General features: G+C 42.1%; 1 long non-coding RNA gene across 1 annotated transcript; it reads left to right on the top strand.

Annotated features, from left to right (window-relative positions):
• Window positions 1–23164: 23164 nt before the first annotated feature.
• LOC309344076 lies at window positions 23165–66971 on the top strand. Its single transcript, XR_014157607.1, has 3 exons — window positions 23165–23260; window positions 32061–32143; window positions 66782–66971. It is a non-coding gene; the product is annotated as an uncharacterized lncRNA (long non-coding RNA).
• Window positions 66972–72089: the final 5118 nt, after the last annotated feature.

Here is a 72089-nt window from a genome sequence, read left to right as displayed (position 1 = left end):
GAGCCAGTTTACTCCTGTGAAGATTGCTCCATGGGCCAGATTGTGTCTGCGCAGATGCGATTTCCGGCGTCTGCACATGCGCAGACACATTTTCAGGTGTCTGTGTCTACACAGATGTGATTTCTAGTGCCGCGGAAGCGAGTGCCCGCTCCACCAGTTTAGCACAGTGCGCAGGGACTCGCCGAGTGGGCGGCTCGGTTCGGGGGCGGCTATTTAAATGACCCCCATGGGCTGCTTGTGGCCCATGGGTCGCAGGCTGCCAACCCCTGGTATAAGATTTCGTGTGAATGCACATGAAAGCTTATACCCAGAACAAACTTACTTGGTCTCTAAGATGCTACTGGACAAATTTTTAATTTTTTAATTTATTTCAACTGTGTCAGACCAACACAGCTACCTACCTGAATCTATGGGGGACTAACCTGTGGCCCTCCAGATGTTGTTCGACTACAACTCCCATCATGGCTGCCCATTTAGAACTACTAAATCAGACCAAAGTTCCCAAACGCAAGCACCGACAGGTAGAGACTTCCACACTTAATGCCAAGGTTCTAACACTAGCAGTGGGTACTCATATGGAGCTTCCAAAGCACAAGGAAACAACACACTATGGGCTTTTAGAACTACTGATAGTGAATATGTTTAGTGCAGGTAAAATTAGGAGACATATCAATCCATACGAGCACATTTAACCCTCTGAATGGACACTTAGCCAGACTGTCTTTTGCCTGACAGCGGCTGTATATTCATTTATGGTTCTAGGGAATCAAATGATTTAGGGCTGGGAGACAATGATAACCCAGGATTTAAAGGCTTATGCAAAACAAAACAACACAACACAACACACACGCACACACAATTTTAACGATACCAAATCCAGCTATCTGGATTTTTGAAGTGTCTTACATTTCATAACACCAGGTAATTTCCAGTTGCATACTCAAAACCTTCCCTTTAGCCCCAATGAGTAAACCTTCAGGTAGGTTTAGTGCAGAAGATTAAGACTGCATTAAGATTACGTCTGAAATGTTCTGCTACCAATTAGCCCTCTAGTATTTCTGTAAGCCTTGAATTTTTGATGCGATCAATGACACCAAGTGGAGCCATCTTCAGTGGAGAGGTTATTAAAGATATAAAAATCAATGCAAAGATGATACTTGGAAATCTATATCACGAGATAATGAATCACCATGAGAGCCGACTAAGGAGGAACGTCAGCAAAGCAAACAGAAGGTTTATGCATAAGAAAGTATTTGATGCCAGAAGAATTTGAGCTAAATTTTGCATGAGACAGAAATCTTCAGGCAACACTTATGATACATTTGCATGGCAACGTTTTAATGAGATGATGACACAAGCCCAACCAAGCACAAAGATTTTTTTGTGTGTGCATTAGAGAGAGGAGTTGGGATGTGAAGTGGGGGAAGGGAGTCAGGGCTAAGCTCAACAGAATGCTTTCACTTACTTTGCTCCATGCAAAAAAATGGAAGAAAATAAATGCCTTTCTAGCAACCAAATGTGCCAAAGGTGAATGGAACGCAACACAGCTCAAAAATTTAATGCATGTTTTTTTCTATTAAACCAGAATCACCAGTGTTTTGTCCACCAATGTCAACAATTTCTTGTTTTCACATGTTAAAAAGTGTATACTAGGCTTGGCCACTACACCACCATTGTTTTTTTTAAAAAAAAGACAAAAGAAAGAAAAGAAAAAAAATCTGGTATAAAAATATCAATCCATCAATTAAATCATCTCCAGGGCACACAGGATTAAGACAAAAGGACTGTAACTTGACTTTAATGACAAAAATATAGCGCTGTAAATGTTCTGTGGTCTGTAATCCTCATTCAATTTCTTCTAAATGAAACATTTGCCTGAGCTTTAAGTGCAGGTTGTAAATGGAGTTACATGCTGGAGCTTCACAGGATATTCCAAATTTAATTTGAACTGGGGATTGATTCAGATGCCTTCAAAGTCAGGTTTCTTCCTTTCCCAAATTGAGCTAGTGCATGACACGGCAAGTTCATTTGGGTTTTACTGCTTGACACAATTGTCTTTGACATTACCAGCATTTATGGCATGTTCTGCCTTGCATAATAATACCTGATTTTTTTAAAAAAAAAGAAAAAGAAGTGGCATGTACCAGCAAATTTACTAGGTTCTCACCTTGAAAACAATTCTACTCTCTGTCTCACTTGCATTCAAAAAATAACAGTGAGTGACTTTTGCATAAGCCTCTGGTCCTCATTTCCAGTTGCAGTGAAGTCTAAGAAAAGCACCTGTAGTTGCTAACTTTTATCCCTTGTTCACACCTGTCCTCTCCCCACCCCCACCCCGTCCTGTAAAGCTTTGGTGTGAGGACATATGTGTGAGAGGGCTTATGTTTCCCTGAAAAGTCCCATGAATACCGATGGCATAATAATGGGCTGAACCAGGATGGAGGCTGCAATACTAAACCCACTTACCCCACTGAATTCAATAGGACTTCCAAATACAGTGGTACCTCAGGTTACAGACGCTTCAGGTTACAGACTCGGCTAACCCAGAAATAGTACCTCAGGTTAAGAACTTTGCTTCCGGTTGAGAACAGAAATCGAGCGACAGTGGGAGGCCCCATTAGATAAAGTGGTACCTCAGGTTAAGAACAGTTTCAGGTTAAGAATGGACCTCCAGAACGAATTAAGTTCTTAACCCGAGGTACCACTGTAGACATTGTTAGGATCGCAGCATCAGTCATGCTCTGAGCAGTCTCACTGAAGTCAAGAGAAGCTGATATCTCATCGCTTACTTAAGTCCCATGTATTTGAGCAGTCTACTCTAAACATGACTCTGAAAACAATAATTGACACTGGGCATGATCTGGCAAAATTAAGTAATGTAAGCTTCACTGATTTCAGCAGCAGGGTTGATACAGTTATAAAATAATATGAGACAATGTAATCTTCTTCGGGCAAGTTTGTGGCATTTGTGGTTGAGGGATCCAAAAAGTGGCCCAGTTAAAATGTCATGAACTCAGGTCCATAAATGATGGGGAAATAAGTCATAAGCCTTCATACTCCCTCCTTGCTTCTCTCCTTTTTTTCCTCCCATGGGGCACATGGTTTTGTACTGTCTTCTGTAATGATTTGTTAAGTCAGTTTCTTGTAATGTCGGTATTGGAAACTCCAATATCCTTCCTGCTTATGAACCAGGATATAAAACCAAGAGGGAAAGAGGCACATGGGTTGCTGTCAGACAAACCACGGTTTATCAGTCCAAAATCATGACATCTGACACTGCGTCTTTCGTAAATGCTATACTTTTATTCAAACAAATGTGTCATTCTTTAGAACCTGCTTAGCTTTGATTCTCAGGTAATTCTTGTTGTCTAGCTATGTACAAATGCAATGTTTTTCTTTTCTTTTTAAAAAATCTTTATTGCTACTTTTCACTTTTCAGAATTATCTAATTTTACATTCATCAGCATCAGGACTCAGTTTTCACAGTTCACTGTGGTACAACAGTCCTAAACTCTGTTTCTCCTAGACATACCATGCTTTTACATTTGCAGCTGCCAAGCAACAACATTCACAGATAATCACACTCACAATCACAGCCTATTGTTCTTTTTTAACAGGACGCAAACTGCAAGGCGCGTATGCTTTGTTAATCAGGAGCTTGCTGTTGATTTTTATAGATAGGCACAAGCAGCTTTGGAGATTTCTCTTTTTAGCATTTTTTGAACTACTGGGATAAAGTAAGCCATAAAGGAACACAGTATGTGGATAAGGGGAGGGGAATCATACTTGCCTAAATCATATAGGATTTGAAAGTACATTGGGGTACCATCACAGTTTCAGTCAACATAGGTGAGTTTATTTTCTGCCTTTACACCTGCTAGCAACAGTCAGTAGGCCAAAGGATCCTGCTCTACAATCCACACTTTAGATTTGTTTGCATGAGTAGATGGCACACATGAGCAAAAGTCCAACACAATTATTTCAAACAGGATGGATTCACATACATGTGTTCATGATGCACAATTGCTGATGTCAAGAGATGTAAAAGACCCATCACAGACTACAGAACCCAGAGATAAGCAGAGCTTTCCTGCCTCTCCAAACAGAATGGTATTCAGTGGGTTACAGATTCATCTGGGAATCCCATGACTAAGGTACGATGCATGTGTGGATCCTCATTTTGAAGCCTCAGGAACTTCGAATGACCATGTTCTCTTCAGGTGCTACTAGATTGACCAGGATCGTGTGTTTAGCTCTACACCTGAGGTGGTACAAATTCTCCTGGCTACTCTAGTGATATGGAAGAGTTTTTGCACAGGAACTTTTCTAACTATGGAAGCTCCCTCCATGAGGTCAGCAACTGTCTTCACTCCCGTAATGCCTGAAGAGAGCACACATATTCACAAACTCATGCTAAAATGTCAATTTATTTTTATCTAATTTCCTTATGTGTGCATGTATGTGTGCTGCATTTAAGTCTTCATATTAGGTATTTGCTTTTTTACATGTATTTATTTTTCTGAACACCAAGGGTAGCGCACATCATTTCCCTTCCCACTTTATCTTCACGACAACCATGTAAAGCAAATAATGACTGCCTTAGGATTACCCAATGACTTTCATCAGTGAGGGGGGGGGGGGATTTGAAATGACTTCTGTTCCAGTCTTCTTCAACCACTCCTAACTACTAAACTGCACTGCTTCCTTTGTACAAGGACAGAGAACAGAATACCACCAATTTGACACAATCATTCTGCAGAAAAAGACAAATCGACTATGAAATCTTCCTGCAAGGTCTATGAGGCTATCACTCAGTTGCATTTTTAAATGGACACAGCTGGATTTTTATGGCTGATTAAGATTTCTGCTAAACAACGGGCTACTTTAAATTTCCTTGGACTCAAAATGGTAACAAAAATTTATCAATGGCTGAAACAGGTGGCTCCTAAACTACATCGTTCCTTCAGCGAGGCAAATTGAACACTATGCAGGCAGTGGAGTACAATCAGTGTATTTTTCAAGAAGTAATTCTAGACATCTCAGCAAGAAGCATTTAAGATGCTTTCCCACAAACAAGCAACAGCAGCAGCGTATGGATTCCCCATGTGCTGCATTTCCTTCCTGTCCGAGGCATAAGTTACGGTCTCCACTCAACTACTGTAGTTTTTACTTACAGGTCTCTCTTTTCCCGCAAAATGTCATTGCTAACCGATGGGCAATGGAGGATTTGCACATATTTATTGACTATGTTATTCATTAAATTTCTATACCACCCTTCATCTGAGGATCACAGGGCAGTTTGAGATCACACACACACACACACACACACACACACATACACACACACACACACACACACACACACACGATAGTAACAAACAAACAAAACCCACCCCTTCCTACACAATTTGAATGGCAATATGTTGTTTAATTGGCCTATATGACATTTCCATGGCCAATGGTGTGAAGGAAATTTAGTTTGATGTGGCCGTGTATCGATTAAAAAAAGCCACAGTTCCATAACACATCAGGTAATGTATTGTAATGGAGTTAGAACCCAGCACAGAATTGAGGAAACAAATGCAGTAATCCCTGCATCCGAAGGCACCCTAATACTAAAAGCTAAGTAGGCTGTGTTCCTACCCTATCAAAAGTTGATCCTAAAATATTGTTTCAAACAAGTCAAAATATCGAAGCCAGGCACAGCCAAAAAACCCAAAAAACCTGGGACAGGAGACTGCTTTGGAAAGGTGGGTGTGCAAAGTGAATGGAAGCCCAATGTGACTCATGGGGCCCTGTGTAAACATGTTGGAAATGCTGCTTTGCACAGCATGGTGCTCTGTCAATGTCAGCATTCATGGCTTGTTGACCCAGTCAAGATACAGAGCAGGAGTGGGAAACTATTTTTTCAGCTCAAGGGCTGCACTCGCTTGTGGGCAAATTTCTGGGGATGCCATGCCAGAGGTAGGCGAAGGTTACAGCCAAAGGTGGACACAGCAACAGACTTTTGTGTAGCTGGCTACATTTCAACCATGCAGAAGTTGGAGCTTTCTACACTTCCACCACACACATCTCTTGATCCTCTTGATCTTCTGAGTAACAGAGATTATTGCACTTTAAGAGCCTATTCCAGCCAGGTGAAAGTAGAACGAAGCTCATAGCTGTCAACTTTTCCCTTTTCTTGTGAAGAATCCTATTCGGAATAAGGGAATTCCTCTTAAAAAAGGGAAACATTGACAGCTATGGCGGGGCTAGGGTCCATCACAGAGTCCTGGGGGCTGGATAGGGAGGGACACATTAAATCTGGCATCCCCCACCTGATAGAGAGGATATTAGGTTTCCAAGCTGAGATGACAATGTACAAGTGACTCCAGGATATTTACAGTATGTCACTTCCTCATTATGACTACTTTGGGTCATTTACAGTGAACTTTGGTGTGACCTGAGAACACATCCATCAAGTTTATATAACTAATCTTCAGAGCTGGCATCAAGTTCTTTGTGGGCCCTTAAGCATAGGTTGCCCATGACTTTCATCCTGGCTCCCTTATCTCCTCTGCCATCTACTTGCTCCTTTTGGGGTCTGATTAAAGGAGCAGATCCCTTGTCAACTGGCTTGTCGTACTCTTCCTGTCACAAAACGGGTGCTTCCACTAGACATCTCTGCCATGATGTATCAGTTTGGCATGCTGTTACTCTGCATTCCTCCCATTGAGAAAAGGGGGGATTGTCCCAGCATGATGGATTGGTGGTGGGCCCTCTGCCAAGTTCTTGCCAAGTGTCTGAATGTGCCAAGTGTCTGAATGTGCTGCTGCTGGTCCCATGATTCTTTTCTGGGAATACAGACACGAGTTAAGAACCCCAGATTCTGGAAAAGGCCTGCTAGCATATTCCTTTGATCCACTTCCACCTTCGATTCATTCCATCAATGTCTAAATAAATCAAACGGTAAAATGAGATCAGAGGGTGATATCACAGAACAGGTTACGGAACCAGGTCCTTTCTTGTGACTCTGCTCTACAAAGAGGCTGCTTTTGCATGTCTCGCAGCAACCCATCTTTCAGTGGAAGCAAAAGTATATGTCAAAAGAAATACAAGGCTATTGTTGTTTTAAAAAAACATGATTTCTATCGTTCTCCCAATTAGGACACTGCAATATGAAGTTACTAAATTGTAGCATGGCTTATAGTCTGTACTCATATCATTATGTCAGTTGTTTCTCTGCCTTCAGTCCATAAAGTTGGCTGGGGCGGGGATTCACACAGTGCGATGACACTGAGACGCAATGTAATTGCAGGACTCACTACAGAATGGGAGAGAGCTCAACGTGTGGCTTGCCATTTTAGATGGTGTTCATTTGCATTTTGTTCCATAACATTCCACACAGATCCTGTGCTACAACCTATACTGAACCATGAGTGGGTTTACTCAGCCTTAAACTGAGAAAGTACATTAGTTCATCTAGTTCAGTATTGTTTATATTGACTGGTTCTCTGGAGTTTCTGACAGAAGACTCCCCCCCAGGCCTACCTTGAGATGTTGGGGGCTGAACATGGGACCTTTTATGTAAAAACTGTGTGCTCCAAGAGGGCAGGGAAATGAGCACAATGTTGTACATTTACATGGTTGTTGTTTTTTACCAGGGCTTACATGCCTGCTTGCTCTGCTTGACAACTCCCCTACCATTCCCCCCACAGTAACCCATAAGGCATGTTGCCACCACCTATGTGCATATGTGCTTCTGTTGCCCCATGATTCACCAGTGAAAATGGTAGGAAAGAACTGCATGCTGGAATGTCTTCTCAAATTTTGTCCATGAAAATTACAGTGCGAGAACTCCTGCAATGTTCTGGGTTAACAGTTTTTTTTTCTCCTCCCCTGGAGGCAATTAGCACTGAAATGAACATTAGATTTCCTCTAGATTCCTAGAAGTGGCTTTCATGTTGTGTGGAAGATCACAAAAAGCATGGAAATTATCAGGTAAGTGAATGTGGGGAAAATGTTCTGAATGCAGTATTATGTGTAAAATGGAGAAGGGCTTGTATCATATATTCTAAGCCTCTTTTGTTCGGTATGTTACATGCTGTTACCAAGCGGAGGGGTGGGGCATTTCATTGAACTTTCTGCTGAACACTGTCAATGCCCATGTCCCATCTGAGATACACTAAGAAAGATAGAAATAGGTATGCCAATGAAAGCAGTAGTAGCATAAGGTATCATAATGTCTCTCTTTGCTACTCTCTACTTAGTTACTAGTTGAAAAGATATTATACTAGTTTTCCCCCCATAAGACATCCTCACCCCAAAAGCAGCCAGGCTAGTGTCTCTGGAACATCACAAGTAGGATGCCAGTTAGGTCAAGCACTTGTTATTCTGCTTCTAAACATGGATGTTCCATTTAGCTATATTGCCTCATATGTCTAGTCTATGCTATAACTAACACCTTTGTACCAAATTGCATTTTAAGAAGACTCTTTCCTAGCCATTGAGGCATGTGCAACTACTGCACCTGAAGCCTGCACAAGGTCTACTGGTGTCTCGAGGTTTCAACAAATGAACATTTTCCCAGATAAGAATGTTTAGAAGCCTTAAGAGTCTCTGAATTCAATGGCAATTCATTTATGTAGTGATGGTTCCAAAACATTTTCACTTAAAAAGACACAATAAAGAGGTGTCAGAACAAGCAGGAGGCTGCAATTTTATTTCTCTGCAGCAAAGATAGTTGTTGTTGTTTGCCATGCAAGACAAGTTGCTAGCAAGAGGTCTGTGTTTTATCGCAGCCAAGGCTAATTCTCATTGCTTTATACTGATTGTCCATTTGCCTCAAAAGCCTTTGGGGGCAGGAATGGAGGAGGGGGGAATCACAGAATCTTAGAATTGGAAGGGACCCCAAGGGTCATCTAGTCCAATCCCCTGCAATGCAGGAATCTCAGTTGAAGCATCCACGACAGATGGCCATCTAACCTCTGCTTAAAAATCTCCAAGGAAGGAGAGTCCACCACCTTGCTAGGGAGCCTGTTCCACTGCTGAACAGCTCTTACAGTCAGAAAGTTTTTACAAATGTTTAGCCGAAATCAAAACTGTGGCGACCAGTTAAAACCCTGCAGGTATGTCAAAGCTGCTCTTGTGCTTTGAACAAACAAATGTTTTTATCAAGGAATGAAAGGAATTCATGTTGCAAATGGAAGCGTTGATTTCCGACTTCCCGAGCAGAGAAATGGCCCACAAACATAACTATTACCCTTGTGCAACAATGGCTTGTCATCTTTCCTAACTAGCTTAAGAGAAAAGGACTCCAGCTCATTGCCATAGCAAGCAAGTGTAGGTGCAATGTAGTGAGTGCTCAATCATCACATGTAAGTAATCACACGCCTCCTTTTAAGATACAGCAGCTTTCTGCAGGCTCAGAGGTGGAAAGCTGCCCACTTTCTTCAATATTTTACAAATGATACACAGGGGACAGCAAACTGGCCCCACACACGAGACCAGCTTTGCTCAGCTGCTGTAATCAACATGAGAGGAGAGGGAGCGGCAAACTTGAAAGCTCCTTCCCAACACTGTCAGCCCCCTCTGCAGTGACCAAAAGTTGAGCACGACCATCCAGAGAGATGAAACCTGTGCCTGTCAGCTGTCATGCAATCCAGAACCCAGTCACACAGGTTTCCAGGTCATGTGAGCCTTGCCTTTGTATGGCTCTGCTTCCACAAACCTAGCTTCCTTTTATCGTTCACAATCTTGCCATGGAAATCAATAAAGCTTTGCGTAACGCGCCAAACCAAAAGAAAAACCTGAAGCACACAAGCTAAGCAGTGTAGGATCAGTGCTCAGATTAGGACAGCTAAGCGATGCTGAAAAGGGAAGCTCGCTGTTTCTACGAAAGTCAAAGAACCATCCTTTCATGTCCCCAATTAATAATTTAATACCGGTAAGCATCCCTAGAGCAATCTGCAAGTTGTTTTTTTACGAAGCGAAATCTCTACGTGGGACAAAGAGCTTGATCTGGAATCCAGGTAAGTCCCTGCCATGCTCGGTGCTTTAATAACTCACTCCAGTTACATGAGAAGCAGCAGCCTTAGCATCTAAGGGCTTGTTGTTTTCTTCTCCTTTTGTTGTGTCTCTCAACATCCAGAAGATGAACAGAATCAAAGCTGTGGGAGAAGAGCTCATTGCGATGGGCCACCCTGCTGATCTACTAAAATAATAAGTTATCAAGTGTTTTATCTCTGTGGCAGCACCATCGGGTTTTATTATTGTATCTTGTTTTACCAGCAAGCATAATTGCATATGACAGTGGCTCTCCACAGACCACAATAACAGACTTTTTTTTCTTTTTTCTTTTGGGTGTTATTCTTCTTCTGAACATCTGGGAAGGTGGTGAAGCTGATCACTGGAGGAGCATTTCCTCCCAAACTAGTTTGCAGCATTTATAAGTCTAGGGACATCTCTGGTTGATGGTGTTGTGTATAAATTTTAATAATATGTTTCATTCCCTTCCCAAGAAGGCAAATATAATTGCATCTTTCCCTCAGATCTAGAATTGCAAGTTTTTTTCAGGGAAGGATCCATAGCCTTTGAATTTGGTTGAGAGGAAATTGGAACATTTGAGGATGTCGCTATTAAAAAATATAACAAAACACATTATGTGTGAATGTGGTATATTGGTTAAGAGCATGAGTTTTGAGTTGGTAGTCTCAGTAAAGGCCTGATTACCCTGTAGGCATCAGACAAGCCATAATATATCCCAGACACGCACATGTTATGTGTGTTTAGAGCACCACACATGGAAAAAGAATTGACAATCAAACCTTATTTTCCACTGTAAGATTTTTAGTCTAAATCACAGGCACTGAGCAACGTCTGAATAGGATACTGCCTCTTGAAACCCAAAAGACCCAATAGAGGCTGGACCATCAGCTATGCTGAGGTATGGGACATTATTCTATAAGAACCAATTATTTGAAATGAAAACTCTGCCACAGTGGGAAGTTATGCTAGTGTTCAGAAATTACTAAACACTTGACCTTTCCCATTTGCTCATTCTACTTTATATCACATATCTTAAAGCTTTATTATAGTCATCCGACACTGCTGAAATGTGAAAAAACTTCATAGTAAACAGAGAAAATGATATTTGCACAGTGCAGATGCTTATGGGATTCAACCACAAGAATTCCATGAAATATAGACACATGTACAATTGGATTGAAGGATCGAGAGCCTCAGCTGCTTTTCCCACATCATTTATACACAAACACATAAAGGTATAGAAAAAAGATACAAAGACCAAAAGAATGCAGACTGCCCTTTGCCTGGAATGATTCTATTCAGGAGGCAGACACTTTGCTTTTTCATTTATTTAAACTCTGTTTACATTCTTTTAATTCACAAATCCAATTGAGCATTTTCATGATAGGGTGACGTGAGCTTCACCGAGACCTCTGAGCTATAGTGCATAGCATGGATTAATGTACTTCCTTTGCATATTTTGGCTATAAGGGCAAGAAAAATATAAATCTGAGTTTCCATGTCCGAAAAGGTCATAGGTGGTCACCCTTTATTTATTTCAAACATGTAGATTTTGTCTTCCCACATTTGCTCAAGGTGGTTCAATCACGGCCTTGTAAGAGTAAAAGTAAGAAGCCCTCCCTCCTACTACCCAAAACCCTTTGTAGAGGGATATACCATATAGCAGGGAAGAGGAAGTTGTTGCTGGACTACAATCCCCATCATCCTTGACCCATGAGTCCAGCAACAGCTGGAGGGCCACCGGTGCCCCACTCTTGGTTAACCTTGCTTCCTTCCCCACAACTGAGTCTGTTTCAGACACAGGGAGAACCTTGGCCCAAGCAGGGTCAACACACTCCTCTTGAGCAGAGAAGCCATCCTTTTATATGTTAGTGTCTATTCCCTTCAAACAGACACCAAATGCACAACCATCAGGAGGCATGGGTGGGGACAGCTGTTAGCAATGACAGGACCAGCCAGCACAACCCCATTTCATGTGTTTTCAAGTAGGGATAGATGACCCTGTTAATTTCACTTTACCCCAGCTCTTCATTTTTCTGATCTTAAGTTGAATTCACCTAGTTTCTGCAGCACTCACTCTTTAATACGTACTTCACTGGTTGTTTGATGCACTCAGTACTAAGGAAGAAGATTGGGCTGTGGCCCAATTATAGCAGCATGATATTTGAAGCAGGCAGGCTTGGGGATAATGCCCAACTTGCATTACGAAACTCAGACATCCCCACACCCCAACTGAGGAATTCCCTCTCTTCTAAATTATGATTGGCTCCAAGCCGTTTGAGTTTCCAGCCATAGCTATTCATCTAGGCTTTCAGGTAAATCTGCTGGCCTGTTGAGTTCTAATGCTTATGAGGATTTTATAAGATTTTTTTAGTACTCTGTTATTTTAGTGTGTGCTATGTTTTAATTACACAGAATTACAACAAAGAAACAACCAGTAATTGAAGTGTCACACACAGAACAAGAAGCACCCCAATATGCATACAGTATCAAATAAAGTCCAGTGCTGCCCTACAGAGCAGCTCAGATTGCATACTCTAGCTAGTGAGAGCTGGCTAAGGTTGTCCCAGTTTTTGAAGTCTTTTCAAGACTAGATGGATAGCATTTTAAGTGGGTAATGCAAAATGGAAGCATTCAATCTCTCCCTCAAAGCCACTACAAATATTTTTGCTTTAGTGTTTTATTGTAAGGTGCATTTTGAAGTCGAAACCTGGGCCAACTCATTAATTAAGCTAACTTCAAACCATGTTTTATGAAGCTGCCTTCTTTCAACCATCCATAGTTAAGATTAACCACAGTTTAGCATCATGCCAGAACCCCAAACTATCATTGATCTTCACTATGGATTGTTGAAACAAACCTGTCTGAAATTAGCTTCTTTCAATGGACTATAGTTGAAAGATCAACCACAGTCCGCCCGGTTTTAAATAGCACAACAAACTGCAATTAATCAAAGAAGGAAACAAAGCTTCTCAACTCTTCCTTGCGGTGGTGCTAGAGCAGGCATCCCCAACCTGTGGCCCTCCAGATGTTTTGGCCTACAACTCCCATGATCCCTAGGTAACAGGACCAGTGGTCAGGGATGATGGAAATTGTAGTCCAAAACATCGGGAGGGGGCAAAGGTTGGGGATGCCTGTGCTAGAGGAAGTGCACAAGCCAGATGCTTACTACAGCTCATTCTCAAAACAACAAACCACAGTTTATCACTTATTCTGAACAATAGCACTCTCCATCACTGAGTTAGAACCTGCCCTCTCTATTTAACAGGTACAGTGTGAATTGGCCCTAGCAAACAAGAACAACCTGATCGAGAATTCTGTGCACACTTCTTGCATATTACTTAAAAGCCAGTTACGGATCACTTACCCTAGCTTCAGTTCCATAGTTCCCCACACCAGATGATGGGATGTCCTAAAAGCTGTATACCTAGGTAGAAAAAAGGGGAGAATACATGTTTTAAAGCAGCCATTAACAACAACTGCTAAACAAACATATAATGCTCTCAAATAAACAAATCAAGATCAATTAAATCTTTTGCTAGTGTTAATCTTTAAGTCTATATTTATCTGACTGAGGAAAGGCATGGGAGAATGCTTCTTCCTTGATTAGTCAAGACTGAGAAAAGCCAGACGGATTTTGCAAATGAGAAAGGAAAGGTGGATGGCTGCCTAGCTGCCTCTATGGAATCGGATAGCCGAGAGCAGGTGGAAGGCTGCTGATACCCCTCCCAGAAGAGGGAGGAGGCTAATCAGATAATCAATTTTCAATCTTCTGCCTTTCTTTAGAGAGACCGTTGTTGGCACCTGTTTACATTGACTGGGTGGAAACAGAGAATCCCTGGGAGAAAAAAACACCACCATCTGTATGCATCTTCAAATTTATTTATGTATTTATTTTAAATGTTGAGATGATTCCTACAGTTTTCATTAGCACCTGCTGCTTCCATATGAGAAGGTCTTCTCTGATGGTGCAGTGGAGCTGAAGGGAATTTTGGTACAGGAAAGATATATTTGATGCTTTGTATCTGTTTTTGCAGTTCTTAGCTATTTGCTTAAGTACATTGTTTGGAAATATTTAGTTAATTATGTGGCCGATCTGTGATCATAATCACAATAAAGAAAAGAAAGTTAATTATGTTGCTCAAAATGTGGAACGATGGTGATTAGTAATAGTACTGTTTGGTTTAAATGTGGATATTAAAAATTGCATTTCTTACATTGCTTCCTTTTTGTTGACATATGTAAAAAGCTTAAGAGATTTCTGCTGAAATCTAAAGTGGTATAAAATAGAACCACAAAATCACAACTGTAGTGTTGGAAGGGACCCAAAGGGTCATCAACAGAGGAAGGGACCCCCACAGGCTGTGGCAGAATCTCCTTCCTTGGAAGTTTTAAAGCAGATATTGGATGGCCATCTATCATGGATACTTTAGTTGTGATTCCTACATTGCAGGGGGTTGGACTAAATGACCTTGGGTTCCCTCCCAACTCCACAATTCTATGATTCTATGAGTGTGTCTATTTTGCCACTATGATGTGTGTTTTAGTCACTTTGGGTAATAAAAGTATATGGATAGAGAAAAAGACTAAAATGAAAAAATTGGATTTTCTTTTTCTGGAGATCATTTTAATTTTTCTACTCTACGTCCTCAAAGAAGAGATGTCTAGAGAACAGGGCACAGGGCAATTCAGAATGGGCGAGCCTGTGGAAACCACTTTGTTCAATTACAAAAACAGTATGATGTCTTTAAATGAGGCCCAATTTTGAATTGGATACATGAAAGACTTAGGTCACTGTTGACCCAACAGGTAGATTAGTTTATTGTATTTTTTTAAAAAAAAATCTTTGAAAAGGGCATCAACATTCTGCATATAATTCTGCAGGGATAGACAAGAGATAACAAGAAAGAACAAAGTTACAATATGCACTTCATTTCAAAAGAGAGATGATTTAGTTTGTAGCACACATCATGCAGAAAGCTACTTCTGCCAAAAGCTTGGACATCTGCAGCTTACAAATAGCTGCTTTTCAGATATGTAAAGATTAAACTGTCATTATTCTGCTCAAGAAATCGCTGTCTGCAGCCCTTTTTGGATTATTTAGGTAAGCAGCATGATGGCCTCTATGGAAAGGGAAAGAAAATGATAGTGTCCTGTTTTATATTCTTGGAAACGGTAACAGCTCTTCTCCTACAGATAATTTAGATGCACTGTCACACAACACACACACTCAGTTGGTGCAGCTAAGAAGTAAGATGTGAAGCCCTTAGCTCAATAGGCAAGCCAAGGACAACAGCTTGCCTAGGTCTTTCTGAGGCATAGGTAAGAAACATGGGAAGGAAGGGAAGCAAAACACATTGCTCTCCATATTCTATTGGCCTACAGGTTACCATGATCTCTGAACACTGGTGATGTTGGCTAGGGTTGAAGGGAGCTGCACTTCAACAACACTGGAGGCTCACAGGCTTCCCAACCCTGCAGTAAGTGGATATTACTGGCCTGTGTGGCAAGGCTATTGTGAAGATTGTAAGAAAGCATCAACCGTAGGATGCTACTATGAGGATGTGTGCAATGTACACTTCCAGCACAGGCTATGTTCACTTGAGATGCTGCAAGGTCATTTCCCCTCTGCTGCATTTCCAAGTCTCTTTCTGTGTTCTCAACAGAGGGAGAGGTCTTTTGCCTGATTATTTCTTCCCCGGTGCCAAACTCCAAGCTGATGACACTTTCACCACCATCTGCACATGTGCAAAAGCTGCCCGAATTGTTCACATCACAATGAAATGACACTTTGCATTTTTGAATCGCATTGAATCTGATTTGAGGGAAAGTTCATGAAAGAGGAAAGGAGTACAGCATTTCTCTAAAAGAAGCAGGATACAGATGAGTTGTGCCTCATGTCATATGAACCCGGCTCAAGAAAGCACCCGTGGGAGCAGGCTGGAGCTGCAGTAAATGGTAATATGAACACGCCCGCATTAATCTGCATGGCAATGAAAAAGCTGTCTGTTCCGTTTACATAATTTGGGCCACTATCTGATAATAGAAAGCGGAAAGGCAAAATGCTGGCATTTTCATTCTAAAATGATGAAATGTAATGCAGTAATCATGAGGGGTGGGGAAAATCTCCCAGGAATGTACTGCATTTGTATAAAAGGGCAACATGCTTTTTTCCCTTCCCACAGGAACTGAATAGAAGATTCCAGTTGACTTTTTGAACAAAGAACAACCATCAAATTAAGAACAACCATCTCTATTAAACTGTAAATAGGAAGAAGTAATTGATAGGGCATTTAGTTCACTGATCCTACACACTGATATAATAGTAATTAGAAAACCCAGCAACTTCAGCAGTAGAAAAGAACAAGGAAACCCAACCAAGAAGTTCAAAGGAAGGATTTTAGAGGCTTTGAAGAAAATACATAGGTTCGATGGACTTGAGAGGATACATTCCAAAGAGCTGTGAAGTGAAACAGTGTGTGAAACCCCCTAATGTTGTAAATTGCACTTGCAGTTTGAACAGAGCTTAGTTTGATCAGAGGCTCAACTGGGCTTAGCTCTACAACCAGCTCTCGGTATCAGGATGCAAGCCTGGCACCTTGAAACTACAAGAGAGTGACTCTGACCATGTGCAAAGTGCCCTGCTCTCTCCAGCAAATAACTCCAAGCAATCTCCATTGATTTAGAATTAGGGATAAGGCTTTCCAGGAAAACCACAGGTTCTTTGGGGAAGCTTTTTCTCAACATTTATTTATTGCAACTATATCCCGCTTTAACTTTGGGAAGTGCAGTACTGAAGTTGCTAGTTTTTTCCCCACTGGTCGCTATGAGACGGTGTTTTCAGTATCAGCAGGTGATAATGTTTCCATGCTGTGAAATCTTCATCTACTGATATATGCTCACAGAGTTTCTTAACAGCACAAGGCAAAGTCACGCCATATTGCTTTCTGGTCAGTTGGCAACCTCCCACACAGGCATCAACCAGGTGGAAACCTGCTTAGCTCTTGCTGTGAAGCAGCTGCCAAATGGTTCAAACCATTTGTGTGTGCGCGCCTATACCAGGGAATTCTCAAAACTAAATGGTGCATGTTGTGATATCTAAGCAGAAATTAGCCGGAATTAAGAAACCATCTTATGTCACTCAAAGGCTTCCGGTCAGGAATCAGATAGCTCATTTAGGTAAATATGATGAATCCACGTGACAACTAATGCTGCAATCCTATACCTGCTTATCTGGAAGTAAGCCCCCATTGAACTCATTAAGAATTACTTATGAATAGAAATGTATAGGACTGTGCTGTAAGCAACCATTTATGACTTACGTGATTATCTAATTCCTTTCAGTTCGGAGCGAAGGAGTCACATGGCACATTACAGCTCCTTCCTTCACTTTCTTCATTGGGATGGAAAAGCCAGGGACAAAGAGCAAAAGTTTGTTTGGGCTATAGTGCCTCTCTGGATTTGTGCCAGATTTTGATTTGAAAAGGGAGGATTTTGGCTCGCTCTCCTACCCCCAACATTTCCAAAGGATGCCACTTTTTCTGACATCTGCACTATTTCCTGGCAGCTGTGGTGTGCCTTTAACAGCTGCAGGATAGAAATTCAGTAGGTTCATCTTCTCCTATCCTGGCATCATGATGTCGAACACAAGCTGCACCTGTAGAATTTCTGCCCATGGCCCATCTTTGTGATATTGCAAGCAGAAAGCCTCTGTCAGGGAATGGCAACAACCTAAAAACTCCCAGTCTCTTCCCTCAGTAACTGACTCTAGGTATGACAACAGGATTTTCTGTTGGCCCAGTACGCTATATGTGGATGTACATAGAATCATAGAATCATAGAATCATAGAGTTTGAAGAGACCACAAGGGCCATCGAGTCCAACCCCCTGCCAAGCAGGAAACACCATCAGAGCACTCCTGACATATGGTTGTCAAGCCTCTGCTTAAAGACCTCCAAAGAAGGAGACTCCACCACACTCCTTGGCAGCAATACATATATCAACTTAGCCTAGACTACCTCACAGGGCTGTTACAAAGATAAATAGTGGGTGATGTACACAAGCTTGAGTTCCTGGGTATAAATGCTAGATATAAATATATATCACAGATTATTCAAGGGGGAAAAACATATACCTTGCTTTAAAGGCAACATTTCATAGTCCTGCTGTTTACAGAACCCACCAATAAGTTTGCCAACACGGATAAAGAAGAATAAGCAAGTATTTCACAAATTTGGTGTTTGAACTATGAACGACTAAACTACGTAGCTTAGCCTACCAGACAGGGCTGCTGCAAAGATGAAATGGGGGACAATGTACTCAGCCTTGAACTCCTGGGAGGTAAAGCAAGATAAAAATAAACAAGAAATAATGAAATCTTTACACATGTGCAGTTTCACAGCTCTGAGCAAAACTCACTTACACACATACAAATATATATATATATATATATTGCCAAATTTGAAAACCAAAAAAGTATCCTTGTGCTAAAGTCTATATGAATTTTAATTTGCTCCACAGCTGCATGATGATGCTATGGTTGTATCTGCTAGTTAATGTTGTATTTTATATATTTGTTTTGTAGCTATTGTATATTTAAATAAATAACAGCCCAGTGAAGACAAGCATAATACTAAGTACTATTAATAAGCAATTAAAACAATAAAAGCACAAATTCAGTTCAGGAGAATGCTTGCCTAAACAGGCGTGCCTTCAGGAGCTGGTAGAATGCCAACATTGATGGCAGCTCTCATATTTCAGCAGCGAGGGCATTCCACAATACTGGTGCTACAATTGAAAAAGCCCACCTCCATGTTACCACAAGCTGATAGCCATCAGGCCTTGGTAAAACTAATTACTTTATTACAGTGCCCTTACCAGGCAGTGGAGATTAAGATATCTTTTCAGGTAACCCGGTCCAGAGTTACTCAGGGCTTTGCATGTATTTTGCAGAGGCTGAAAAGGAGTGGCTGTGTGGGAGATATGAAAAATGGTGGCAAGGGGGAGGGGTGGTGCTACATTATCACTTTTTTTTTGGCCAGTAGAAAGCAAGCCTCCTTTATTTCCAAGACTCCCTTCTGAGTAAAACAGACCAAAGTCCTGTTGTGCAAGTGGAAATCCTTGTGTTGACTGCACATGTAGTTGAATACCCCATACATTTAAAGCACGTTCACCCCACCTCCCCCAGAATCCTGAGACCTGTAGTTTGCTACGGGTGCTGGGAATCATAGCTCTGAGAGGGGTACCGTATTTTTCGCTCTATAGGACACACTTTCCCCCCTCCAAAAATGAAGGGGAAATGTGTGTGCGTCCTGTGGAGCAAATGCAGGCTTCAGGCAACTATCTGCAAGCCTTCTGAGTGTGGCAGGAGTTCCCACCGGGCTCCGAAGGCTTGCAGATAGCAGCCTGAAGCCCGGGTAGCGCAGCACCAACTCCTGCTGCACTCCCTGGGCTTTCAGGCAGCTATCCGCAAGCCTTCGGGCTCCGAAGGCTTGCGGATAGCAGCCTGTTCTGGGGGCTGGGGTCGGGAAAAGCTCGGGCTTCCCCCGCCCCAGCCCCGCAACTGGGGGGGATATTTTTTTTCTTTATTTCCCCCCCCCCCTAAAAACTAGGTGTGCCCTATGGCCCGGTGTGCCCGATGGAGTGAAAAATACGGTAAATTGTCCCCAGTATTTTTGGAGCAAAGCCATGTGCTTTATGGTTCTAAAATGTATGTTGTGTACACAGCCAACATTTCAGAGGTGCTGTTTGAGAGACTCAGCTAAATTACAGGAGAACTGGAACATGGTAACATTTGTCTATTTAATTTACCAATTTAAACTATACCTCAGAGTGGTTCCTTTTTAGTGATGCCCTTAAAAAAATGTTGCTGCTCTTTCTTGTGCATTTAATAGCAAACAGTCTGACACATAGAAATTAAGCAAATGAAGTGGAGCTTTTCTTCTCACCAATTTATCTCTGGGTCAAGAAAACTTCACTTCTTTAAATTATGGGTGCTAGCTGCTGCTTAAAGGCATAAAGAGAAGGCCAGTAAAAATAAAAAAGGGTGGGGGGAGCTTGTTAGCCTTTCCTTTACCAAAGCAGACACCTACTCATTAGACCAAGGAGTTGGTGCTCCCTGAATCCAGAGTTTGGGCAGCTACAATTATACGTCACTTTAAAGTGTGAAATGGGGAATTGGCATCAGACCAGCCTCTGCCTGACAGGGTAGATTGATTCTTTTTGTCCACCATCTTCGGTTACACCCCCAAAAGGCTAATTTGAGCATTCCTGTTGTGTGTGTGTGTGTGTGTGTGTGAGAGAGAGAGAGAGAGAGAGAGAGAGAGAATTAACTCTAAGCCCAGGGGGACAGATGTTAAAGGAATACGACCATTCAAAGGCAGGAGATTGAGAGGCATCCCTAAGATGCCACTGTGTGTTTGTATGTGCAGCGAGTGTGGTTCAATGTAGTCACATGGGTTTTGTTCAGCGCTTGTCTTTCTACCAAGCTCAATGGGAGCTAGATCAGGCCTGAAGAGAACTAAATACTTGACAGCTGTCAGGGCTGGTTATGGTCTACTGTGAAACCCCCAATGGCAGCCTTCCTTCCCAGAAACCGGTTCTCTGTATTGCAAAGAGGCAACCAACTGAACCTGTGAGATGCTGAGTCACATTGGCTTCACATCTCATTGACGTTATGGCGACCTCAACTCTTGATGGGGAATTATTACCGGTCCCCAAACTAGTATGGTGTGAGAGATGCAGCACAATCAAAGCAAACTGTCACCCTCAAATAATTCTGGGCATTATAGCTTGTTAAGGGTTGCTGGGAATCATCACTCTGCGAGGGGCAAACTACAGTGTCCCGAATTCTTTGAGAGAAGTAATAGGATTTAAAGGGACAGTGTCATTCACATCTGCACATTCCCTGGAATGAATGAGCAATGATTGGTTGAGAGTAGAACTGGGCTGTATCAGAGAGAAAAAGAACAGGAGTATTTGTAAAGTCCAGGGACTACTTTGTTCACTGATCAAAGCTTTAAGGTTGTTCTTGGCTTGTTGTGGCCCTAGGCAGCAATCGCAGCTACTAGAATCAGCCATATGTTGCCATGTTGCAGCTCTGCCGCTGCCTCTCGCTGTCTCTCTCAAGCAATATTTTGGGCATTATACAAGTTCAGAATCTCCATGTAGCCGGTTGTGTTGATTTGCACCACTGCACCCAAAATTCAGCTCAGCAGTCTATAATGCAAGATAAATTGTTTCAGTTTTGGTGTGTGGTGCAAATAAATTTCCTGTAGTTGCTGAGCCATTCTGAAGAAAAGTATTCTCTTAAATACAAAATATGCAATTCTTTCCACCTTCGAATTGATGATAATTTAGCCATTTTATCCCTCAAAACCTATTGCAGATTTATCAGGAATTCTCGTTTGCTTTTTTTTATTTGGAGAGAGAGAACAAGGCTATTATACACAGTTTAGACACTATGTCTTTATGCAATGACTGCCCCACATTTCCAGATCACAACAATAGTCCTTTACCTGTCCTAAATGCACATACAAATCCATTGTCCTTTTTAGCTGTGGCTTGGGGTGGGGGACTAAGACTCTTGTGCAATGGTGTAAATCCACATGTTGGATTCGCATAAGTTGCTGGCCAAACTCCAGCACTGAGTTAAATATGCTTGTCCATTGTAATAAATGGGATTGAGTTGCCAACTCTTTGTTGATGTGTTGCCAATATGTACTGTTTTCACATTAGTGGCACACAGATGTGGATTGGCTAAGGTCAGACCTTGACTGCTGGATCGAGCCTTTTAGGAAGGTTCAGGTAGAATCAGGTCTAGATGTATTCCATAAGATTTTTACCTTAAAATATTCATATACTGCTGTTTATCTGAGTAATACTAGAATGGTTCAGAAAACACAAATAAAATACAGTAAGACGCAACAGACATTAAAATGTTAAGCCACTGCAAAACCCCACCCACTGCAGCGAGCCTGATATCTTACTTCAAGCTGCGAAGTAGGAGACAGCTTGAGTAAACAGGTACGTCTTAAGCAGGCTTTGAAAGCCCATCGCAGTCGATGCCTGCTTTATTTCAGAGGGAAGCAGCTTTCAGAGAGCAGGTGCTACCACAGAAAAGGCACTGCCTTGGATTGCTGTATGAAGGGGCTCAGCTAACAGCAGCATGCTTATGGTCACGTTCAGGTTGTGCAATTAAAGTTGGTTTGGTGCTCTTGCACAGTGAGCTGACTGAAATTAATGGACAACAACTAATTTAGGTCTATTAATTTCAGTGGGTCTCATTTGAGTATGAACAACACTGGATACAACTCTTCAATGTCAAAACCTGTTATTGCCACCATGCTAGGATTTCCATTGTCATATAAACAACAACAAAGAACCCTAGTATGAATTCAGTTGAGACAAACTGTGAAACAGCTGTTGTATAAGACCATACGCTTTTTACCTTTAAGAGTTTGATCAATGTTTACTTCTGCAAACGAGGGCAGAAGGCCGAGTGGCATTTTTACACTCTCTTCAGCAAAAGTCTTTATTTTTTTGGGGGGGACGGGACCTGAGGTAAAAGCTTCACAGCTTGTTAGTTCTAACAAGCAAATCTTATTTATTTGTCACAGCAGACGGGGAAGCAAATTGTAACGTGTTAAGAGACGCTAAACACTGTGTCCAATCCCAACCCTCTCCCCAAACAAGTGGCAACACCTTCCTTCCACAGCTCTAAATAGCTGGCCATCTCTTAAGAATTAAGCTCCATTACACAATCAAAAGTCTCCAAGAATCCACCCACAACAGGATACGCAGCAGCAACATCGCCAGTTAATATTAAGTTACAAGCTTTGCATCATGAGACTGACTCGCTATAACTAATAACGCAGTTATTATGTGCATGCCACTGTTACCTTGATAATTACGAACACCACTGATTAACTCTGAGAATGTTTCATCTGCCTCACCTACAGGAAGGAAGCCGCCAATCTAGGGCACTATTTATGTTGCTATAACAAAAGTTGCCATTCCAGGTAGAAAGTGGCCTAATGAAAGGGAGACAGAGGGAGGTTTGGCAACCAGAGCTGACAAACAGGAACAGCCAAGGCTTACAGGGAACAGGGAGGAGTGATGTTCCGTTTTGCAAAATAGGGTTTGGAGAAACCCTACGTTTCAAATGCACCCCACTCCCAGCATTTCCCCCATATGGATTCATGTACTGCTGCAACTCAATTAGAATTAATTGACAGTGAGATAACGTGCCATTCTCCATTTCCTAGCAGATAGGGGCAATGTAGCTTGTGCCAGGTTGCTTTTGGGTTAGGGTAGCTGGCCAGAGAAAGTGCCCTTAACAAAAAAGACAAGCCTTTTTCCCAAGTACAACCACGTTGAGGAGGGCTGCATGCTACTGGAGTCACAGAGAGGGATAGTGTGTCAGGCAGCATATGCTCTGCAGAAGCAAAGAACTGTAGGGAATGCTCAGCACAGCTGGTTCATGTGCACTCTCACAACCCTTTGATTCCTATGGAGCGATGCTGACAGATGACACAACTTGGAGCAGTGTGCGCTCACACTGGTTTAGTGGGCTTTCCTTGCACATGGTTTAAAGGCTAAGGATGCAATGTTTGGTGTAGTGCTGTACTATCAGTGCTTGATAGTGAACAAGAAATGCTGCCATGTATGTATGTATGTATGTATGTATGTATGTATGTAACAGTACTTGTTGTATGTCTCAGGTTCAATCCCTCAAATCTCCAGGTAGGTCTGGGAACGTTCCCCATCTGAAATCCTCTAAGGCTGGTGCCAATTGGAATTGATAATACTGGGTTAGATAGACCAGCGACCTGACTTTATAATATAAGGCAGCTTCCTATATTTCTGTCTCCCAAGGTCATCTTTATTCTATGGCATGCCACCATCACCACCAAATCAAAACATGTAAAGACTCGTTTAGTCTGGTCGTATGTGGCCTTGAAAAATAAAATAAATAAAGTAAGGCACAGCAAACCAGAAAGTATTGAGTCCTCTGCTGAGGCTTCTACAACACAAGACTTTATCTGTGCTAGTGCAAAACTGTGCTCAGTTTTGTATTTTTTATATATTTATATACACATTTACTTATATACATACATCGCCATTTTGTATGCTCCTCAATTAACAATGCCTCCTGGGCAATTAATGCTAAAAGTTAAAAACAATACAATGCAATTTACATGAGCTCTCAAAAATAAACATAATAAAACCAACCGCAGCACACATACAAAACCAAAGCAAAACAAACATATAAAAACAGCAATAGTTAAGCATACATTAGCACGGCAAAGCTAAAAACACTGAAGATCCTAAAATAATCTTCAAACGCCTGGGAAAATATTTCTTTACAAAAGGTTCCTGGGAGAATCTTATAAAGGCCAAACCTTGGAGCCAAAAAGGCTGCAAGGGAAGCTTCAGTTTTACAACACATGCATGCTGAAGTGTAAACAAGCTGCATCTTCTACACTAGAGCATTATTGCTTGGTTTGTCATCAGATGTGTGTTAATGCATAACTGACACATGCACCATGCCTTTCAGATCCCACTCTTAAGATAAATAAGCCAAAGTGTCCACTGACTGGGAAGTCATGCCAATGGCCCACATCCTGATCCACTACAATTCTCACACACACTGCACTTGCAGAGGTGTTCCTCCAATGAGCCGAAAACACCTCTGCTGGCTTCTGCCTGCAAAGTGACAGCCTGCTACAGTCTGGCTGAGGTTAGAAACACTTTGTTAAGGCAGGGATGGGGAACCTTAGCGCATCCCCCCATGATGTTGCTGCACTACAGCTCCCATCAGCTCAGCCAGCATGACCAATGGTCAGGGATGATGGGAGTTGTAGTCCATCAACAGCCCGAGGAAGGTCAAAGGTTCTTTATACTGGGACTGGGCTGTAAACAAAGCCCAGAGTACCTGTAACTAGATCAGTCCAATTAAATCCCCCCACTCTATGCTGACCAAAGAGAAAACGCTTTGTTATAGGACACACACACACGCACGTGCGCGCAATTCTATACATATTCAGTGCGCTAACATTGGCTCATTCTGTGTGTGGCTTGGAAATGGCACTCAGCTGTGGGTAAAACTAGCTTTTGTGTCTTTTGCTGATGGGTAGCGATGAAATTAAGCAAGCTGACTTCTTTAACAACACTTCCCACACTACCAGGACACCTTGCTGTTCTTTTTAGAGACACGCTTTGCTCATGCTGGAGAACTTGGAGAAGTTCAAGTGTTGCGTAATTACCCAAAGCAGGCCTGAAAACAAGAATATCCTGTTTGGATTCCTGTACGCTCCCTAGGGTAGCTCATCTGAATCTCTGACAGCCTTCGAGCTCCATGAAGAAAACATTAAGGCTCCTTCCTGATAGCAGCTTTATACCTAGAGTTCCTCAGCAGTAGGGCTCTTTAGTCCCAAAGCGTCCTCAGACAATCGCCCCATTGTTTACTTGCTAGTCAGATGAAGCGTTATGCTTTCCCTCACTCTGTAGGGCCTCCATAATCCTAACAGTCATGTTCGCTCAGCAGTAAGCCTAAATATATGCTTCCCAGAGGACTTTCAAAGCCAGGCTATGTAGATTAACATTGCTGAGGTCTGATGCTATCTGTGACAGGTTTCTAACACCATTAACATTTTAAAAAATAAAATAAAATGTGGCCAAGGCTTTAAAATGATTTGCTCCCGATAAATACATTTTTAGTGGGTCAATTATTAGAATAGGGGGGGGGGGGAGAGTGATTGTCGATGGGACAGGATCCCAGAGAGAATTGGTCTGTCAGCCGCGCCTCATCTCTTTATGTGTCACCATGCCCCCTTTTTTTGATTAAGAAGAGAAAAGAGGAGAGAAAGAAAGAGAGAGAGAGAATAAGAAGCTCAGTTGTATATGGGTGAATCAGGAGACTTCACAAACATTCACGGAACACACATGCCACTACAAATTAACCATTAGCACTGCACGGTATTCATCTTTTCTGTCACACACTGTGGGAAGCATGCCTTATTAGCATGGAACCACGGAATAATAGTATCTCCATCGACTTAGCATGTCCTTATCCTGGAGGTAAAAAAAAGGCAGACAACTGCATATGCAAGCGCCCAGCAGACCCGGCCACTTTCCACCACCACCACCCCTCCTTTCTCCCCACCCTTCCCTGGAATTACTCCCTGCAATTTACAAAGAAGAATAAAATAATCCTCAACCTCATGGCCTTTTCGACTGTTCTTGAGTTTGCCCTGGCATTTTACTCCGCACAGTGGCGTTTGCATTTTTAATCAGCCATATGCATAAAGCAAACAATGACCCCAATTGCTGCATGGCTTCCCTCGCCCCGTCCCCACCCCCAACTGCAGTTTCTCATTGGCTTTGAGTTTGAATAGTACACGGTGCACGGGGCCCTTCCTGGAACCCAGATGTCAAATTATAGGCTCTGTCTTATTGTGTGTGATGGTGGTGGTGGGGTGTTTCTGTATGGCAGTGAAGTTCATTGTTAATTCCCCCCCTCCCCCTCGCTGTCGTGATCCAAAAAGCTGCAAAGGAATCCCCCAAGTGTCATTTGAATGTGAGTCGGTCTTGGTGCTCCCCCTCTCCAAATAAGCAATTAAACTGTTAAAAAGAGAAAGAAAAACCACGCTGCATACGTGGTCTTAAAATGAAGCACTTTCAAAATCTGTGCTCAGACTGAGGAGGCAGCTCTCATTTGATGCCTGTGCAGTCTATAAAAAGGCTTGAGAGGGGCCCGTTCCCTCTACCTGGCCCTCCTTACATGCTGTTTTATTTAAGAAATCAAGAGTCTATTTCACAACCACTTTGCCGTATAAAAACCAAACTTTTACAACATAAAAGTGACTTTCAAGGGGAGCGAAAGCTTATTGCTTGTTTCACTAGCTTCTTTTAGCATATACTTGTAAAAATAAAAAAAAATCTGAATGCCATCCAATTTGGTAAAATCTAATGTAGCAACAAACCAGAGCCTCCCACTGAGCTAAAAGCAGAGCTGGTATTTTAAATGTTATATAGGGCTGTAACCTAAGCACTAGAGGTAAGCGTGGGGCCGAGATGGGGGGAATGTATGACACAGTTGTAACCCAACACGGTGGATTCCCCAGCATAAACAAAATCAAATGGGAACGTGGGGTGGTTTGGGCTTCCAACAACTCCAGTTTCAAAATAGTTACAGATTTGTGCTCCTAACTGAGAAACAAGACTTCACATGGAACAATGGGACAACGCAGGGCTCGACTGAAGCCAAAGCTCACCAGTGCTGAATCTTGTGGATCCAGCTTAATGCTGGAATGAGCCCAAGAAATTTTGCTGCCTGAGGAGGACAAGATGGCGCAACCCCCCAGTTCCATGTCTACAAGCCAACTGGACTGGCATTTGTGTCTTACTTCAACACTGGTTGATGGGGCAGCACCCTCCATGATGCCAAACAGCAGCAAGTTTGCTTAGGGGAACAAGGCAGGCTATTTTGCACACCTAAGCACTGTCTTCCATGCCTCACCATGGCTGGCGCGCACACACCCACAGGCACCTGCTGCCTGAGGCATCTACCTCACTCTGCCTAATGATAGGCCAAACCTTGCTAGGAATTAGCAGGGCAACCAGAAGTAGGCCTCTTGTATAAATTAACTGCGGGGAAGATGTGAACCTACTGAAAGTCAGAGTGATAAGATGCCTAGCATCCCTCTAGATCATAGAAAACCGATGCTTGGGGAAAGTTCAGTCTTTGCCGCAAAATTATACACCATTAAGGATGCCTATCTTGAGAGACGAAGGAAGAATCCAACACCATTTCTCAAACTTTATCTGCCTCTGAACTAGAATTCTGACATTTCTTCCAGTGGTGCTGTATACTACTCCCATAGAAGCTTCTGGAAAACTGTGAGGCAAGGCTACAAAAAAGAAAAAGAAGAAAAAGCCATTGACCAGCCAGCACAATTGCCTTTTGAAATACGAATGGGTAAGGCACATCTCTGTTATCCGTTGCCTGAAAGATGCAGGCAGACCTTCTCCATGCTTGCTGTCATGAGCATATGTTTTACCATATGCCTAGCGTGCTGTAATTCACCAGCCACTTCCAGTTCCCTCAGCCTGTTTCAAGACAACATGGGCTACAAAACTTCAGTCCATCTCATGTAACTTCTGCCACCAAGCAGCACTTCTCGTTGAAAATTCCCTGTCAGCATGCAGCCGTGATAAAGTGCTGGTTTACTTACAAGCCTTTCTGATTTTTCACCATGTCATTTTTGCTCACACATAGGAACTCTCCACCTTTCTGCTCCACCCTTGCTAAATATGCTGGTTAAAGGCCACCCGATGTAACCTCGAGTATTAAAAAATGGACAGGTTATATTTAAACACTGGGGATTGGAAGGAGAGGGTTGGTTGTGACTTGTGAGGACGTGGGCCCCCTTTTATACCATCTCAGCCAGCTGCTTCTATAAACAGACTTCTCTACCTGCCCTTTGAGCAAGCTGTTTTATTTAGGAAATCAAGAGGCTTATTCACAACCACACTGCCACATAAAAACAGATCAGCACGCCAAAAATGGATTTGCGAAGAGGAATTAAGGAAGCAGAAGGGTAGAGTTTTACTAATTACTGGCACACTTCTTAAAGACCAAAATACACAAGATGCAGATCTGTGAAAGGAGGATAGTTAAGAGAGTTTAAATTCAGCCATGGCACATCCTGAATTGCATTGGACCCCAGAAACTGGAGCAGGGGTGATTTAGGAGCCTTTCCCAAGTGTTACATCACAATTTAAACCACCTCTCCTCTCAACAGCCTGCTATTAGTCCTACTCAACAGCCTGCTATTAGTCCTAACAACTTGAGGTGTAATCCTATGCAGACCTACTCAGACATGAGGGAGGACAGTCACAAAGAGGGCCCCATTCTGCCACCCTGATCTGCTCAGGTTGTGGGGTGCATTTGTGGCTGGCTTGGCCAAGAAGAGACAGCCTCTAATGCAATCACATAGAAATCATAGAACTGTAGAGCTGAAAGGGACAACAAGGATCATCAACTCCAACCCAATTTTAAAACACTTAATATTTTTTTTTAAAACCCTATGTGGCCTACAACTTAAAAACAGTTAACAATTAAAACAAAAACATAACATAAAACCAGAAAAGCTGTTGTGTAAAAGCATATAAAACCAAATAAAAAATGGGAATTCACATAGACAGAAACAGAGTCTGATCGTATGAGTCGGACTTTCGCTGACCCATTGGTCAGGCAAAGCCTGACTCATAAGACCAGGCCCCTTTTTGTCCGTATGAATTTCCTGAATACCTGCTTTTAATTAGTTATTATTTTATTTATATTTGAGGTGATCAAATAGCCTGCAAAACCAGATACTGTGATGGAGAGAGAGAGAGAGAGAGAGAGAGAGAGAGAGAGAGAGAGAGAGAACACACATATTATGGACATTGTGGCTTTGCTATACTTCCAAATATTTGAAGAAAAAAACCACTATTGTGAAGTGCATATCCTTACAATGCAATCGTATACATGCAGACTCAAAAGTAACTTGCATCAAGTTCAGTAGGGCTTACTCCCAGGTAAATGGTTTTACAGCTGTAGCCTTCATGTCATTGCAAAACCACTGCTTTTTAGCAGAGCTGGAGAACTCTTTATGACCTCTCTAGTCTAGCCTGTTCTTGATTTGTGATTGTTTATAGCTGGGCAGCAGCTATTACCAGATCTTTCTTACAAGCTGATTTCTGAGACAGAATGGACAAGCAAACACTGCCTGGGCATTCTGAGTGATAGCCCATATACAACCTGTATATACTAATTCATTTTTACATTTAGGGAATTTGTACCTTCCCTTTCCATTCAACAGAACACTGGAGGTCGTTCACAAAGCTCAGCAAGAAAAAAGAATATGTAAATGCAATATGCATAAATTATAGAATGTGATTGCCAGGCAAGCTTGAATTTCAGCACATCTCACTTTAGAAATGCAGCGTAATAATAATCAAGCTACTGCAGTAGAGAATCCTGGTTTTGAACAAGTTTGGTCTTACCACGAAGCAAAGTGAAGCAGCCATCACTGCCGACCGATCTAGAGCGACACCATTTTGTTTTCTCCACACCAGTGTTTCATGAATAGTAACAAGGCACCATTTTAACTTTTTCGCGTCGTGTGTGGAAATGTCTGAGAGATTTTTGTGGTGCCTGAGGTAGAAAACTTCACTGTTGTCCCATAAAAATTCAGGGAACAATTAAACCACCAATACATGTGTTGCCCCTTAATGGTACCTCATCATCTGCCTCATCTGTGGAAGGCCAAACTCTGACATAAGGCCTGCACATATATTGAATATGCTCAGTCTAGGGCTTGTTCCTGTGCGTAAACGGAAAGGAAAGTGTGAATTGGTGCCCTAGAGATTCTCTCTTCAATTTTTTCTGAGACCTTCGCATGGAGGGGGCTTTGGTACAATGGCACAACAGCATGTAGCTCTCAAGCATATGTGTGGAGAAGCAGATGAGTGATTATGGTTTAGAGGGAGAGAGAGAGGTAGCCGGGAAGCTTTCACAATGCTTCAAAGCAGATTTGACTTTGACCCCTGCATCACTCCACCACCTATGCTTCTCATTTTATGACCTTGCCATGCTGCGTCTCTTTTGGGAGGCCTCCAGCTTATGAGATGCTGCTTCACAAGCAGGAGAGACAGATGGCAGCTTTATAGATTTCGGGTAGGGGGTGGGGTAGGGTGGGGGTAGGGCACTAGAATGAACGGAGAGTGATCTGCCCCCAAAAAATAGGCTGGAAAGAAAAATATATCAAGGTACTCTTTTGTTTTTGTTTTTATGTCTGCACATTTCAAACAGAACTGGTTTGCGTACACTAAATCGTTTGTTGAGTGCAGATATCCGACATGGAAATAACCCTTGCCACTCGCAGAGATAACAATGGTCTTATTCACAGAAACCTTTTGTCAAGTCTTGTTTTCGAAGTCTTGACAGAAGGAGGGGGGGGGGTTGTTGAGAAAACACCCATGCAAGGTATTATTGGGAAATAATTTTCATTTAGGGGGAAAAAATCTCTCTCTCTGGGCAATGCATAAGCAGCCATAAGCACTCATCCAAGACTAACCATCCCTGCATTAGGAATTCCTAGCCACTGCTTTTAAACTGTGCTGTAGTTTATTGTTTGCTCTAAATCAAAGCTGAATACCACTGTGTCTGTTAGAAAATCATTACAGTGCCATTAAAGTCAGAGTCGCAGGCCTAGCAAACATGGAATCTTTTTTTTTTTTTCCCCGCCCGAGTGGGAGGTGGGTCTGCAGCACGCTGCCTCCTCTCCTGATTATGTGCAAACCAGTTCTGGTCAAGAGATACAGCTGTCACAAAGCACTCAACAGATGGCAGTTGCCGGGTGAAGGCTCATCCATATTTGGGCGCTCGGGTGACATCTGAGAGCCTGTGTGTTCCATAAATGCTCTCGTGCAGCCTTTGCAATGCAATGGAAGGCTTTGCAATGCAGAATGGCAACATTCATCTTTCCCAGGAATAGAGATAAATTGAACTGCCCTTATGAAAAAGCACTGCATAAAATGCTCAAATTTATTGTCCTTTAAAACTTTTAACTGTTATGGAGAGAGGTGGCTGGAAAAATGGAGAGGCTGACAAATTGGGAGATGGATCCCTTTTTTACAGAGATGAAAAACAGTGGTAAATTCGTATTTTAGCCTTAAAAGGTTCTTTAAAGATTGGTTTAACTCACAAAGAGCAGCAATTTCTCTCCTGATGCAGGAAACTGCGAGGAAGTAGAGAGCTTTGGAAGGCAATCGTACTGATCAATTCCTTTACAAAGAAACTTAAAGCAGCCAAAATAATACAGAGTTTCTTGGGGCTTTTCATGCACTGTAAACCTACCTAGTGGCTTTATTTTAAATTAAGTTTTAAAGTTAATTCATATTGGAGTCTGGACGCTGCTCAAACAGATGCCTCGTATCAAGCAATAGAATTGTGCTGTTTTAAAATGCCTCTCTGTTTCTTTCAGGAAAACCCTCTGCCTCTGACTAGAGCCTGGGAGAGCTGTGTTCAAATTCCCACTCAACCATGAAATTCACTTGCCAATCTCAGGTCAGTCTCTGACTCTCAACCTAACCTACCTCACAGGGGGTGTTATGAGGATAAAATGAAGAGGCGAAGAACCACATAAGGCACCTTGAACTTCTAGGAAAGGTGGGATATAAATGTAATAGGGACACAGGTGGCTCTGTGGCCTAAACCACTAAGCCTCTTGAGATTGCCAGTCAGAAGGTCAGCGGTTCAAATCCCCGTGATGGGATGAGCTCCTGTTGCTCTGTCCCAGCTCCTGCCAACCTAGCAGTTCAAAAGCATGATAGTGCAAGTAGATAAATAGGTACCGCAGCCACGTGAAGGTAAATGGCATTTTTGTGCACTCTGGCTTTTGTCAGGGTATCCTGTTGCTTCAGAAGCGGTTTAGTCATTCTGGCCCCATCACCTGGAAAGCTGTCTGTGGACAAACGCCGGCTCCATTGGCCTGAAAGCGACATAAGCTGCCACACCCCATTGTCACCTTTGCCTGGACTCAACCGTCCAGGTGTCATTTACCTTTTCTCCCCTTAAATGTCAAAATAAATGAATGTACAGAAACTTTTGAAAATGCCAGTGCAATGTTATAAATGTCTACTCAGAAGTCACCCCCTTTAAGTTCAATGGAGAAGAACTGAGTGGATGAGAACTGCATCCTATATTGGATATGACATTATTTGTGTGATTGGCAAATGCTTTCTTCCCATGCCAATTTATCTGGTTGACATAGTTACCGCACACCTGTCCTGGCATGCATAAGACACACCAATACCAAAGGCTTATGCCCTATATTATACACAAAGTGTATCCTGCACCAAGTACAATATCTTGCGGCCTCCACTGTGTAATAGATGAGACACCCATTTGAGGTCTCAAGGTATGGATGCAATCAAAGGAATATCTCCCCCCCCACACACACACCTTTCATTTCACACCTAGACAATAACTACTTCCTTTTACACATGTGTTCTTAAAATTCCTTCCTTCAGGAGGAAGGGTGGGATATAATCATCATCATCAAGTGTTCATACATGTTGTTTTGTTCAGAAACAAGGCTCTAATTTGATAGCTTTGAACTGAATGAAAAAGCCTTAAGGCATCTCCTTCCTCTTTATTCTGCCTGAATATTGCTTCTGCCCCAAAATCCTGCCCTGATGGTGCTACTGCTGCTGCTGCTAAATCTGCTCCAAAAAAAGGTAGAGCAAGTATTTGGTTTCTCTCCAGTGGGTGGTTCTGCATTTCCCTCCTGCTGTTTCCAGAAGAACCTGATCTAAAAAGAAGTGCTTTCAGAGGCTAGTTGTTCTGTGGTAATCCTCTTCCTGCCCTGTCCTGAAGAACTTGCTCCAAAAGTATCACTTTCAGAAACATGGACAAGCGGTGAGTCAAAATGACATCACTGTTTGTTTATTTGCACAACTACATTTTTTGAGTGACCACAAGCAGCAAATATAGCTAATTAAAGCCAGCTAGTTATTTAATAAATTCTTTCCCATAAGAAGTTCCCATAAGCTGCTTCGTTCATAGACATGCCCATTTCCCAACAGCCTCGTCTTAAGGTCATGGGAACCTTCAACCACAACGCCTACTTTCCACTTTGGAAAATGATTAAGTGGCTTCCAGTTGCTTCAGGGAAATGGCACCCCAAGTGTTCAAATGTAGATTAATTCCAGGTCATTTTTTGGCTGTTAGAATGTTTGTTTGGTGTAGGGGTTACGAGGTTGAGCTGTGAACCAAGATAACACTAGTTCTAATCACCCACCCACCCCGCCACAAGTTCATTAGGAATGAATAGGCAAGCCACTATTTTCATCTCAGCTCTCCTCCATTCTACAATATTGGTCCTACCTTACAAGGCAGTTGTAAAGATAATTACAGGAAACACTTGCTGAATTCCAAAATCACTAAATAAATGCTTAAAGAACCACCCAATACTGTTTGCTTGGAATAAGCTGCAGCATGTTCAATGGGATTTGCACCCTAGGAAGTGTTTTTAGATATGGAGCCAAAGTATTAATGTATTTGTACCAGGCATTTGATGCAACATAATTCACATAGATGCATATGGTTTTCTCTTTTAAACTGTATGTGGTTCTTTTGTTTTGTTGTGTTTTTGGGGGGCGGGGAAGGGGAATCATACAGTTTATCTTTTAAAATGACAAATGTTGGGCACTGCATACCCATATTTCTCACCGTCTCCCTACAAGGTCTATTGCTTTGATCACAGTCAGATTCTGATTGTTAGCACCATTTTCTAGTGTGATCTGAAAACTAGATACACTAGACAAAAGTATTACTTCATGAAGCATATACATCCCGATGTATAATGTAGGGTCAGTAACTAAGGTTAGAAACCTGCATGTTTCATGACAATACCTCATCAGCTGTAGCTCTACCAGTCTTCAGATTGGAATAAAAATGTAATGTTTACTTCTGAGAACTTTATACTTGACAGAAGACCGGCATGTTAGACAAAGGATATTCAGGCCTTGCTTGGATATCACACTAAATCACAGGGTAGTATTCAACTAATTTTTACTCTGCAGACCCTTTGAAAGTAATGACCACCCACTAATAATTATTATTATATTATTATATTTTTATTATTATTATCCAATGAACTCAAGGTGGTGTACATGGTTCTCCCTGCCTTGTGAGGTAGGTTAGGCTGAGGGACAGTGACTGACCCAAAGTCACCCAGTGAACATCATGGCTGAGTCGTGATTCAAACCCTGATCTCCCAGGTGGTTTAGTGTGACATCTGAATATAATTTGCTTTATTGTTCTGTGCAACTCTACAAAATAATTTCAGAGCTGCTGCTAGGGTGGGCAATAGCACAAAAAGCATCCAGACCCTCCAAGTGTCCCTATTTTCCAGGGACAGTCCTGGATTTATCGAAGCTGTCCCTGTTTCTGATTTGATCCTGGAATGTCCCACTTTTCCTTAGGACATTCCTGTTTTCATCGGAGAAATGTTGGAGGATATGAGCATCACATAACAAATTGCCAGTTCTTGAGCTGGGTATATGCTCATCATCACTTACTGTCTGATGAAAGCCAAGATTACATTTGTTCAAGTTGCTGCTGTGGCTTTAGCCCTAGCCCTTCTGTCAGCGTTTTGCTGTGCGATTGTAAAGAGCAACCCTGCGCATGGCAGAAGGCAGATGCTGGCGATTTAAGCAGGGCAACCCACCACAGCGCTTTTACTCAGCTGATCCTTAATGATTTAGCATTTAATGCAGTTCATCTTTCATAATGCAGAGTTCAGAGAGACACAGCTGCTACTGAGGATGCAACAATATTGACCTCTCAGCCAAGGGCAAAACATGGCTTCTTTCATTGTCTTTGCCCCTGGAACCATAGGACCCTTCAGCTGTGCTCTGAAGGTGAAGGAGACTACAGTACTAAAAAATGAAACAATTAACTTCTCGTCAATGAGTTCTTCCCAAAGAAAAACTAACTCTGATTTTGATACAATTAATTTTCATTAAAAACTCAGCCTCCTTCTCAAACTGTGGATGAAAGCAATCTATGCTATCCAATTATCCAGACCACTTTCAGAATTAGCCAGAGCATATGGCAAACCATGCTGATTGGGAATCAATTTCCTGAAGGTGTCATAGCCAGATCACCTTCTGGTGAGCTTTTGACTTAACTGTGGCCTCTGCCCACTGCAGAGGTGGGCGATCTATTAAGATGGTTCACCCCAGAGACTAATGGATCCAACTAGTTTTCAGAGAGCTCTGAGCAGTTTTCCATCTGGCTCATCAATTAAAGCACTGGTCAATCTTTGGAATGCAAAGATGAGCCAGGAAGTTGACTTGACTGAGCATCCTCTCCTGACTGGCAGAGTTCAGAAATCTTTGTGGTATACTTCAAAACTAGGAGCAAGGAGTAAGACGGCTTGAGTACAGGTGAGAAAAACTTCCTAGTGAATGTCACCAAACACTGGCATGCACTTACCGGTACATTTGAGCCTACTCAGTGGTAATGAAAGTGTTGAAGAAAGCTTGCTTCTCCACTGTGTCCTCAGCTGGCTGTCCAGCAGAGTTGTTTAAGAGTGGCTAAACGCTTATTGCATACTGGCCCTAGGGAGGTGATAGAGCCACCTAAAGCCACTTTGATATGTTTGCTAAGCATTTTGAGGAGAAAACTGTTTCCCTCTCCTGGGATTTAGATTACATCATTGGTGCTGATGAAACTGCTGAGTGCTTTCTTGTCCCATATTGCCTGGGAACATAGACATGGCCATGGACAAGAAACTTGGCCAAGTTCATACAGCCACTTGTGGCTAACCATTGCCCCTCATGGGTTCTAACATCTGGCAGGAAGGGGACAGCAGGCTAGGCCAGCAAAGTAATTAATGCTTCACTTCAACTAAGAGTGGTTCCAGGCTGCTATCCTCAGAAATGCTTCTCCCACCATTAACCTACCTGGACCCTTGGACCATCATCCAAGGCCCTACTCTGGGTCCCTCCTCTGAGAGGGTGACGATAAGGCAGAAGACCTTTTCAGCTGTGGTTCCCTACCTGTGGAACACTGTCCCCAGTGAGGTCCAACTGGCACCTTCACCAACATCATTTTGGCATCTGGTAAAGTTCTACCTTGTTTCCAGGCCTTTCGCGGACGGAGTTGATTTTGTTTTTATTTTTAGGGTGCTGTTAATGCTTCCTGTGCTGTTTTTGGTGGGTTTCCGTGTTTGTTGCATTAGAAATTGTTAATGTTCATATGACCCCCCCCCCACACACATTTGTGGTGTGAAGCAGAGATGTTTCTAAGACTCGCAAATGGAGAGCTAGGCCATGGCTGCAGTCTGAAACACACTGACTTGGGAGTAAGCTTCACTGGATGCCATGGGACATATACACTGATAGCATTGTGATATACAGAACTATTTTTCCTTATATTGAATTCACAATTTAAAGGCCTCTTATGGTCCTCCAGCTGAAGAGAGAAGGGCCACCTTAAAAATCTCCTTGACCTCCTGTAACAATGTCCAAAGTTTTTCTTCATAGTTACTTTTCATCAAGTCTGAGCACATAAACAGTAAGTTGATAGGTCGAACAGCAGAAATATTATCAAATTGGTTGCTTTTAAACTCTGCTCCCTCACCACCACCACCCCCACATCACAACCACCACCCAAAAGCCTTCCTTAATGCAATAATCTTCTGTTTTCATTTTGTGCTAGTGGAACTCAGGCAGAAAGTAGATTATATAGCAAGAGTGCATCTACCTCAGTTTCTAACAACATCTGTAAATTAGGATTTGAAAGAAAAAGCAGCAGATTATATGAACTTTCATTACAATTACAATGCCACAGAACAACTGTTGCCTAGCTATGATTATGGCTAATCCCTGGACACTCTAGCAGAGATTTTAGGTTTATAATGTCTTATTCATAAAAAAGAGCAGAAGACATGCATGTTCAGTTGAGTCTCCAGTGGAAAAAGAGACTCAACACACTATTTGATCAAATCCAATGAAGCAATGGCATGCCTTAAGATGAGAATCTAAAGATATTTCAGAAGTTCTATTTTAAAAAATGGACATATCCCATTGAAACCACCATTTCTAAGGCACCTCCAGACTGTCAGTATTTTGTGGAAAGACCTCAAGTTCATATTGGGAAATTTAGATTTGCCCAATTAAAGTGGATTAAAGCAATCTGTTGCCTTAGTGCAACAAAATGTGAAAAGTGTGGCACTTAAAAGTGTGGCATGAACAAACTATTAAGGGGAAGACATATGAACGCCCCATAAGCAAAACAAGCTGAATGCTCATTTTCATATATTCTTCCCATGAACAAGTCAGGATGAATGCTTAAGAAAGACCAGATATAATCTTGCATCCCTGTAAACTTTGTGCCAGCAAATCAGGATGGATGATCAATAAACAGGTCATTTGTAAGAGCCTCTGGATTGACCAATGCGCTAGTGGCATGCAAAGAATGACAAACTATGTAATACTTTCCCCTTAGGGTATTCTATTTCACCTGCTTTGGTTCCATGATAGATTAATTCCAGGTAGTGTGGGATTGTACTGCCTGGCCACACCTCTGCCATTCATTGCATGCCCTTGTGGCCTTGCTCCTTTTACGCCTACACATTATGCACAGTGTCTAAATAGGAACACAACATGTGTGCAAGCCCAGATGTGGTGGCTACTGCCACACAATCATTTCTCTGTTATCACCTTCCCCCAGAAACTGTTAGCCCTGTAAGTGAAATACAGGGATATAAGGACAAAACCTGAAACTCTTTGATACATGCAAAAACAATGATTCTATTCCTAGTATGAATGTTCTCCATTCGCTTTGGACTGTTTCCACTGCAGCCCTAGCCAGTGAGGTGTTTGGTTAGGTGAAAATGTGGGTAGCCATGGTATGGCAATAGAGGAGGGGAGAGGGTTCTTCACACTTACCTTTCACAATAGAAAGCTGCCTGCATCCATTCTTGGTCAGCTCTCCACTTTGCATCCATGCTGGGTTAGCTCTCTCCTCTGCAACTTGCACTCACATGGTCTTGCATGTGACAGCCCCAACCTCTATCATAATAAAAGGTCTCAGCAATGAGAAGTAAAGACAGGAGCACTATCCTCCTCTGTTGCTACCCTGCGGCTGTGGGCAATTTCACCTAAAGAACCACCTCACCACCTGCCATCCATATCCCTGCAAAGCTCTAGCCAATTGCCTACAAATCACTTGCAAATATTCACATTTTGCATTCTAGAAGTGAAAACTGATACACATGAGTAAAGATCAAGCAAAGAAGTGACCGCAGAACTGGAAGGAACACCACTGACAAGTGTGGGGTGGGGGGGAACAAGGAATTACAGGTGCTTGAAGAAAGTTTTATTTCAGGCCAGATACATTATAATCCTCCTTCAAGGGACACTTTTGGTATAGCTGTTTCCATTGAGTGTATGAGCCACTATAGTAACTCTGATTGGGCTTATAGACATCCAACAGACCAAATAAGTTACAGCTTCCTTCATGGCTTTTTCTTGTTCTAATGAAAACATAATTTTCATATTTCAAATGGACTTCGAGGAGATCTGACTGTTACATATTGGGCAGACAAAGTCTGGGGTTTAAATGGTTAACCCATGTCTGTGATGCTCACTACAGGTTTAAGGCAGAGAAATGAATCTTGTAGCCTGAAGAAAATGAGTTAGACAGTTTGGGAGGCGGTATCTTATGTAACCATATTTCACATATATTTAAAAATGTAAGAAGGCTCCATGGCTCCTACTTCATCATACTTGATTGTACGTTGAGCTACCATTTAAATTAAAATGCAGCTACCTAAGATGGCAGGTCAGAGATAGGAAACAGTTATTGCAAGGATGTTGATCAACACTGCCTTCATTTTCATCATGCAGTATTACCCTTCCTATTGTTTCTGCTGCTACCTGGTCTGGTTTCTATGTGTGGGTGGTAGAACTCACTAGAAGGATTATGAAGTTTGCATGCCAGAGGAAAGGAGCAATCAAAAGGCAGGGATTGAAACCCTACCATGAAGCTACTGGCGCTCATGTTGGTGCTCTTAGCCAACAGGGCATGCATGTCTCCACCAAAGGATGCAACCCACAGACCCCTCGAGGCTGTGTATTTGAAAATGAATTGGTTAATCCTACAGAGCACCGCAAGGAAGTGGGTTAGCTGGTTTGTTCATTAGCTAGATGGGAGACACCTGCTTGTGCAGCAGCAGAATGATGGAATTGAGACAGAACAGCTACATTCCGGAGACAAGAGGCCCCTGCGACACAGCAAAGTCCATGATTTTGAAAGCAGAATTAACTAGGGCATATTAATTTTATAGATTGCAGGGTGTAGCTTTCTATATATATATGCCCAGGGTTGTCAATATATCATAGGTGGATCAAACCCAAATGGACTGAAGGACAAAATTCCTCACTCAGCTAGCCTAGGCTGTACTTGTATTTTTGCATCCTCAGAATGCCAGTTCCAACTCAATTTCACTCATAGGGAAAATAGCAATGGCACTCTGTCTTACCAAAGCTCATGCACATTCCAGAAAGGCAGATGTCTAATGCCAGCCTGCCTCTTGAAGGAACATTTCAGAAAGTCAAGGGTTTCATATCGGTTGAATGCATCGGATTCCTAATTTTCAGGAGGATTTGGTCATTTGTGTGGAATGCACAGGTTCAGGTTGTGGAGTCTGTAAATGCCAGCTCCAGGTCTGAGGAGTCCCTCCCCCAGTGCCCTATAGCAGGCCTCTCTTATATTATTGGGTTCTAGTGAGTTCACCAGGTGGCAGCAACAGCAGCAGAGTTGTGCAACTTTGACCCAACATTATTAAATTTTCCACACGTCCCCAATGCCTCAGGGCATTGTGGGTGAGTAAAATGACGTCCTTCCCAAGAGAAGTTTCCAAACCCATGGTAAGCAACCGCAGTGGGCCTTAGGGGCCCACCCATTGCCTGAGGTTGCTGCATGTTGATACCAGGCCTCTGTACAGAGCCTGATAAGGCCCTCAGCCTTAGGTTCAACACTCCTAGCTTTATGTTTACACACCGAGTTCTGTGCCTCAGCAGTATGGCATTCATAAAATTCCTGGAAATGGAATGTGATGGGGGAGTGGAAAGAATTCAATATATCTTTTGTGTCGTTTTCCAAAAAAATTAAAAATATATTAGAGAAGAAAAGATAGGGGGAAAGTGAAGCAAGCAAAGACTCTGTTCCATTACAAAAAAAGGTCTTGAAGTTTAAAAGTGCCTGAAGCCGTTATAGAATGCCATTCCTCTGAGGTTTCCAAAGAAAGAGATTGACAGGCTCTCTTGGGGTTACTATAGGTATAAGATACTCTGCCTTAGGACTAAATGACCTATTGGCTCCCTTCTAAATCTTCCATTCAAACATGTAACAGCATTCTGAATAACAGCAGGCTTTATTCTCCTTGATTTATTTACTTCCATAGAATTTTTAAAGCAATTCCCCTTAAATTTTAACTGGTTAATATTGTTTATATTCCTATCCCTACCCCCTTGCTAATCCTTCCATGTTCGCCTTCTTTGGATATCTGACAAGTACTCTCATGTTTAGGCTTATCACCTAGACAGTCAGTCTCCAGGTCCCTAACAATTGATCTTCATCTTCTTTGAACTCCCTGCGATGTGCCAATAGATGTGTCTAGCAATAGGGTGTCTAGAACCGATAACAATATTCACAGTGTAGTTGCGTCAAGGATGCACACAGCACAATAAATCTCCTCCTGTGATGTAAACTGTGTTGGCTGTGATAATAGCATGTTGCATGCTCATCTAGATATATATTATGGATCTCAGAGTCTTTTCTCAATATATATTTGAATCATGCCATGGACACTGTGGGAGACTCATCTGTTTTCAGATTACCTCTATGAGTATGGTACTGCTCAAGGTGTAGAGAACCTTTGACCCTCCATATGTTGCTGAACTACATCTGCCATCAGCCCTGGAAACTGGCCGTGCTTTCTTGGGCTGATAGGAGTTACAGTGGTACCTCGGGTTACAGATGCTTCAGGTTACAGACTCCACTAACCCAGAAATAGTACCTCAGGTTAAGAACTTTGCTTCAGGGTGAGAACAGAAATCATGCTCCGGTAGTGCGGCAGCAGCAGGAGGCCCCATTAGCTAAAGTCGTGCTTCAGGTTAAGAACAGTTTCAGGTTAAGAACGAACCTCCAGAACGAATTAAGTTCTTAACCTGAGGTACCACTGTACAGTTTAGCAATGTCTGGAGGGCCATAGGATACCCACAGCTGGACCAGCAAGTCGCCAAGTGTACTGTATGCTAACTTTTAGCAAGCATAAGTGGCAAGTGTCATTCCATGGTGTTGGTGCTGCTGGCAACAGTCACAGGTGCTTCTATATTTTCTTCTTACTTCTGGGTTGACAACTTCAAAGGCAGGTGATACTCATCAGCAGGTTCAGTTTGACCTACAGTTGCCCCTATCACAGAGCTGATCCCTATCACAGAGAGTTGTATATAACTTCATCATATGAGGATCAAATGCAACAAAATTGGCTTCCAGGTGGAGAAATCTAAATTGGAGACAGAACTGTTAGAATCCAATACTAAGAATTTATCTAAAATGTACAACTTGCTGTTGAAATGGAATACGGAAGATGAAATTGTTAAATCAGCTATGATCAAGTGGGCGCAAGATATAGGTCACAATATTATGTTTGCTGACTGGGAAAGGTTGTGGACCACAGGCATCAAATTTACGGCATGTAATGCCTTGAGAGAAAATATTATGAAAATGATATATAGGTGGTACATGACCCCAGTCAAGCTTGCAAAAATTAACCACTTGTCAGATAACAAATGTTGGAAATGTAAAGAGAATGAAGGTACTTTTTTTCACCTTTGGTGGACATGCCCAAGGATTAAGGCTTTCTGGGAAATGATATATAATGAAATGAAAAAGATGTTTAAATACACTTTCCTGAAGAAACCAGAGGCCTTCCTCCTGGGTATGGTAAGCCATGTGGTGTTAAAAAAGGACAGAACGTTGTTTTTGTATGCTACAACAGCAGCAAGAATCCTTATCGCAAAGTATTGGAAGACGCCAGATCTACCCACTCTGGAAGAATGGCAGATGAAGATGACGGACTACATGGGACTCGCAGAGATGACGGGCAGAATCTGAGACCAGGAGAAGGAGACAGTGGAAGAAGATTGGAAGAAATTCAAGGACTATTTAAATAAATACTATAAGATTGAAGAATGTTAGTTTGACAAGGATTTTAAAAAATATATTGGTTTTCAGAGACATTAGCGTAAGAAAAGAAATGGAACTAGTAAAATTATATGGTGAAATAAGGGAAGGGACTTGCTGATGGAATAATGAAACTAGAATACAAAATGGTGAGGTATGAGGAAGTCGGGGAAATAAGGTTAAGAAATAAGGTTTTGAAATTATTCTTGTTGTTTTTTGTTGTTGTTTGTGTTTGTCTTTATTGTAGTTGTTTTGTATTTGTATGTTTTATTGGAAAATTTAATAAATATTATTATAAAAAAAAAAAAACAAATGCAACAAAATATATCCCCTTAATTACTCTTGAAGATGTAATGTAACAACAACAGTCCTCTTAATTACTATTTCTTCTAAGTATTTCTAGGAACTGCCTGTTTCTTATCGGTTTCAAAAATAAAAATAAATAAAAGTATTGTACAATTAGGTCTGTGAAACGCTTGTTTTGTAATGAGGTCTATACATTAGCCATTAATTTCTTCTGCCCAGCTAATAGGCCACACCTTCAGCTGAAAGGACGAAAACATTATAGAACAAGTTGAGTGAGCAGCTAATTGAAAAATGTGCAAATGTCGGAGTGCATAATTACAGATGCAACAGGTGGATACAGGAATTTCACTGGAAGCAATGGATAGTTAAGCAACGAGACTGAACAAATGGTGGTTAACTATTTAGGTTAACCTAAGCCTGCTGTGTGGCCTGTTAGGTTCACTAGTGTTCTATGGCAAACAGAAATACCTGGAATTATCTCTTAATGATCAATCACAAAATATTATAAATCAATGTCCCCTTGATAGTGCTGCCCTTCTTTATGTATGCAGCACTAATGATCGCAGGAGCCTGAAGTGCTATAGTCTGAGTTATATCTTCTAAAACAGAGATGATATTTGAGTAGGAGAAAGTCAGCTATATAATTTTCCATTCATAGATGGCATGGGGTTGCCTTGGAGATATTGCAATGCAGTAAATGGATCACTGGACAGTGGAATAAGAATAAAGAGGATGAGATTGCCAGCCTGATGTTCTAAAATGGCTCTCTGGGTTTGTATGTAACAGTATATCTTCTGTATGCGCATCAAGCATAAATCTAAGGCATGCATCCTTTTTATGTCAAGTGTGGGCAACAATTACAATTCTTCACTTACTAGAATGCCTTTTATCTTGCAAGATCCAAATCACTTAGCAAAATCTATCTAAAGATCTCTCCACTAGTACCAAGGAACAACATTCAGTATTTGAAATTCAGCAGCCCCATATAAGTGGTAGTTACGCTACACCCAATTTATAGAGGGGAAAGCAGCCATCCATTTGGAAGTGCTTTGGAGGACTGGGGATAGAGCGAGTTTAAGTACCTAAAGAATTTGGCTTGGACACCAAGGTGTCAAAATATTTAGCTTGGCAGAGAAGTAGGTTTGACTGCAATCCTATGTAATCAGCTGATCACTATAATGTTCTGATCCATAAGTGGACTGCAATGAAGAAGTTGTTTGTTCAGTCTCCTGAATTTTTCAATATGCAATTTCCTAGCTTTTGCAAAAAAAAAAAAAAGGGCATTTATTTATGGGCTGCGTCACCCCCTAAAGATGAAAATCCCATTTAAAGCTGAATACAATTCAATCAGATTAAAATATCATTAAAGGTCCTTGCCAGCTCAACTTTAACCCCCAAAGTCTACTTAAAGCGACCTCATAACACTTTTGAATAATGCTTAGTTTTACACTTTGGTGGGTCTCCAAGGAAATGGAATTCCATAATAGGGGGCTGGAAGTCACTGTGAAGACATTTCTGTGGACTGCTTCTTTCTGAACCTGGTACAAAGGAAGTTTTCTTTAAGAAAACACCCTTGCTTGATCTCAGAGATAATACTGGGACATAAGAGACAAATCTATCATATAGTATGTCGGACACAAGTTTTTCAGAACATTTAAGTTCTAAACCAGTTTGAATGGATAATTGATATCCAAGTCATAATACTGATTTAATTGATTCCAACTATTTCTTGGAACCGGGGAATATATTCTACAACTTCCAAGTTTCCAAATGGTCTTCACATGCTTTTGCACTGCACAAAGCCAGCCAACTGGGTGATACTTCCAGATGCCACACCACATCTGCTGACAGGACCTAACAGCTGACACCTGAATGCCCTCTGCTGGCCACACAAAGCAAACAAGAAGCTGGCTGTTCTTCCTTCCCTCCCTTGATACATAATAGCTACCCAGCCTAACCCAGTATAAGCAAGATCCACTTGCTCTGCCTGTACTGCTTATCTGTGGCCTGAAAGAAAACCAGGCAAATGCAAGAAGTAAAGAGGCACTAAGAAGTCTTCATGAGTTTGTGTGACCAGAGAACATGGAAAGCACATGGGGGGGGGTTGTGTGTGGGGATGAGGCACCTTGAGGTTATATGCAATATGAGGTGGGATGGTTTGCATGAACTGAGAACACAGGAAGACTACAGGTGAAAGAAAGAGTGCCGTCTGAGGAACCATGAGGTGAAACTACACTGACCACCTGACCTCCCTTGGGTCACTGTTGCATGGAGAGGAAGAGGGGAGTCATCTGTGAGGTCAGTGCAGTGCAAATGCACTAGCAGAGCCAATCTGGCTCTCTTGCCATCATGTCTGCATCATGTCAGCCTCACCACCACATTGTCCCTCTTCATCCCAGGACACAGCAGCAACACAATGTGAGAAAGGTGAGGTGAGTGACAGAGCCACACCATGCTGTCTACTAAAAGAAAAAAGAAAAAGAAATCACCTGTACATTTCAACAATGCTGTTTGTCTGCCAAGTGCCATTAGCTGAAGGGTGTCATGTCTCAAAGTCAGACGAGACAAATTTCCAGTCATTAACTCCCATTCAGGTTATATCAACCAATGATTAGCCAGCTTAATGGATGATGATTCAGAAGCTGTAGCAGAGTTGGCTCAATCAGAAACCAAAACTGGTTATTATATAGATGAAGGAGCAAGAATGTCCTGATACAAGTTACTTGATGAACAGTGCAGTCAGAGGACTTGGCTTTCAAACTCCAATGAAGTAGCTGAAGACATCCCTTTACTTTTCTATCCACACATTTATGGAAATTAGTAAAGTTCTGTGCATGGGGTTCCAAGCACAGTACATGATGCACTGAAGGCAGTCTTCAGCATCAACTCTGGAATTCTTTGGCTTAGACTTCTTCAACAGGAATCTTTCAAGGTCACTGCAATGCCCAGGTTTTAAGCCAGGGATGGAGAACTAGTGGCCTTACAGATGTTATTGGACTAGAACTCCCATCACCCTCAGCGATTGATCATGTGGCTGGGGCTGATGGAAATTGGAGACCAACAATATCTCAAGGACCACACATTCTTTTCTACACACGGCATTTCTAACAGTCCTAAAAACAGAAAACATCCCCCCCCATACACAAACATACAAAAAGGACTTAATTATCTTGTAATAACTGTGTTGAACCTGGTGAAGGGCCATCAAGTGACAATAATAATATCTGAATCTTCGCACCTTGGAGTGAATGCAAATTTGGGATGAGCCTCTTGTAATTATATTAAAAGAGCTTAGACCCAGAGCGCTTCCCCCTTAACTTTTGGAAACACTTGCAAAGGCATGCTTACCTCTCCTGCCCCACAGGGCATAGCTGAACGCTTCACCCTGCTGTCTCTCAAGCGGAGATTGCTTCCTTTTCACGCCCTGCCTCTTGATAAACGCTGCCGTGTCATGGCAGAAACAATCACAAGTGACAGTGACTGAACTGTACAAACATGCAGACAACTGATTAAGCAAAAATAAAACAAGAATCAAATAGCTCTTCTGCATAATTCCTAATTTGCATGCATAAATGAAAAGGTGGCAAGGCTCCAGGACTCTGTGCATTTCCTAGAGCAGCCTGAATAATTTGGTTTTCTGTGCTCTTTCCTTGACAGGAATTTCAGAGTTGCCTGCCCTGCCCATGTACAAAGAGATGGGGTAGAAAAATGTAACTATCATCCCACGAATCTCGAAATCGTCCCTTATTGCAGCAAACAGGCAGCATGCATAGCCAGCTGTTCTTTCACACGCTTGGTGCCAGAAGATGTAGCAAAAGGTGATGTGAATAGACAGCAGAAAGCCCATGTGCAGAATACAAATAAGTCAGTTACCAGGGTTTGGGTGACAAACTGAAACTGATTTCAAACTGGTTTGAGTGTCTTGGCTTCCATCACATTATGGGACTTTGAAATGTCATTTTGTGACACAGCTGGGGAATGCTCTGTTAGGATGTATATGCAAAAGGCCTTCCCATTATTCCATATTAACCAACCAACCTCTTCCTTCTCCCTCCTATTGCACAGTCTCACCCACGTGGATTAGATTAATCACTCCACACATGAAACAAGTTCACATATTACATCAAACATAGGCACAAGCTGTTTCTACACATGTGTTGTGTGAAAAAGTGAAAACTTGTGAGGACGATGGAGGAGGATGTTACGCGTGTGACATCATGAAGTTGTGTGTGTGATGTCAGGACGTCCGGAGTAGCTGGGCATGGAGTCGAATGTGGCAGCTGCTTGACTTCAATGGCTGGTGGCTCTTCCTTCACCTCCTTCTGGTATCGCCACAAGCCAGAGGCTGCTTCAACCCTTCTTCACCTCCATGGCAGGAGGAGGAGGAGGAGCCAGCCACTGGAGCTGAACCGTGCTTGACTCTGCACTTTGCCTCTGCACTTTTTAGACATTGCGGGGTGGCCCTATCTGAAAAATATTTGGGGGTCCAAAAGGCTCGGTTCCTAGGAGCTGGTGCCTGCTTGTTGATTTGCACAGCTCATCTATCGACTACACTGTTACTTTCGGTGAATGTTGCAGGCGAGGGTGCAGCTCAATTTTATTTACATAAACAGGTTATATACATTGTATGCTCATTAAATGTAGCATGTGAATATAACTCTACTGAAATAAGACGGGTGTGTGTGTGATATAATTTATGGTCTTTAATCACCTTGACTGTAACTATACAATGATGTTTATAATTAGGTAAGAGCTAAACTGTACATTCACAAATATGACATGGCATGTACAGTGGTGCCCCGCAAGACGAACGCCTCGCAAGACGGAAAACCCGCTAGACGAAAGGGTTTTCCGTTTTGGAGGCGCTTCGCTAAACGAATTTCTCTATGGGGTTGCTTCGCAAGACGAAAAAATCTTGCGAGTTCCCGCGGGTTTTTTCCGCTTTTTCCGCCCTTTTCCTAAGCGCTAAGCCGCTTAACAGCTGATCCACTGATAAGCCGCTTCTCAGCTGATCGCTAAAAGCCGCTAGACCGCTAATAGCGTTAATCCGCTAAGCTGTCAATGGGCTTGCTTCGCAAGACGAAAAAACCGCTAGACGAAGAGAATCGCGGAACGGATTTTTTTCGTCTTGCAAGGCACCACTGTAGCTCCTGAGAAAGGACTATTTTAGAAACCAGGTTGGGAAACTACATTTGAAGCCACTTAAGGTCAAAAACAAGAACATCCCCAGGTATAATAACTAGCATGGGACACTTATTGGAAATCAGTTTTGTCAACTTCCCCCCCAAACCCCGAGACAATGAGCCCAGCCACCATTTATTCACAGTCGCATTAGCACTACAGCAATGGAGATTTATGTTACTGCTTTATAAATGAACACTGTGTTTTATGAATGGACTCTGTATTTTGTGAATTACCTAAGAGCCACCAATAGGGAGCTCTAGAATCTGAGAGCTAACCAATTGGGTACTACCAAACAGTGACCCCTACTGCTGAAAGCAGGTAACCAGCAGGGAATGCTTCAGCTCAGTCTTTGCACTGTTGACTGAACACCCCCTGCTGTGCAAATAATGGAGAAAGTTCGTAAATTGTATCCCTTCTGGCATCCTAGCCAACTCTATTACGCTGGTGTAAACCCTGGTGCACCAGAAGCCCAGAATAACAGCAAATAAAATCTGCTCATACGTCAGTGACTGATAAGACTTGTCAACCAGTTCTTCCAAAGTATTCCTAAATTATAAAGCTCCAAAATACAGACCGAAAGAGAGCGGGTCTGGGAAGAGCAAGGCATACAATGGGCACCACCAGTGAAAAGGCCTTGTTCCGTGTAGCTCCTGCCCTGTCATTTGATAGGGTGCCCACTTGCCCTCCTTCTTGACATGGAATACTCTCTATTGGCATCTCCAGGTCCAGTACAAAGACCATAAGAAGGGAGAACAGGGACCTTGAAGTTCCCAGCAGCTGTTAATCAAGCAAGCAAGCACACAGGTCACCTTTGTCACAGTCAGGATGCCTATGTCGTGGCCAGTCCTGCACCCAATCTTGTTTTTGTACAATCTTGTTTGTCCTCAATAACCAAAATTATATTATCAACATATACAAGGAGAAAAGTTGTTTTCCTTCATTTGCAAAGAATTGTACAAAACAAAGTGGCACTAATAAAGACAAGTTCCATGGTGGCAACAGAAAGCAAACTAAAAATGCTTTTGCAGTTCTTCAAAACTATCCAGTAATATCAAGTTATAGGAAAACTGGTGCTATTAACAGTAATCCTTCTAGTTGGTTAATTGGTTCAGCAACTTCCATGCGCATGACGTGTGATGCTAATTATTTCTCCCAAGAGTTAAATGATAACTAATCAGAGGCAGCTACAGTTGCAAATGGCAACAAAATATCTGTGAAAGGAAGAGGAGCAGGTTTGCTCAAGTATGTTACAGGTAGAAATACTGTTTGTAATGGAGTGAGAGCAGTAGCTTACTTGCTCAAATTAACAAATAAGAAAGTTTTGAGAATTTAAATTCTGGATTAAAATTGATTACTTAATTGTGAAGGGGGTTGTAACAAAAACACCGGGGCCTAATTTGAATAGTAGAGTGCCTGGCATCTGGTGGGCAGACCAAAGCACTCGTCAGGAGAGCTATGAGATTCAGGTGAGGGTCAGATGCCTTGTCAATCCCAGCAAGTATATAAGAGGCCCCTTCGGCCTGCCCAGTTCAGTTACTGCAAAAGTCTTTCAGTGTTAATTTTATGCATTTTTTAAAGTCACCATGGTATTTAACAATAATATCTTATGTCCTCTAGAGGAGAAATTGTGAATTGCAGAATTTTAAATACCTGTCACCATCCTTGCCTTCACTCAATTTTGTTTATAACACTCTTCCATTTTCTTCTAGCTGTGAGGGTTGGGGGATGGGGTGGGACCTCACAAGTGGAGTAGCCTAGAGCCTCTCTTCATCTAAATCAAGCCCTGCCTACATGGTTTCTGAAGCGACATAGTCTAAGGATGCAGGAGTATCTCTTTGTTGTTCTGAAAGGGGTGTGATCTTTCATGAATGCTCTGCAATCTCCAACACTCCCTCTCTCTTTCCATGCTGCCCCTCGGCCATTTAACCTTACATCTGGCAGCAAAAGAGACATGGGTGCTCCATTTCCCTGGTGAAGGAGGACTACATGTTCCAGAGTCTGTGCCAGGAAAATGACCACACAGAAGCGATCCACTTAAGTATGCCACAAGCGAAATATTGGATCAAGTCTTCCTTTAGCATGTCCCAACTTTACTAGAGATTTTCACTGAAAGGCAGAATCTTGCTATTTATAAACCAGAAAGGGTTCTGGCACTCTGCATATTTTACGTTATACTTTCTGAGTGATATTACATGATATGGAAATTAATGTTCCTCTAAATTAACATACCACAGTGGAGTGATTTAGCGATTTGTCATTATAAAACCTGCCAATGCCAAGAAAGAAATTTTGGTAATGTTAACCTCATTAAGCAAGAGACTTCTTGTACAGTGGCTATCAAGCCATGCGTTCCCTTCATGATGAGAATCTAGTCTTCTTGGATTGCAGTGTACCATGTGGCGGGGAGACAGCAAGCAAAGGAAGCTGCCTAATACTGAATCAGACCACTGGTCCATTTTGCTTAACCATGTAGCTCAATATTGTTCTCAGTAGTTCTTCAGGCTTTTCAGAGAGGAGGTCTCTCCTAACCTTATGTAGAGATCCCAGGGACTGAACCCGGAGCCTTCTCCATACAAGGCAGATGTTCTGCCACTAAGCTACAGCCTTTTCCTTGGCACCTGCAAGTGCAGGCATAGCTGTCAACTTTCCCCTTTTCTTGCGAGGAATCCTATTCGGAATAAGGGAATTTCCCTTTAAAAAGGGGGAAAGTTGACAGCAATGAGTGCAGGGCAGCACATTTTTATCTGCCACACCCTTTCCTCCTACCTCATATGCCTCATTTTGCATCCTGTAATTGAGTACAAGGTCAAAAACATGTGGATGACGCAGGCCCCTTAAGGCAGGACTGCAGCCGGATTTAAATTCCACATGCATTTAAAATACAGTATAGCATTAGTCAAACTTGGGTCTCGGGGGTTCTTTTCATCTCACCAAGATTATCTAGCTATCTCCCATATCTAAAACCTGTTTACAGTAGAGAAATAACAACAGAGCTCAAAGTCAGCCTGCCATTGCGATTCCTTGGCCATCCCGGATGTGGTTGCTACTAGCGCTGCTAATTCACTCATGCTTTGCTCCCTTTCATGGGCATGGGAATGTCTTTTTCTGTCTCCCCCCCACCACCACCACCTCCCCAACCTTCTTCGCATTAACATGCTGCAGCTCTAGCAAGGGCAAGGGTCCTGGTGCAGACTGCCTGCCAACATTTTTATAGTGAACTGGGCAATGGTTAACAGAATCTAGACAAATAAAAAAGGGATTCTGAACATAAACAGTGTGCAGCAGGGCATGGTGTCTTTACCACCCAGAAAGCTGCAAGTTCCTTGCCAATTGAAACAGTTAACTTCTCTTGTGCAAGAGAGATGGATTTGCACAAACTCTGCTTGGCAGCACACAGGGGCGTGAATAGAATAAACCCAAGACAAAGGAGGGAGGCTAATCCTCCTCGCTAGGCAAGGCAGACTATGGATTAGGGATCACTCCTAAAAGAGGCTCATCTAATCTCCCTTTTTAAAAAGGTTCTCCCCCCCCCCTCTTATTCCATAGCACTTGAAGAAACGTCACTTAGGCAAGTAGTATCTTTGGTGCCATGCAGCCGGGTCCTTCATACTTTCTAGTTCTGTGGTTGCTGGTTCAATTCAAGATGGTACTTTGCCAGCAGGAGAAAGGAGGCTGTCTTGTTAGGACACATGGTAGAGTAAGTGCTTTGAACAAAAGAGCATACAAAAGAGCCCAGCTGGATCACGTCAATGGCTCATCTGGCTCAGCATCTTGTTCTCACAGTAGCCAACCAGATGCCTTTGATTCCCCTCATTTGGTACAGAGAAGCTTACTGCCTCTCACAGAGGAGGTAGAATAGCAGCCATTGTGGCTTACAGTCACATCCCCTCCAACATTTCTCCAATGAAAATAAGGGCATCGTTTCTACACCAGGAAGCTTCCACCGTGTTTCATCTCGCTGAACACACAGACATCATATACACATCTGCATCAGTAACCTGGTACCAATTGCAGCCTCACCACCGAACCTACGTCAGAAGATTGTTGCAAAGAAAAATGCACAAGGGAAGGGATCATGTACAACGCCTTCCACAAATAGAATGAAATAAAATTTTAGCTTTAAGCTGCCTTGAGTCCCTTGTCCGGGAAAAAGGTGGGATATTGTAGCAGTAGAAATAATAATGGAAACTCTGAGAATTCTCAGGAACATACCAGAGAGTAAATCCTATTGAACTCAGTGGGACTTCTAAGTAAAAATGCTTAGAACTGCAGTGTAAGGCTGCCCAGTCTTTATCCAGTTACCTGGGAGTAAGCTCCATTGAATAAAGTGGGATTTACTTCTGAGCAGCCAGTGTAAGGGTCCATTTCCAGTAATCAACACCCCCTGTATTTCCTAAGAAATGGTTGACTGCTGAAGCATTGCAATTAAAGAATTTAAAGTAGTTTGGTGACCTTTTTCTTCAAAATTATAGGAAGGGCTTCGTATGCCAGTGTCACCATTTCCTTCATTTGGTGCAGGTATTTTATTTCCAGGATAAAGGTTGCCATATGTCCTCTTTTTCTAGGACACAGCCTCTTTTTCATGGGTATGTAAAATGAGAGTCGTCACAGCGATCTGTAATTAAAAGTAGAAGTCGGCAAATGTGTCCTCTTTTTTGCTCTTCAAAATATGGCAACCCTAAGCAGGACTCTGTTTTTGCACCTACACACACACACAACTTTTAATTGTTCTCTGAGATGTGAAGGGGAGGAAAAAGGAAAAGAGGAAGATTCTGGGATCAAATCAGAAATTGAGACAGCTTCTGTAATTCTGGAACTGTCCCTGGAAAATAGGGGCACTATGCAGTCACTGATAGCCTTATCTTCCATGAATTTGTCTAATCCTCTTTTAACCCATCCAAGTTTGTAACCATCACTACATTTTGTGGGAGTGAATTCCATAGTATGCCCCGCGTGAAGAAGTGATTGCTTTTTCTTGTCTCAAATCTTCCAACATTCAGCTTCACTGAATGGCATTGAATTCTAATATTATGCAATACCAGACCTTGGGCATGCAAGGTTCAATCCTGAAGATCTCTAGGTAATAAGTGTCAGGAGCTCATCCTACACTCGAGTAGGACCCATAGCACTACATGTTTACTCAGAATATAGATTTATATCTATATATCTATAGCTGTATCTGGGAATCTGGAATCTAACCTGCTTTCCTAGTTTGTATTTGTACAACACACTAAGATGATCTATGCACTGATTACCTGCTATTTTTTCTAAAGAAGGGCAGAATGCATTCTCTGTAGGAATCTCACCTTGTGTAAAGTGATTGTGGCAGACCAGATTTTGCATCAAAAGCCACCCCACCCACCCTAGTTCAAGATTTACAATTGTCATTTTTTAAACAACATAAAAATAAATGGATTAAGCACTGCCATAAATGCTTTTATCAGCAACGTGACAATTTCTGAATGATGGCCACTTAGGAAAAAAGATAACGATGAACAGAAGGCTTGAGATAAAAGATAAGGCAGCAAATGTTTCCATTAAAATGAATACACACACCAATCTTTAAAAGAAAAGCCTGTCTGTTCAACATGCACCAATAAACACCTAATGAATCCTGATTCCTAGATTTCATGGCTACATGCACATACTCAGGTCTGATTACCTATGCTGACACTTTAGTTTATATATTTAATTAGCATAAGATCTTTCTAGCTGTGGCTCCTTCCCCCACCCCTTATCTCTATTATCCAAATGTGCAAAAGACATTTAGAGCAGATTGGTAACAATCAAAGGAGCGGTGTTGCATGAATGATTAGAGGGAAAAAAAATATTTTCCTTTTTTTTTACGAAGGGAAAAATGCTAGTTGCTAAAGGAAGGAAGCAAAAAATAATAATAAATAAATAAAAAGAGGAAAAGGTGTTTTGTCCATGTAAACAACACATTCATTAAAATGGAAAGTGACTGTCTAATTTGGATTGGAAATTTTGAACTTGCAGATCTGAGAATATGCAAGATTGAGGGGTGTGGTGGTGAGGGGAGGAGAAGACTTATTTTGCTTTGATTAGCAGGTCTAAATCCACACAATCTGTTATTGTTCCATCTTATTTGGCTGAAGGGAATGTATGATTGAGAACATACTTTGTGACTTGACATATTACATACTTAAATCCCCTGATTTGCATTAGGTAACCCTGGAACACACGACTGCAAGTTACTGCTGACTTTGATATGCTGCCTCTATATCTCCACCAAGGCCAGGAAAGGCTTTCAACTATTATCAAATGTCCTTGGCAAATGTGAAAGTACATTTTACATGTTGTTCAAGCAGGCAATTTTTTCCCTATAAAGTAATGACAGATTTTGGACTAATGATAGTCATTGTCTTTATTTTCATACAAACTTTCAACGACTTTGTTTGTCAAGCTATTTCTCTTATCTTTTTCTAAACAGAAAGGTGGGGGGGATCTTTATGGAAGCAGACAGAAATCTCTGTGCTCTGTCTAAAGAGTTGTTGTCTCTAGGAAGTAAAATACAGACTAGGAATTCAAAGCAATAAAAGGTATGTTAGAAATGTTCCATTATGTGGCATTTCACAAAAGAAGCCATTATATTTAGTCATTTGGGATCAATAGCATACCTCAGTTCTGTTCTCATTCATTAGGACAAACTGAATCACTAGTCCATAGTTAAGGTGCATCCTCATGAGTTGTCGGCTAATTAAACCAAACCAATGGTGCCCATTCTAGTCTTCTGAGGATGACCTCTATGCAAAAGCCATCAACACTTTCAACACTTGCAGGTATTTCTCACGTAGACAGAACTCGCACATGTACATCTTTTATGTGAAGAATCTCTCATGAGCATGCAGAAGTTGGAGCCAACAAATGTAATTCCAGTAGGCTCCCTCCATGCTTTTACTGCTTTTACATGCTTTTACTTTTATTCCCTATGAAAACTATTTGCATGTTCAGACCTTCAAACCTCCCCCTTGAATAAATTCAGACAAGACTCATATTTTGGTTTGGTTTTTGGCAGAATTTAGGCCACAACTTTATTGATTACAGCAAGTGATTGGTTGCATAAGCTCTGGTTCGACTAGCTCCCTGCACTGTTGCAGGTAGTGCTGACCCAGGGCATCAGCATAGGTGTGAACACCTGGATAAGCGGAAAGTCGGGAACAGGCTATCTCTGCCACCCAAATGCCCCCCTGGACTCAGGCATGGGCACAACCCTCTCTCAGGGGTTGACCAAACCATTTGAGTCCCTGGATTCCTTTAACAGAATTCCCTTCACATATTGCTGGCCAGAGCGTTCTCCCATCCCTATCACCTGAACCAGAGCCTATCCGCAACCTTACAAGTTGTGACAATTTGCTACACAGTAGGTGAAACCCAAAAGGCACCAGCCAATCAGCCAAGTGGGGAAAATTCCTGCCATGCCCCTGTCCCAACGACAGACAACACACAACGGTATACCAAGGTCAAGCGCACAGCCCTAAATATCTGGAGAGGTGGGCGGGTGTTCCAATGCATGCACCGAAAGAGGACACTCTGGGTCACAGGCGTGGGCATAAATAAGCCCCTTGATCCGTTTAGCTTGCGTCCCAATGGCCTGATTAAACCCAGCATCAAGGGACCTACCAATTGGGTGTTGTGGCTAATCAATTAACCCACCCACAACACTGGGTTTGGTTGCCAGGTCCCACCACAACACGTGCCCTCTTTAAGGGAGGACCTGATTCATTTTTATTTTATTTTTCACTTGATTCCAAATAGAACCTCTAAGCGGTTTACAAATTTTGGCAAAGGTTCAGTCTTTTAAATTCATAAATCCATGTTTATCAGATCTTACATTAAGGAACTTGAAATGTGCTTTCTTTGAGAGAACTGCAGAAATGAACAGTGCTGACTAGCAGCGTGTTTCAATCCCATAATCCGCTGTGCTAGGTGGGGTGGAGGTGCCCCCTTTGTCCAGGTTTGCCTTGTGCTGTTGGCCTCCATCAACAGCGACTTTTAATCTCATGGTCGTGGGCTCAAGCCGAAAGATTCCTTCATTGCAGAAGGTTCGACTAGATGACACTCACAATCCCTTCCAACTCTAGAATTCTATGATTCTGTGTAGAGGTTCTATTTTGTTTCCCCAATTTGTGAAGCCAAATAACCAAATACGCAACAATAATCCATGCTACGCTACACTATCAGGAAAGAGGAAGTCTGATTATGCATGCTTATGATTATGTAAGCCCCTTCAAGAATACAGTGGTACCTCGGGTTACATACGCTTCAGGTTACATACGCTTCAGGTTACAGACTCCGCTAACCCAGAAATACTACCTCGGGTTAAGAACTTTGCTTCAGGATGAGAACAGAAATCGTGTAACGGCGGCACAGCGGCAGCAAGAGGCCCCATTAGCTAAAGTGGTGCTTCATGTTAAGAACAGTTTCAGGTTAAGAACAGACCTCTAGAACGAATTAAGTTCTTAACCCAAGGTACCACTGTACACACGTCATACCCTTCCTATTCCCCTATTTATAAAATTGGCACAATAACCTTGCTTGGAATTGCTGAGATGAAACAAAGAGCATATCATGATATGTATGTATCCCTTTATTTATTAAGACAATTATACACTGGTACCTTGGTTTACGAACTTAATCCATTCTGGAAATCTGTTCTTAAACCAAAGTGTTCTTAAACCAAGGCGTTACAAATGGAACACACTCAACAGGAAGCGAAACATGTTCTGCTTCCAAGGCAAAGTTCACAAACCAAAACACCTACTTCCGGGTTGGCAGCGTTCTTAATCCAAGTGGTTCATAAACTAAGCTGTTCTGAAACCAAGGGACGACTGTTCCACTCATTATTCCAGGTTGGTTTACAACAGTTCCCATAAAAACCAATAACATGAAACCAGAAAAACTGAAAACTCACAGTAGAAAAATACAAAATGCTGAAAGCCTGGCAATAAAAAGAAGCAAGTGCTTAAGTGGGGTTAGCACACACGGGAAGCAGAGGAAGGAAGGCCCTATAGTGGGAGTCCTTGTGCTGGAACTAAGTAGCCAAATCCGGTCCAAAATGTTCAGCAAGAGTGCCAAAAACTGGGCAAGGTTGGTGCTTGCCTGACACCTAGAGGAGCTGATTCTGAAAGCTGGGTGTCACTGCAGAGAAGGCCCCCTGGTTGCAGACCAGAATGACGGACCTCACCATCTCAGTGGGTGGGCAGGCCTCTACAGGAAAAGGCATTCTCTTAGTGAACCTAGTCCCAAGTCACTCAGGGCTTCATACATTGGCTACATTACTTTGAACTTGACCCAGTAGCAAGTTGGCAGCCAGTGCAATGCTTGGTGTCACGTGTGCAGCGCAGGAATAGGAAGATCAGTGTTCTTCCAGGGGAGTGTCAATAGCAAGCACCAGGGTTTGTGAACAAGTCACGGTTTGCAGCATATCACACATTTGATACTTTATAGTTTGGCCTAAAAAGTTCAGGCACTAGCCTTTGTATGTGTGTGGTAATTCAGTCCCTTGTTACTGACAGCACTTTCTAATGTTAAGCACCTGTTGGCTGTTATATTTCCTCAGAGCGCATTCCCATATTTGTCTGCTTGCTGCTCAGATATGCTCCCCACATCTTGTAATCATTATTGTACTCTGGAGAGAAAGGAGGGGGCAAAAGGACGGGTTTCAAAGTATGTTTCTGCCCAATTCATTTTGACTCTGTTTGGAGACCAAAGCAAAGCTTTATTGAGGCACGTCCTTCCTCAGCTATTCATCACAGCTAAGCTGAGATATAAGCAGCAATAATATGGCTTTGGATAGATTAGCAGAGCCATCTCACTTGTCATGCCTTGTTTTGGCTTTGAAGCTTCCTTTGTTATTTGTCATGCATAATCCCCTTCTGCAGCTACCCCTGGGCCCATTTTCACTGTCAGGGTAAAACCAGGGGGGGAAAGTCTCACTGTTTCAGTCATATCTCCCTGGAGACCACAAGTGGGAGATAAAAGCCCTCTTCAGGAGCCTGTGTGAATACATGGGATAAATTTGGCCCCTGATGCTGCCACACACAGTAACAATGCTTCCTTGGCTGAGTCTGAAGGGGGCAATTTTCACTACATGAAGGGGTTCCTGGTTCAGACTCAGATGCTCCCCTTCAAACTCAAGTGCCCCCCTTCAGAAACAGCCAATCATGCATTGATTCAGGCGCATGACCAGCGCATGGACCATCAAAAGTGGTCAAAGCTTGTCTCACCGATTCCTGCAGGTCCCTAGAAAATGTCTGATGAGGGTTTATATTGCATGAGAACGTTATCTTACAGAACAAGTAATTGCCATTGCAGTTATATCCATAAGTCAATGTTGCATGTGTTCTTCCTGGTCATGCTAAGCCTCTGATGTGTGCACATCCTAGCATGAGCATGTTTGGAAATCCTATATCTCTCTAAGAGAGAAGCACCCTAGTGCCTCTTTCAACAAATTGTCATTATAGAGCTGCCACTGTAGTTGCTTGGCTGAAGAACTGGAGGCCGGGGTGAGGAGGAAAGTTGGAAGACAGCAATTGCCACAGCTATTCCCTGCTCCTCTATGTAGCCAAAGCCCAGTTACTGCAATGCAAAGGGAAGACGAAGGTATGCCATGCAGCTCTAGACAACACCTATCATAGACAACACCTATCATCCCAATTCATATGATCACATGCTTCATGCAGTACAGGGAACACGTTATCAAATGTTCCATACAGTAAAGACACTATGGTTAGTTAGACTCATAGCAATATGGTACATTAGTGCCACAGCTTCTGATGCCAGCTTTGGGGGCAGGGGGAAAATCTGAGCATATGAAATAACTGTACTGCAGGGTACAGCCTTGTTTGCAATCTGTTGTCCATATGCTCTTTTTATAGGCACATTCCCCCCCACCCACTCCGGTGCATTAAGTTTTCTATATGATACAAGCAGCACTCTGATACATTAATGCAATATTAAAATAAACTTTCTAAAAAGCTATTTCTCATTCTTTTGAAAACCTTCCGGGTTTCCCCATTGTCTGATATTTTTTACCCTGGAACCAAGAAATGATCAATAAACAACAGAGAAAAGAATGCTTAAAAGTTATTTGAATTAAGAGATGGGGATTTTGCTGATTGCTAGTACATGATGAATCTCATAATAGATTTCCATAATCATGATGCATTTTCATAAAAAGAAAAAGACAGATAGCTCCAAGATTTGCTCATTACAAATGTGCTCTTCATCATTTCACTCATTTTGTTTCGCTTTTTTCCCCTTTTTACTACCTGAACAGATTTCTGAGTGATTGCCAGTGGTTTATAGGTTGTATCCCAACAGGCCCTGTTGCCACCGCAGTATAGCAAGTGTGGTTTCTGCAGAATTGTTATAAGCAATGCTGAAACGAGGAAGATGTCATGCACCAGATACAAATCACAGCCAGATGCAAACATAACAGGTTTACATTTCTTTGGAGTGAGATGCGAACACATGATAACGGGGTGTGTGTGGGAAATCATTCATTGTCCTTATTGCAGTGTGTGTGTCTTGGGCCACTGCCACACTTGTCACAGAGAAACAAGATAGGCATAGAATGTGCTGACACCAGAGCATAGCAGAAAGGGAAAGGGAAATCAAAGTTGATACGGTTTTGCATTCCTACCTGTTGCAGCCCTGCCTTGTCTAAGAATGTGCTGGCAACTCTGTGATCACGTATGGCCATACTGAAAGCTGCTAGTTGGTTGCCAGGCTGCCTCTTCCCCCTTTTCCTTCCAGTGTTCATGCTACACATTTTGTCTGCATGTGGTTTAACTTTTCTGAACACACAGCAAGATTGGGCCCAGACTACATTTTGGGATGGTTTTTATGATGAGTGTGTCTCTGTCCCCTTGGACACACTCCTTCCATTAAACATGCTTTTGTTATTGACATCATAAGAATATATCCCTTGTATGCTGAAATGGGGTAGCTGGCCTTGACATGAAAGCAGTGACATCAGGTTTGGGGGGGGGGGAGTAAGGAGCAGAATAAAAACAGCTGTTATCCACTTGTACTATTCCTCTCCTCCTTCTTTTCCTCTTAAGAACTGTAAGATAATGATGTGGAACAGTGGGTTGCCTCCAGCCATAAGAGCTTTTTCCACAAAACTGAGTTGCCATGTGTTTGAATCATGACTCTTCCCCACAGTCCCTAATGTGCTCATTTTGGCTCTCCTCATGGCTGCTGGTTGTTTAGTGAGGTGATAAATGTGAAGGAGGAAAACCACCTTTGATAGATACTCAATTGGACACGCGAGTAGGCATGTCTCTGGTAAGTAACCCACTAGTATTAGGAGCGATGGCTGTAGGCTCTTGTTGTGTGATTTTCTTCACTGGGAACAAGTAATAGCTATTCCCCCATATCTAACTAGAGAGCACTAGACTGGTCAGAATTAATCAAGGCACATTTAAAACTATTACAGCTGCCTCAAAAGAACTTCGCTTGGGATAACTTCTCTTGGCTAGGGAATAAGAAATAGCCACATTCTGACAAAGGAGTCCCGTCAAAAACTTGGGGCTTTAAGGGAAGAGACTGATGTTGTTAGAGAGCCATAGAGGGGGGGCTTTATTAGTTTAATTTCCATTCAGCCTTCCCTCATCCCCAGACCGTTCCCAAAGATTTCGCTGCGTTGGCCTGGACTGACAGGCCTAAACTGTATGTAACTCCCAGAGGCCTCTGTTCATATTGCTGATGTTGCCAAGTGACTATAGCACAACTCATCCATATCCCTTCTCCCAGCCAATGATTTATGGGCTCAAGATGGATCAACCAGTGGAGGCCATAACTCCCGTCTCTTTGCAGGAGAGAATGGTCATTTCCTCCTTTTAATGAATTGCAATTGTTAGTGGATAATGCTTAAAACTCTTTCTCTCTTTCCCACTCTCTTTTTAGGAGGGGAAAAAATCTATTCTAGAAGTGTGCTGAGGGCACATGTAATGAAAAATGCTCAAAACATCAAAAGAGTCATTTTCAAGTAAACCAGCATTTAGCCCATTATCCTGGCTTTGTTTGTGTGGGGCAGGGAAGCATACCTTGGGGCTACAGCACTAGAAATCAAATGAAAACAGACTCTTCCATGGAATCCTCTCAGTTTGATTATAAGGCAGAAAGAAAAGGTAGTTCTATGGCACATTTGCACTTCTCCTTCTGGCCCTTTATGGAATGTGCAGGTGCCAAAGCTTTTTTTAAAAAAAATCAAAAACAATTCAGTGAGTAATTTCATTTGAATTCTAAGAAAGGTCATGGACTGATGCTGATTTATGGGAATTGTCTTGCTCAGCACTAATACTTGGGAGTCTCTGTTAATACTTGAATCCTGAATGCTGCCAAAGATTTTATCCAACACATCTGTTTGTTTCTATGAGGCTGTGAAACTGAAGAGCTCCGGGGCAAGGCACAATGGAAAATATTAAAGGATTGATGAGGCAGGCACTGATGAGCATTGATTTCCCTATGGATATGGATATATAGGGCCAGTCCAAGACATTTTGCTGCCTGAGATGGACCAGATAATGATGCCTGGCTGCTGCTTGCTCCATCACTGCTGTCTCCTCCCCATTGATGCAGCTGGTATCTGTATCTGCAGTGACTATGGCTTGCTCCTCCTCTTCCTCTTTCTTTTCCTTCTCCTCCATCCCCAATGGGGCAGCCATTGCATCCCACAGTGCCTCATTTTGCTGAGGGTGAAGGCCACAGAGAGCCATAGGTAGGGAATGGGTGAATCTGCCGGTTTCATTTCTCTAAGCTTCTCATCCCTCCCCCCCCCCCAGTCTTAAATTCAGTTCTTCACAGTTGCATCCCAGTTTGTATTTTTTAAAAAAACTTCTAATGAATGTCAGTAGCATTTTTGTGTGAATTTCTCCTAACGTACACATAGGTAAAGGTAAAGGGACCCCTGACCATTAGGTCCAGTCATGACCGACTCTGTGGTTGCAGCGCTCATCTCGCTTTATTGGCTGAAGGAGCCGGCGTACAGCTTCCGGGTCATGTGGCCAGCATGACTAAGCCACTTCTGGTGAACCAGAGCAGCACACAGAAACGCCCTTTACCTTCCCACCGGAGCGGTACCTATTTATCTACTTGCACTTTGCTGCGCTTTCGAACTGCTAGGTTGGCAGGAGCAGGGACTGAGCAACCAGAGCTCACCCTGTCGCGGGGATTCGAACCGCCGACCTTCTGACCGGCAAGTCCTAGGCTCTGAGGTTTAACCCACAGCGCCACCCGTGTCCCCATACATACTTACACATACTTACATGCAATTTTGTGCTTAATATAAGTGGGGTTTTTTTGTTACAGTATTCATTAATGCAAAGCACTGCCATGTTATTTCTCCTTTCTTTCTTTTTTGATGCCATGGCTGCCACTTTGTGCTGGCAGCCATGGCACTTTCATCAAGATATCAGTACCAAAAGCACTGCTGATTGGCTTCCCCAATCGCCCCCACAAGCTGGTACCTCTGTCACAAACTCTATGCAGCACTTTTAAAATGTAAGATTTTTTTTTTTTATTTTTTTTTAAATGCAGCTAGCATCTTGTCTTCACAGGGGCGGAGGAAGGGGGTGCAGTGGAGGCAGATCACCCCGGATTTCACCACAGATGGGGGTGACAAAATGGTGGGTGACACTCACTGTGGGGTCTGCAGCGCACCCGAGCCACACGTCTCTCCTGGGAGTGACACTGTGGTTTGAGTGCCCGTAGGCTCCGCGCTGTCCCAAACAGTCCACCTGCTGCCTCCCCCTCAGCTCTAGGGCAGCTGAGCGGGAGGAGGCAGGCAGACTCCTCGGAGGCCCCACAGAGCATCCTGGGTGCAGGGCACGTACGCCGTCCCAGGCACCCGATCGGCTTGCTCTGCTGCTGTGTCTTCATATTCCATCTGTCAGTTAATGCATGAAGCAAACTATTATGTGGGATGGGCCATACCTCAGTTGGTAGAGTATCTTCTTTGCATGCATTCCAGGTTCAATCCCCACTATCTCTAGGATGGGCCGGGAAGATCACTTTCTGGGGAGTCAGTGTAGGCATTACTATGCTAAATGGGCCAATGTTATGACTTGGTATATGACAACTTCCTATGTACTTATGAGGTCTATATTAAAAAAATAGCCTTCAAAATAATTTAAACCCTTCCACCATCCCCGTATAACAACCCATTTTTTGTGCCACTGGGAAGGCATTCAATGGTTGCTGCACACTGTCATCTCAGTAGAGGCCCCCTCAAGTTCCCAACGCAAGTCCATTTAAATGAATTAGATGGTGCACAAACAGCAATAAAAGTATTATTCCCTGTGCTACCCTTCTGTGCTAGACGTTATTTCATTTATTACCTACACTTTTGGAACTCCCTGCCCATTAATAGTATTCATTTGTTTTGGTACCTGTTAAAAAAAAGCATTTGTTCCAGCAAGCCTATCCATGTAATTGTGTCGCCTGATTTTACTAGGTATAAGTGTTTTAAAACGGCTTATTTTATATTATATTTTAACCTTTTAAAAAACGTAACTAGTTTTTAAAGTTTGTTTTATTAGCATTTTAAATCAATATGTTAGACTTTCAAAGTGCTTAGAGGTATTTTGTTCCAGTATACAGAATGTTAAATAAATAAATAAATAAATGAAAGAAATTATGTTTCTATCTTACTCTTAATATATAAAGCTCAGAGCATCTTAGAGTCTGTTTCCAATGGCCTCCCAGTCACTGATCAGGTCCACAACTCATTAGTTTCACCATTCCTTTAGGATTAGGAGCTGCAAGACCAATCAGAAATTGACAAAATGCTTCTTAGAAGGTATCTGAAATAATAGGTATGTTGAAGGGAAGATGGAGTAAATCTTCTACTGCAAATCTACATCTGGGATGTTTAATAGCTACTATCAAAATCAAAGATGGCATTCACTGGAAACTGGGATTTGCTCTGAAATACCAATTTAATATAGATAATTCTTTGTGATTTCTGGGGGGGGATTTAATCAAAGTATTATCAGCCAAGCTTTGTTAGCATTAATTGGGTCTTCTGGAATTTGGGAGTATATGTTGGTGCAAATAAATGAGCTTTGCCTACAGAAAATCCTTAAAGGGGTAAGGTTATTATTGAATGGCCAATGACGAACGTACGCTCAGCCCAAATAGTATTAGACTTAGTGATAAAATATTCTACAATAGTTTGATAAGGAAATATTAAAATTCTTTTAAACCTGCTGTGTTCTTTGTAAGTTGAGGCTAAGGTCCAGAAATATGGCTTTTATGATTGGCATTATGTTTTTATGCTGTCTTATTGCTTAGCTGTGCCATATTTTACATTTTATTGTCAGGTGGGGTTTGTGTTTGTTAGAGATTATAAATTTCTTTGTGAAGGAAGTTCCTTAAAAAGGAAACTGAGAATGTGTTAAATAGTTCCTTAAAAAGCAGCATATCCATTTTAAATACACTAATAATGACAATAGTAATAAACGCTTCTTGTCCTTGATTTCAGTACACTGTGACTCAATTAAGTCTATGACTATGATCCAGCTTTCTAAAGGGGGGAAACAGTGGCAGTGACGAAACAGGAAACCAAATCACAAAAATGGGAAAAGGGAAATGTCTTGACCATTGGAGAGAGAGATGCTCTTTGAGACATAGGGAGAAGTTTGAGAGAAAGCATGGAGGGAGAGTGGGGGCTGATAATATATGGGTTGTGCATAATAGAAGGAGATATAAGAGAGAAGATGTTGTAGTCTGAGCAGAGAGATTGAGATTGCAGGAGGTTGGACCAGATGACCCATGGAGTCCCTTCCAACTCTACATCTCTATGATTCTATAAGTGTGCTAGAACTCCACTTAGTAGCAACAGTAGTAGTAATACTTTATTATTTGTACCCCGCCCATCTGATTGGGTTGCCGCAGCCACTCTGGGCAGCTTCCAGCATAGTGTATTGGTAGGTAGGTAAAGGTAAAGGACCCCTGGATGGTTAAGTCCAGTCAAAAGCGACTATGGGGTTGTGGCGCTCATCTCGCTTTCAGGCTGAGGGAGCTGTTGTTTGTTCACAGACAGCTTTCTGGGTCATGTGGCCAGCATAACTAACCCGTTTCTGGCGCAACAGGACACCATGACAGAAACCAGAGAGCATGGAAACACTGTTTACCTTTCCGCCGCAGTGGTACCTATTTATCTACTTATACTGGTGTGCTTTCAAACTGCTAGGTTAGCAGGAGCTAGGACTGAGAAACGGGAGCTCACCCCGTCACGTGGATCCAAACCGCCAACCTTCTGATTGGCAAGCCCAAGAGGCTCAGTGTATTGCATAGTGTATTTGGTATGAAGATTGTGATTGTTACGTTTCATATTTGCCATGTCTGGCCCATGTACGTTTATGGAAGCACTCCAAAACAACTATCTATTTGCAGAGTGTTGTCTCCAGAGGATGGGCAAAGCACAGATTGCACAAAAGCAATTTATATGGCTTCATATTTTATTTTGTTTTAAATACAAGTAACCGAATTCAGCTTGTCTTGCATCCCACTCCTGGAATTAGCTCACCAGATAGAACACTGAGGATATTGTGACAGACATTTAGTTGTAAAGGAAAGTGATATTACTTTTTTTTTTTTTTTAAAGGACAACACAATTTAAAAGATACTGTTCAGAGAGAGGAGGGGGAAACATTCATAGTTAATAAAACAAAATAGTATTCCTAAACCTACAGAGGGTTCCATACAACGGCTGCCATCGTTGAAAATCTTCCAAAGGCTTTTGTCTGGAAGCTTTGCTGAAAAGCTCAATTTTAAATAGCTCTGGCTGTAAACAAGGCATCCACTGTTTCTTTTTCAAGCGAAAACCCTTCTGTATATTATCATTATTTCAATGCTTCAGCAAACAGGTTGCTTAAAAATATATATCCATGTTCAGTCATAAAAGGCAGGTTGCAAACGCAATAACATTTTTTATGTGAAAATGATTGCGCTAACTTCAGCTATTTCACTGCACAATATGCTTTTATGAATTATTTTACTATTAGAATCACTGTCACCAATAAAATAGACTAGTGCATTAGCTTTATAAAGAAAATTAAGGTGATTTTTCTTTTAATAGCAATCGTCAGGAAGAAGGGCACCAAAAAAGAATGCCAAAAAAGCAACCCTGCTCTGATTTAATAATATCAGTTTCCATAAATTTTTATATATATTTCCCCCCTTTCCCTCAGATTTTGGTCGTGTGCCAAAGGATAATTTCCACTACACCAGTTGTGTTCCATAAAAAAAATGGTAAAAATCAATTAGAGTCATATATTCTTGAAGAGCACCTAAATATATGGAAATGTTATTAAGTTAAAGCCTATTTTGTTGTTTCTGGCAATGCTTCTCCAAATTGTGTCCAAACCACTTTGTTTCACTGCAGAATAAAGGAAGCTATGTGTTTTCTTTTCTTGGCAGGTTAGGGTAGAACTAATACAGAGAGGAACTGCCTTGTACAGCATGGGGTGCCGCGGAAGCTGGTTAACCAATGACATCACCCCCACCACAAAGGCCAGTCTCCAGGCTTTGGAAATCAGAACAAGCTGCTGTCCAGTCACGGGTGCCATTGACTGAAAGATATATACTGTTAACAGAGCAGGGGGTGGGGGAGAAGGTATGTAATTCCATAATGAAATTTCACCTATGAGCTTATACACACTGCATGCAAGTTAATGCACTGCTGAACAATACTTTGCTATTGAGTATATCTCTGGTCCCACGGATATTAATGTGCACAGATTTTTTTTTTAAAAAAATACAACCCTGGGTATAATTTCAGATAAGGTCTCATGTAAATAACCATTTTTGCACTGTGAGAATGTGTATCCAGCAAACATAGGAGACGGTCTCCTTATGGAGAACTGGGCAGCAAAGTTTCTAAGAGTGAGTTAAATGGTGGTGCTGGTTACAGAGACTGAGGCAAGACAAGGGTACCATGGACAGCTCCCTGCCCAACTCAGATTGGCTACTTCATGAGAACATAGTTTGTAAACCCTCTCAGTTGTTGTTTCAGCAACAGTCAGCTAAAGCTCTGTCTCAATAGCTACTGTATCTCCACCTTCACTGAGAGGAGTCTTTTCATTTAAAGGGACCCTGTTAGTGGAGTAGGAGAGCTGAAAAAAAATCACATCTGGCAACCAGTGAGCCCCTTTGGTTTCAGATAGTACATGGGTAAGGGTAAAGGTAAAGGAACCCCTGACCATTAGGTCCACTCATGGCCGACTCTGGGGTTGCGGCACTCATCTCGCTTTATTGGCCGAGGGAGCCGGCGTACAGCTTCCGTATCATGTGGCCAGCATGACTAAGCCGCTTCTGGCAAACCAGAGCAGCATGGAAACGCTGTTCACCTTCCCGCTGGAAACGCCCTATTTATCTACTTGCACTTTGACATGCTTTCGAACTGCTAGGTTGGCAGGAGTACATGGATAGATGAGTCTAAAAAGCTTGGAGCACACATTTTCTCAGTCCTCTAGTGGCTATGGTGGCTCATTTACCAGATGTATTTAACATTATCTCTGGAAGTGTATACTCAATTCTGACCAAACTAAGCCCCCTAGAGCACAATATACATCCAGAGGCTTCGTTCGGTCAGAATCGAGTATACATTTCCAGAGCTAACACTAAATACTTTACTTCTGGTAAATGACCCACCAACCGCTAGAGGGCCATGAAAATTTGTGTTCCAGACTTTTTAGGATCATCTACTCGTGTACTATCAGAAACCCAAGGGGCACATTTGCACCAGGCTTTTGAGCTGGTGTTCTCGAAGGAGGGCAGAAGGATACTGGCACCATGGACTCTTCTTGTGGAAGTGCTTCCTTTTTGTTGGGTGCTTCTGGGACTGGGCCTCAAGATCTGCCCCTGAATCTCTGGGCTCATCTCCTGAAGGAGAGCTTGACCTTAGGATCACAACTGGCTAAGCTGCAATATACATATAACATGCAGTGAAGGAAACTTCAGCATGGGCCTAGCATATCCTATCTTCCAGTCAGTCCCTTCATCTCCCCTGATGACGGAGGTTGTACAGTCATAAAAGTTAATGCTTGCACTTTTTCTAAGTGCTCGAAGTTCCTTACGTAAGTTCTCCGGTGTTCATTACAGGAACACAATAATAGGGTAGTCCAGTATTTATGATCCGCATATTATAGGTGGGGAGTGAGACTGAGAAATAATGGTTTGAATAAGGTCACCAAATGAGATTATGGTTGAACTGACATTTGAATAATGGATCCTAGGCTCATAGGTGATGCTTTTAATAACTATACTTCACCAGGTTTGAGGCCTGATTCATGGGCACTTGGAAATAGGGCATCTGGGAGCTGTTCAATATGCAAAGGATCTGTGTTTTCTACTAAATTTTCAAGAAAAAACCCAAACCCCGTACCTCTATATAAGGAAGTCATAGACTCAGTTCAGAAATCATGCCAAATCATGGCTTGTGAGTCGTATATTTTGCATCCCGAACCATTTTTGAGCTTCCAAATGCATACCAATCATATCATGGTTTAAAACTATTTGCTTTCATTCCATTTCTTTCCTCTCAGTAATCAGCTTTAAAAATTCATTCCTTCTCCATAGCGCAGAAGCACAGCATGGAGGGCCAGCAATGGCCATATCTATAGTCAAGCAATTCAGATATCATGCCAAACCATAATTAGCAAAAACAAATAATGGTTTGTAAACCCTCTTCAAACCATGGTTTCTGATTCTGGTTTGCTGGCTGCACACAAACCATGATTTGGCTGTGAGTCCTAGAAGACCTTTTCCCTGCCTGTATGCCATTTTTTCCCACTTGGCCTGGGAAGGTGGGGCTTTGACTGACTCCAGCTGCAAAACCTGAGGCTGCTGAAGAAGCCAGAGACCATCCTGGGTCTAAGTGCAGACCCAAGTCATCAAGCCTAAGCTTTCAGAGCTGCTACCTGTCATGAACCACCATGGGCAGGGTTGGCTGCAGCAGATATGTTCTATGCTTATGATAATATTTTATTCTCTTGCTGATTATACTGTTTTAAATGTGCATTTGATATTTGACTTCATTTAGTAATTCTTTCTTTTTGAATGTTTTAGATAAAAATATATTCGGTTAACTTTGCTACATGAAATGTGCATTCTGTAGTTGACCTCCTTTGCAATGTTTTATTTTGAAATCTTTAAGATAATATTTTAGTTTCCTGTTAATTATGTTGCTTTGAATGTATGCTTTATATCAAACTACTTCAGTAATGGTTTATTCTGGATTGTGTTATTCAATGTAAACCGCTTTGAGGTTTACCCCCTTAAAAATATAAAGTGGCATAGAAAGGAAATAAATAATAGATAAAATAAAATAAAATAAAAATTGTTTATCAGTTCAGACATCACACCAAGCCATAGTTAAGGTTTAGTGTGAGTCAGCTCATAGTTTCTTTTGAAGTGTGATGAACTCTTGTGAAATACGAAGAACCAAAAGTGCAGGAGCTTTGGAAAGAATGAAGAAAACAAGAAGGAGATAGTTCAAAGCAAGTTGTACAGAGGTCATTAGTGTGAAGCATACATGTGAACTCAATGATAGAACAACCAAAATAATGTATCTGCTCTTGCATAGGCCCTGCTCATTTCAATGGCCATTGCATAGACTCCATATGTCCACAATGCAGAGTCGAGCTCTGAGAATGCACCAGTTACCTCACCACACCTCTCTATAAGCCTTTGGTATAGTTTGGCAAGGTATTTGCATCAATATGGCTTAACACCTAGAGATGCTTTTGTATGCATGGACAAGAAAGCACATGGACTTCCTTGCACAGAAGCCGCTCAATAGGAAAATGGCGTTTGCTGCACTGTTTTAAGGCAACTATCCCACCTGCACTTCCTTGGGAACATAATAGGGTTTACATCCAAGTAAAGATACTTAGAACTTGGCAATGCATGAATGCTTTCTTTATACACTTAGGGTATGGAGGACATAAATCAGGGGAAGCCCTACCATTAGGTAGAGTGTGGCAAGTGCCTCAGGTGGCAGATGCTCAGCAGCACCAACAGCACCATTGTGATCTTCCTGATCCCCCAGACATTCACCTCTGCTGCCACACGGCCTCTGGGCCTTCTTATATAGGGCCCAGATGTGGTGGATGGTGTTATTCCATCACCAATGTTAAAGTAAGACTCGGTTGTCAGTCTAGTTGGCTTATAGCAGTGGAGATGGAAGAGGAGCCCATTTTGTCCTTCACTACAGGCAACAAAGCACCTTGGGTTAGCCCTGATTAAAATGTAATATCAGAGCAACACCCACAGGCTTCATTGGATTACATAATTACTTTCTGCTGAAGAAGATGAACAGAAAAATCCACTGACCATCAATCTAGCAATAAATAAGTTATGATCTGAAAGTTTATACTGCAACGAGCATTAATGTTGTTTGAAAGTCCCTGGCCTCTTCCTCGGGATCCTCTTGCCTATTTATATATTTTATTTTTTTGCAACGCCTAAAGTTAGCGTTTCAGTATAAATGGCGACATCTATGCAAATTTTACATTAAATAATTCATACCCCTCAGGCTTCCTTGCTTTGCAGAACGCATTGCCAAATCAGAAGGCAAACCTTTAATTTACTGTTTTTCTGCACTGGTCATGCGCTTGTGTGTTTGTGTGTGTGCGCATGCATGTGTACAAGTGTGATTGATCGCCCTTGGCATGCTCCAAATATATTTTGAAATAACTGTACGTTAATTCTATTAGAGAGAGAACAATAAAACAAGAGTCTTTGGCGTTAGTTCTATCTATCATGGGAGTGCTGACACTGTCAACTGTAATTCCAGTGACTTTTGCTCTTAGTAGCAATAAAGCTATTTCTTCAGATTATTCTATCCTGCCCTCAGGGGCACTTATCCTGAAGTATAACCTTTTTCTCACACATGCTACTAGCAACAAAGTCTCCACAGCAATTACGTATCTTCTTCCCTACCAGTAGCAATGTCGCAGGCTGAAATGCTTCTTTCAAAGAGTCCGGATGAGCACGCCAGTGTTTTATTCCATCAAACCTTTGACCTTGCTAAGAGTTCTAATGTGTCCCCTCGCTGGTTTTGAAATCTTGTTCAGCTAAAACTCCAAAAGGACGTCAGAAATCTGAAAGCCAGTGTTCCATTGGAAGAAGAAAGGCTTTATTTACATGCACAGATATGCCATTATCTTACTCAGCATCCAATCATAGCGCTGTTTTCAAAAAGTATACCAGTGTAAGATATTAAGGCAGGACTGCTGGACTACTGGCGTCCTCCCTTGATATTAAGTCCCCATTTCAGCCTGCTGATGGGTGCCATGTGCCAGGGCCAGGTAGCACTAAAAGGTGCGCCAAATACTAGTACTGTATTGTTTGAAAGTCTTCAGGAGTCTGTATTTCATTTTATTTTTGCAATGCCTAAAGTTAGTGTTTCAGAACCCTAAGTTCCAGACATGGGACGGATAAGTAAACATTGGCAATTTCTGCTCCCCTTTCTCTTTTCACTGGAATTCTCTGACATTGCTAGTTGTGATAACTTTGTTGAACTGAAGAAAGTGGCCAAAATGTAGGGTTGCCATATTCTGAACAGGTGTTTTTTTCTGGGTGGGGGAGGTGTTGAGCTTTCTTGGGAACATCCCCCTCCCCAATTATGTTTTTGGGGTTTTTAAAGCTTTTTTAATTTTTTAAAAAGTCCTTCTTGCCATACACCTGGGCTTTTCCAGACATTTTTCCAATTCAGCAAAAATCC

Source organism: Podarcis erhardii, assembly GCF_964252035.2.
Source record: "Podarcis erhardii genome assembly, chromosome: 6".
NCBI lineage: Eukaryota > Metazoa > Chordata > Lepidosauria > Squamata > Lacertidae > Podarcis > Podarcis erhardii.
Note: the sequence above shows the minus strand (reverse complement) of the source record. Positions and strands in the feature narration are given on the sequence as shown.